Consider the following 60,948-nt stretch of genomic DNA (forward strand, 5'->3'; position numbering starts at 1 on the left):
CGATGAAGTAACCAGTAAATCTGTGGCCAGTAAAATGTGGCACCCATTTACCCAAAGTTGCTCTCCAGATTTGTTTTCATCCATGAAAAGGCTGTTTAGCATCTGTTAGCATCCATTAAAAATGGAGGCTGTCTGTCAAAAAACACAAAAACAAGACGACAACATGCAAAACAGCAAAATGAAGAGTTTAGTAGTGGTGAACACACCACTTCTGTCTCCTGTGGCAACATCTGCAGGCATTGCTCATGGGCCAGTCATCGCTGGCGTGATTGGAGCCACAAAACCTCAGTACGACATCTGGGGGACGACGGTGAACGTAGCGAGCCGGATGGAGAGCACGGGCGTCAGCGGTATGATCCAGGTGAGGAGGTCTGATTTGTTGGGTCTTTGCCATGTGCACGGTTACACCCCAACACTTCCCCCCTCAGGTTCCAGAGTCCACCAGCTGTATCCTGGTGGAACGAGGATTCCTTCGGCAGCTCAGAGGGAGTATTTTCGTCAAAGGCATCAGCGAACGTCATGGAAAGGTGAGGCTAACCTCGCCTTCATCCGTTAGCTTTAGCTCATGACAAATAAATGTTTTTAATTACTACAATGATGACGAGCCAGTGATGTTTCTCGAAATTTGCAGATTCGTACATTTTTTGTGAGCAGTCGGGAAGAGAGGTCTAGTTTCATGGAGCGTGGCTGTGGGCGGGGCTTCAGTCTGAAAAGGAAGACACTGGGAGCTGTGGTTTACAGCCTGATTCAGGCCCGGAAGAGGGAGAAACTGGTGGAGGAAAACGGAGGATTTCACCTGGTGGAGGCATCGTAGGCTGAGGTTCAGAGGCCAAGACGCACACGGCGCCCGAACAACACGTCCGTTTCACTAGAAAAATGACCGGCTGGAAGGTGGCGATGTTTCAGACGAATAGATTTTTATGTTTTCTTTGTAAATGTTTTCTCAATTCAGTTGGCTGACGCCTGCATAATAACAAAACAAATTGCAGTCTTAGTTTTGGTAAATTTTTATATTTTAATTTCAAATGGAATAACTTTTGCATATAAATATTAAACAATATGTTTTCAGGATGTTTTCATTTTTCATAGACATGAGGATTATTTGAGTTTAATTTACTGTTCTTGCTGATACAAAATGATCCAACATACTGCTGAAAGTGTAATAAGATCAGTTTAGACACAATTAAATACTACAGCATGTTGTACATTTTAAACTGTACTCAACAAAGTTAAGATAGATTCAAAAAGATGAGTGTAAAGAGAGCAATGGAACAAACTGATTTAAACCAGGGGTGTTTTCAGCAAAAAGTCCAGTCAAATTATCTCTGGAGAGAAAATCACATGAATGAGTGACGGGACTCTGAGCTGATTGAACAATGCCGGTGTGTGTGTGTGTGTGTGTGTGCGGGTGTGCGTGTCGCTGACCGACATTTGAATTTGTTCTGCTTTTATTCTGAAGCTCCTCATTCAGCTGAACCTGTGACTGTACAGGGCCCAATGGAGTCACATGTTGACAGTTCTAGAATCGAACAGAAACTATACAGTATTTAGAGACGTGTGTGTCTGCATCAGCGTCTGACTGGTTTGACATCCGTTACTGTAAATCATGGCTGTGTTATATTATGGCTGAACAGAGTGTACTGATAAGAATCCAGAATAATCAAAGGTCAGCGCTGCAAACTGCAGGTTCACAAGTTCAACAGTGATCTGTGAGCAGCCTCACAGATCACTGTTAGTGTTTTTCAACCCACAGGAAATTGTTAGTGTAGCATAATCGTGATGATTGTTATATATTTTTGTACATTTCTTTTCTAAGTTGCCGTACATCAGCTTGTTTTGTGATTATTGGTTTTCAAGTGAACCCACAATCAGCGCTAGCTGTGAATAATTGGCCTGCACAAGGTCGTAATCGCAGGTTTTACTCTGTGGCCAAAGGTCTGGTGGGCTGCTACCAGTCTGGTCATTCATCTTTTCCAAGAGCAAATCGATCCATAATAAAAAACAAAAACATCACTCTCCCTCCAAAAGTTGGTGAATGTTTATTTTGTCTCCACTCAAAAACACTGTGAAATGAGTGAAATTAGAACTTTGAGCTATTAAACAACCAAACCAGATTAATTTTCATATTTATCTCTATCAAATGTAATGATAACACTGTAATCGCCAACCTATTAAATCACATTACAAATATTTGCTGTTACATTTATCGGTTTGCATCTCACAACAAAGTTGTTGGTTTACAGATGAGAGGAAGGTTGTTTTGAGTCTTTCGGGGTCATTAACCCTGACTTTGTTGTTGCTCTTATCTTAATGGCCTCTTCATGTGTGATGAACAGTATATCCATGTCCTTTATGCACCGCTGACGTTTACTTCTTAGTGAGGAAGAAATCGAGCTGGCTGATGATAAGCTAGTGTTTTTAACTTCAAGCCGCCTGTGAGAGCACTTGTGAATATGAATCAAAGTATATCTATTAACAGTAATCTGATTACTGCCTTTGGTGAAACAAAGGTGGTCTGAGGGTGCAGATTTGGTGGGTGGGGGGCTCAGTTCATGTTCTTGTTTTTATATAGTTTATATTTCATGTACAAATGACCTTCAATTTATGTTGTCATTTATGTCATTAATTGTGGATCAAAGTATTTAAGAATACTTTAATCCGCTGATTTTGTGATGCTTTGCCGCTCTGATGGGAACATTCCTTAAGATCCAGCGGCTGGTCCCGCCCCTGCGCGGAGGCTCCAGCCTGTCAGCTACAGGACTCAGCATTAATGTGTGAGGACGCACGGAGGACGCACCACACGCAGCAGGATGGCCGACAGTCCACCGACCCGCGGCAGCTCTGGGTCAGGGTCCGACCCGCTCATCTTCTTCGTTAACGGGAAGAAGGTAAAAATGATTCTACAGTAAAATAAAGGCAGTGTTTCTAATTGTTTTTTTGATTATATGATCTTAATCTCATGATTCAAGTGTGGATTAAATTTTACACACAGTTTTGTTTGTGATTAAATTCAGTTTGAGAATTAAAAAAAGAAAAATGTGTACAGTTGGCCAGCAGCAGATCTTTGCCCACTCATTTAAAAATCAATAATCCAAACGTCATATATGGAAGATAACTGAATTATAACTATTCCACGCTTTCAACTCATGTGAGAGTTGTGAAGACAACACTTGTGTTCTAAAACCTTCTGCTACTGTGTCAATATTTGTCCATAGTTGTTACTCGGTACTCATCTTCAGTGTGTAGTCATCAATAAACTGTCAGTAATGATTATCTACAGTACAAATATGTAACATATGAAAAAAAAAACCCAAGCTTGACTTTTCTCAGATTTAAAATGAGCCAACCTACAGTTAATGGTTTACTTCTGCAGTTTATTCCCCACCTGAAGCAGAACAGCCACAAAAACCTTCACGTTTTCTTTATTTTAACCTTTTTGTTGCAGATTATTGAGAAAAATGTGGATCCTGAGATGACCCTGCTGACATACCTGAGGAGAAAATGTGAGCTCACCTGCATTTTTTAAATGCCAATATATAAAGCAATTCAGATTTTTTTCTAAAATGAATTCAAAGCAAAGATGAAGAGAAAAGTAGCCAACTGTAGGCCCTTATCTGAATATTTTACCTCCTCTTTATCTCCGAAGTTCTTGGGAAAGTGACTGGACCACCTATAGAACAACAGTCTGACATGTTTTAGAGCTCATCACAGCACAGGAGCAGCACTTGCTAAATTCCCAGTCATCTCAGAGCTTCAGAGAAAGGACGGGTTCCTGTACTGGTTCTCATGCTCTGACACATCAGACTGGAGGATGTCACGTGGGAATAAACTGATTGAGGTCAGATTTATCAGATGGGTCCCAGTTTGGTCATGTTGTTGGTCGCGCCTCCTCCTGCAGTCGGTTATTTAGGGAGTTCCACAACTTCGGACTTGCCTTAATTATCTTAATTTTTTCTGTTTTAGACCAAATGGAGGTGATTATGTTTCGGTCCTCAACTCCTCAGGAGCAGATTAGCTGACCACATGATGTCAGGTGTATTGTCTGTTAATAGTTATTCACAGGAAGCATCTGGTGACGAAAGAAAACAAAGTTTATTCTCTTGAAACAAGGAGACGAGTCGAAGGTTGCGCGGAGCTTTCTCCTCTATGCTATGTTGGAACTATCAGAGGACCTTGGTGGACTGATGAATAGAATATTTTCCATTGTTATTCAAGCAGTTCATAGCATACGTGTATCTTTTCAGCTGTCTTTCACAGCCCGTTATCGTCCACCAATCAAGAGATGAGTGTGTATGTGTGTGTGTGTGTGTGTGTGTGTGTGTGTTCAGTGGGATTAACAGGAACCAAGTTAGGCTGTGCTGAAGGTGGATGTGGAGCCTGCACTGTCATGCTGTCCAGATACCTTCCACCAACCCAACAGCTACTGTATCCTTCAACAAAGCATGGCCCAATACCTGTGTGTGTGTGTTTGAGAGAGAGAAAATATGTGTGTGTGCCCTGATGAGCCGTCACACGTCATGTGTTGTCATCTGACCTCTCGTTCCTGTCAAGACTGGAAACTGATTTCACGTCTGACACATGAACGTGCTGTGATCAGCTTCATGGTCTTTAACTCCGGTTCCAGTCACTATGCCGTTAACGCCTGCCTCGCACCAGTCTGTTCGCTGCACATGGTTGCCGTGACAACCGTGGAGGGAATCGGCAGTGTGGCCAAAAAACTCCACCCAGTACAGGTAACCATAGTTTAGTAAAGGCAATGGGGGGCGGTTGGGACAGGTTTCTAGTTCTTGTCAAAACTAGCTGGTGCTGAATCTTGCACTCTGCACTGTTAATGGATATGGAAACAGGGCTGCCCCTCACTGTACAGTAGGTTAAACACTCACTGTGTGTACTGCAGCCCGTTTACATGTTGAGTGATTAGTGCACTATTGTGTGATTGATGTTTACTGCTGGACACGATGGGCATCATTAAGTGCAAGGCAAAGTTATCGACATGTGTAATCTAGCACCAAGCATGACATCACCATAAATACCAAAACTTATTTTCACTTTGGTGATTTCTATGAATTGATATAGCTATCTTGATCATTTTGGTTTGGGACATCCCTATATCAGATCTATTATATATCTAATATGGATGATAACATCAGCAGGAATGTGTCTCGACGTTCTGGTCAGCTGCTTCTTGGTGTATTATTCTGTGGTGCATACATGGTGCCACTGATGACAGTGACAAATGTGTTTCAGGAGCGAATTGCGAAGGCTCACGGCTCCCAATGTGGTTTCTGTACTCCGGGGATCGTCATGTCCATGTATGCGCTGCTGAGGAACAACCCCACCCCCCAAATGTCCGAGGTGGAGGAGGCCTTCCACGGTACTCCCAGACAGTGGCATCTGCTAATCAGTGTCGGCAACGACACATTACAACAAAAGCAATGTTGTGTTTTTATTTTCCGTTTCAGGAAATCTGTGTCGTTGCACCGGCTACAGACCCATCCTGGAGGGGTTCAAGACTTTCACTGTGGTCAGTCATTAGCCACAAAAACTGACCAGTTTGATGCTGAACTGGCAGTTTTGTGTCTGAAATGTTTAAAAGTGAAGACAAACCTCACATGCAAATAACACCATTTTTATCCTCCAGGAGGGCGGATGCTGTGGAGGCCGGGGCCTGGGCAACGGCTGCTGTCTGGCTAATGGGAACGGAGACGAGAAGAGCCCGGACAGTCTCACTGATGTACATCAACTTTTTTACCACCTGTTTTCATACACGTTTCATCGGTTTCACCATGATTTGTTGATTATGATTTTCAGGAAGTCACATCTTTATTCAGCGCAGATGACTTTGCACCAATTGACCCCACGCAGGAAGTCATTTTCCCTCCAGAACTAATGGTAAACAACAAATTCCACTGAGCATCGAGACATCACCAAGGTCCAGTCCTAAAATGTTAAAGTCTTTTGATTTAAAACTGTCGTGTAAACGAAGAAATCATCGGCATATAATATCATCAAAGCAGCACATCCGGACGACTGATCTGATCTTCCATGGATGATTTCGTTTCATGCCACACGAGTCACACTAAAGTAGATTCCACATGACTGCAAAAGCCAATTCCACAGAAGCATTTGACCTTTGTGGGGGTCTTAAATCTCCTTTCTCCCTTTAGTCTCTGACAAAGAACAAAAAGCCAGGTTCTCTGTGTTTTCGTGGTGAGCGGACCATGTGGCTGCAGCCCAACACTTTAGACGAATTTCTTCAGCTGAAATGGGAGCATCCAAACGCCCGAGTGGTGGTGGGAAACACCGAAGTGGGTCAGTCTTTCTTTCACATGTATGCAGATCAAGATTCTACCAATCACTTTGGTGTTGTCTTACTGATTTGTCTACTTTCAGGTATTGAAATAAAGTTTAAAAACATGGTGTACCCAGTTATTTTAGCACCAAACAACATTCCTGAACTCAACATGGTGACACAAACTGAGGACGGTAAGTGTCGCTAACACTGCAACAACTCAAATAGCTTTTGTGCTGTCATGGTAACACCGAGGATCGGAAACCGGTAGCAAATCGGTAGACTTGATCCTTGCTTTTATTTTTATTTTTATTGAAAAGAAACACTGACGAGCTGGTGTTGCGTGCGTCCTAAGATCAAAGAACCGTTTTGTACCTTAGTGCTCCCTTTGTTGCTCAAGCAGCTGTCGCTACGTCGCTGTGTGCAAACTCTCACAAATACACAGCTGAGAATCAACATCAGGAGCTATTATTTCTCTGGGTTTAGGTGTTGTGTTTGGCGCGGCGTGCACTCTGAGCCACATGGGAGCAGTGCTTAAAGACAAGGTGGAGACGCTTCCTCCTCATCAAACTGAAGTCTTCCTCGCTGTCCTGGAACAATTGCGCTGGTTTGCCGGGCTGCAGATACGCAATGTAGCAGTGAGTTCATTTACATACTGAAACAGAGGTGTGTGTGAGTGTGTGTGGTGCAACCAGAATGTTCTGGATTTTTATTTTTGTGTGTCATCAGGCTGTTGGTGGAAACATCATGACAGCCAGCCCCATCTCAGATCTCAACCCTGTTTTCATGGCAGCAGGCTGCAAACTTACACTGATGGATAAGGGTAATACTGTACACACTCACACATTGACACGCGCACACACCCTCTCTAAATTTTGTGTTTCTACGTGTCAGACGGTGCTCGGATGGTTAAGATGGATGAAGGATTCTTCACCGGTTACAGGAAGACAATTGTAAAACCGCAGGAAGTCCTGCTGTCCATTGAGATCCCCTACAGCAAAAAGGTAAATGACCACGATTATTACAGAATTTAGCGTAATTTAGTGACCTTGTGCCAGGATACAGTCACTGTTTTATCATTTATTGGCCTGATTACAGAAGGCAGAAATCTGAGACAGACCCAGGATCCAGCTGGGTGCATTTCTGCCTTGACTGGGTGTAAACATTTCTCTTTTCTCAGACTCAGTTCTTCTCAGCCTTCAAACAATCACCTCGCAGGGAAGATGACATCAGCACCGTCACAGCTGCCATGACTGTTACCTTTACTCCTGGTACCAACATCGTTGAGGACCTGAAGCTTAGCTACGGCGGGATGGCGGCAACCACTGTGATGGCTGTGCAGACAGTAAACAAGCTGGTGGGAAGGTAAAGGAGCTCATTCCACAGTGGTTGCAAAGAAAGATGAAGCAATTGAACAATGTCCCAATATTGTCCAGGTGTTGGGGAGAAGAGCTTTTACAGGAGGCATGTTCCTCGTTGGCTGAGGAGATGGTCCTGGACCCATCCGCGCCGGGAGGCATGGTGACCTACCGGCGAACCCTGACCCTGAGCCTGTTCTACAAGTTCTACCTGACAGTGCTGCAGAAGCTCAGAGAACAGGTTTGCAAATGATGACCAACACAATCAACACTTTTTACACGTTTTATGAGAGAGGGAATGTTATTGGCTTTTTTTATGGGTCAGGGCGTGAATGTGGAGGAAGTCCCATCAGACTGTCTGAGCGCCACAGAGGTTTACCACCCAGAGACACCCTCCAGTGTGCAGTTGTACCAGGTTCTAAACACACACGAACACACACACACACATGCACGCACACACAGAAGTGTATTAGTATCATTACTGCTCCTTACAAATATTACACTCCTGTAAATAATATGATACTTAAAGCCAGATTATCAAACAGGCTCGATAAGTGTGCTAATGTCTCTTGTTCTCTAGGCAGTGCCCGAGGGGCAGAACGTGGATGACATGGTGGGCCGTCCCATGATGCACCTCTCTGCTCTGAAGCAGGCGACAGGCGAGGCGGTTTACTGCGATGATGTGCCCTTGTATGAGAACGAGCTCTACGCGGCTCTCATCACGAGCAGCAAAGCACACGCAAACATTCTGTAAGAGATACACCTGAGACACACCCCCAACAATCGCACAATAACACATGGCTATTGCAGCCAACATATGTTTGTGACAGCTCAGTAGATACGGCTGCAGCAGAGAAGATGCCCGGCGTGGTCTGCTGCTTGTTTGTCGATGACATCCCCGGCAGTAACGCCACAGGACCCATTTGGCATGATGCGACTGTCTTCGCGGATCGCCAGGTGCATGTTTACTTCCCTTCCTCTGTGAAATCAGATGAGTTTGTTCACTCCTCATTAGGGATGGTGACATCTCCTTCCGTCTGCAGGTAACGTGTGTGGGTCATATCATCGGTGTGGTGGTGGCGGACACGCAGCTACACGCTCAAAGAGCTGCCAAAGCCGTTAGCATCCAGTATGAGGAGCTCCCACCCATCATCACTATCCAGGTGAGTCACCTGTGTATTGGCCTGGCACAAAAATGTGTGAATGTGGAAGGAAAAAAGTTTCTCGGAAGTCACATGACCAAGTTCGGAAATGTTTACTGTCGTATTCACAGGAGGCCATCGCTGCCGAGAGCTTTTACCAGCCAATAAGAAGCATCCAAAATGGAGACCTGGAAGTGGGATTTAAGCAAGCAGACCACATAATAGAAGGTTTGTCAATTTCTGTGTGAAGTTTCCTCCAGATTTTAGCATATTGTTTATCTTGGTTTGTTATTGACAGGTGAAATCCACATTGGGGGTCAGGAACATTTCTACTTGGAGTCCAATGTCACGCTGGCTGTGCCCCGAGGAGAGGACGGCGAGATGGAGCTCTTTGTTTCCACCCAGAATGCTTATGAAACGCAGGTAAAATCACTTCCAAAACGCAGCCATCAGCATATTGAAACTTGGGTAACTGACGGTAACGTGTCTCTGTTTCAGTGCCTGGTGGCGAAGGTCTTGGGTGTCCCAAGCAACAGGGTGGTTGTCCGGGTCAAGAGGATGGGTGGCGGCTTTGGAGGGAAGGAGAGCCGGACCACTGTACTGTCCACTGTTGTCGCCGTGGCAGCAGACAAGTATATCCGACACTCAATTGTCTCCTTTTAGAGTCTCCTCAGAGTTCTAGAGTTTCCCTGCTTGTGCCAGGTTGAAGAGGCCTGTGAGGTGCATGCTGGACAGAGACGAGGACATGCTGATCACTGGAGGGAGACACCCCTTCTATGGAAAATACAAGGTAGGAGCTTTCCCCCTGCTGGATGAGCACAAGTAGTGCTGACACAAGCTGAAGTGGAGACGACAGAAGTTCAGCATAATCTCCCACTATTGACTCAAAATGTTCTATTTTCTGATTTATTTCCACCCCAGGTGGGTTTTCTCAGCAGCGGGAAGGTCGTGGCTCTGGATGTGACGTACTACTCTAACGCTGGAAACTCCCTGGACCTCTCCCTGTCGGTCAGCATCATTCTTACATCTCTGGATCGTGCGCTCACATTGTTTACAGAAGGCGTCCTGATGCTATTTCCTGCCTACCTGTGGTCAGATCATGGAACGCGCTCTGTTCCACATGGAAAACGCTTACTATGTGCCGAATGTGCGTGGCCGCGGTTTCCTGTGCTACACCCACCTGCCATCCAACACGGCCTTTAGGGGATTCGGGGGACCACAAGCCATGATGGTGGCCGAGAACTGGATAACGGATATAGCTCACACGCTGGGAAAACCAGCCGAGGAGGTAGGAAGTCTGACCAGGAAGTGACCAAACTCCCCAGTGTTTGTGGGCTATGGCTGACCATGCTGAGGTTCTGTAGATACGTCGACTGAACCTGTACAGGAAAGGAGATACGACACCGTACAACCAGATCCTGGATCAAGTGACTTTGGACCGGTGCTGGGATGAGTGCCTCTTTCGCTCTAAATACGAGGAACGCCGAGCTGCCATCGACATCTACAACAGGTAAAAAGGAACAGAAGAAAACAGTGAAGGGTGAAGTTTACATTTACAATTTGAGAAAGGAGAGAAGGTGCATGAGAATGAATTTCTGCTGTCAGGCAGAACCGCTGGACCAAACGAGGCCTCGCCATCATCCCAACAAAGTTTGGCATCGCCTTCTCCGCCCTCTTCCTCAACCAGGTCTGAACAAAGCGTTCTGCCAAGCATAAATGCGTCCAGTCTTGTGGTTCTTACTTCAGGTCTCTCTTTGTTCTACAGGCTGGAGCTCTGGTTCACATCTACACGGATGGTTCGGTTCTTCTGACCCACGGTGGGGCAGAAATGGGACAAGGCCTCCACACTAAAATGGTTCAGGTGCCACCAACTCACCACCAAAAGCCCAGACACTGACCCCAGGGGGCCTCCCATGTGGAACTGAACTTAATGTGTTTGTTTCTCCAGGTTGCCAGTCGGGTTCTTGACATTCCCTGTTCAAAGATTCACATTTCTGAGACAAGTACCAACACAGTCGCCAACACCAGTGCCACCTCCGCCTCTGCCTCCTCTGACCTGAACGGCGCCGCGGTCCAAAACGCATGTGAGATCCTCATGAAGCGTTTAGGACCATACAAGAGTAAGAACCCAGAAGGATCCTGGGAAAACTGGGTGAGCGTCACATGGATGACATAAAAGTTATCTTTGTGGGAGAAGAAGTGAGCCCCAAAAACATGTAATTCTGATGTATTTATTGACTGGTTCGTTCCTCAGGTGAAAGCAGCCTACTTCGACAGAGTAAACCTGAGCGCAAACGGGTTTTACAAGTGAGTGATATTCTGATGCTGATAATAAAGTCCACATCAGAGTTTAACGGCTCGGCCTGTTATTTTATTTCAGGACTCCTGATCTCGGTTACTATTTTGATTCAAACTCAGGCCGAGCATTTAACTACTTCTGCTACGGAGTGGCCTGTTCAGAGGTGGAGATCGACTGTCTGACTGGAGCTCACAAGGTGTGTAGAGGTTATTTTATTTACCAATGTTAGTTTAGATGTTAGTATTAATGTTGTTTAGTGGGTTCTTAATGCCATTTAGCACTGTTAGTTACTAAATATTAACATCAATTTGACATCTTTGTTATATTTTTCTATTCTGATGACACCATCCTATAAAGATAACTGCAGGATGTCTAGAGTGTTTTATAATAAAAATTATATTCGTGTTCTAGAATCTGAGTACCACCATAGTGATGGATGTGGGTCATAGCATCAACCCAGCCATTGACATCGGACAGGTAAGTGAGTCAGTCAGTGAGGAAATCAGTCGCCGTATGAGCCTGTGAATCTGGCGCCTCCATCAGGTCTTGTCCTTGTCTGCAGGTGGAGGGAGGATTCATGCAGGGTCTGGGTCTCTTCACCCTGGAAGAGCTTCATTACTCTCCTCAGGGTGTCCTACTCACTCGTGGTCCTGGTTCATACAAGATTCCAGCCTTTGGCGACATTCCCACCAATCTGACGGTCTCGCTGCTGCGGGATGCTCCAAATGACAAGGCCATTTTCTCTTCAAAGGTATCATTGCTGTTAATATTTCAGATGTTCTTCATAGCCGCGACATGCTAGCATAGGATAGGATAGGACAGGAATTTGTTTATCAGGGACAATGCACAAAAACATTAATCTTCTGGGACAAGAAAATAAGTCTTGTGCCAGGTTATACCCATGTGTAGCTATATGTATATAACATATATCTCCTCAGGCGGTGGGCGAGCCGCCTCTCTTCCTAGCAGCGTCCATCTTCTACGCCATTAAAGATGCCATCACTGCTGTCAGGAAGGAATCTGGTCTGAAAGGTCCCTTCCGCCTGGACAGTCCTGCTTCTGCTGAGAGGATCCGCAATGCCTGCGTTGACAATTTCACCAAACTGGTAGGAAACGAAGCCCTGGATCTGGATCTGCTTGCTCGATAAACTTTGACCTCATTAGACATCACAACATTCTGTTTAAAAAAAAAAAAAGCAAAAAAAACACCAGTTTTTCTTCTGTTTCAGTGTCCTCCAGCAGAACCGGGCAGCTTCACCCCCTGGTCTGTCAGAGTCTAGAACATCATCGTGGGGAGGAACAAAAACTCTTTTAATGTTCTGTGAAAATGTTGAAACTACAAAACCAGTTGAAGCCACCATCTGGCCCCCTGAATGTGGACCATGGTTCCATCAGCTGTAACTCAGATTGTAACAATTGGCGGTTCAAGCTTAATATGTAGTAAATGTGAGAAAACCTACATGAAGGTACTAGAAATTCTGCAATTTTCAAATGAGCTTCACATGAATATCACTGACAAATGGAATATTGACCATTACAAAGTGCTCTAATATTCTGTTGTAATATTGAAATAAACTTTTAGCCACACAATGCTGGACTTTCTATTAAAATTACTAAATATTACCTGAGCAATGCATTTTAACCCTAACATGAACACATTTACAACAACAACAAAGCAAGCTGGCTATTAATGTTAGCACACCAGTTACACAGATATTTGCTAATTAGCATGATCAAACTAAATTAAAATTAATGGCAATATAATTCAGATATTGAGCATATGTTGAGAGTTACTGCTATACTTTTCCCTTTTTTTCTCGTTAATTTAGCCACTGCAGTATAATGAAATAAATATAATACTACTACTACGGCCCTAAATATTGCAGCGATGTAGCATGAGTCAGCTTCAGGGGCAATGGCTGATGGGTAAGTGGGTGGTTAGCAGTGAGGTGTGATAGCGGGCCGGGCTGTCCGCTGACCACCTGTGTGTTAATTGTGTGGTCATGGTGTGAAGTATGTGTCACATGTTTCCTCCATCTGGCCTCAGATTGAAACTGCATTTGCCCACGCTGGAAAGCTGAATTTTAGCTTTGCTCTTTTCTTTCTGTCCGGAGATCAAAGCTGAATTTGATCTGCTGGCAAGTCTTTTGTTTTTTCATCTTTCATCATTTCTTCAAACCAGTTTTTAATCTTCTGTTTGGACTACTGTTCATTATTGGTGGGATTTTTATCTGTTTTGCAGTTCAGACGTTGCTTCATTTAATGCTAACGGAGTTTTAGACTGGGGGGCAGAAAGATCGGGATATAAAAGAGGGCGAGAGACTTCGGAAATCCACAGAGAGGGGGAGAGAGAGAGAAAGAGATAGGTTCAGTTGGATTATGGCTCCCAGGAGGATGGAATCCAAACCAGTGATCCTTTGCCTGAAGACAGTGCTGCTGCTCTACTCTTTTGTCTTTTGGGTGAGAAACGCACATTATTATCTAGATTTATGTACTTTGAAAAAACTATCTTCATTTAAACTGAATTTGTGACTGTTTCAGTTGATCAACACATTTAAAGATCTTCCAATTTGGATTTTCTGCATCTTCTGCTTACATTTCTGTCATATTTGATGATAAAAGAATGTTTCATTAACTCAATAATCTGACAAAGATCTCAAATGGCCTCTAAAGACAAAAGAGAACAAACCCGACAATTATTCGAATGGATAATTATCGGGACCTATTTCTTATGTTGTACATGCTGAGGTCAGAGGTGAAGTGGAAGTTTTGATAATTGTCTGATCTCTGAGGAATGAGAAGGAGGAGGCTGAAACTGTGACATACAGGTGATAATGACGATCTATAAATATGACCGTAAGCCTGAAATATGACGGGAACTTGATCAACGGGGGCGTACGGCGCCACTGACTGCAGCCTGACCTGAAGCCCCTCCCCCTCTCAGGTGACAGGTGTGGTCTTGTTGTCGGTGGGTTTATGGTGGAAGTTTATGTTGGGCCCCTACATGCTGTTGATTTCCAACAGTCCCTCCAACGGCCCATATGTCCTCATCGGTACCGGCGTGGCCATCGTTCTGTTTGGACTCTTTGGGTGTTTCGCCACCTGCAAAGGTCGACCCTGGATGTTGAAACTGGTGCGTTTCCGTGATTTCAGCAACAGGTGCGCTCGAGGAGGTGACTGATATCCGACTCTTTATTCTCTGCAGTACGCCGTGTTTCTGGCTCTGGTCTTCATGATGGAACTCATCGCCGGAATCTCTGGGTTCATTTTTCGTCACGAGGTGACAGCAAAAACAGCAAAAAGAAATACACAGCACTGTCGCCTTGACAACACGCTGCATTCATGCCCGTCGGTGTGTGTTCAGATTAAAGGGACCTTCCTCATGACGTACAATGAGGCAGTGATGAGCTACGACGGACTTGATGACAGGAGTCTGGCTGTGGACGGCATCCAGCGCAGAGTTCGTGTCGGCCCCTTCCTTAGTTTAAAACAGATGATTTGATTGATTTTGATTAAAACCCCTGGATTACGTTGGAGTTTGTGATTTAACTACTTAATCTAACCTCCTAACTACTTTACTGAACTTTCATTTATTGAATTTCTGTCTCGCAGTTAATATGTGGCATTCCTCAGGGTTCTATTCTTGGCCCATTATATTTTAATCAGGACATTTACATCATAAGCAACCTCGAGGATTTTAGATTTCTTTTAGGATTATTTAGGGTTAAATTGGCCTTTGCAGCCTGCTCAGTGTTGGTGTTTGTGTCGTAGTTACGCTGCTGTGGGGTTCAGAACTACACCAGCTGGTTCAACAGTGTGCATTTTCCAGCCAGTGGGATTCCTGCTAGCTGCTGCATTAGCCTCTCCGACTGCAGCTTCGCTGACCTGAAGAACTCAACTCTGGCAGCTCGTAAAGTCCACAAACAGGTCACACATTATGACTCACTGTAACTGTTATGTTCGAATTTTAAACTCAGCATAGCTTCTGTGATTGGATGTTCACTTTGGTCATTATTACAACTGTGATGATTTCAACATATGAGTGGGTTCTTAATGCCTGCAGGGCTGCTATGAGCTGGTGACGTCCTTCATCGAGAGGAACATGGGAATTGTTGCCGGAATTACTTTTGGTATCGCTTTCTCTCAGGTACAAAACATTCGAAATGCTTTTTTTCAGTCAGAAAAATTCCTCCTCCGTGATTCAGTTCAGGAACTGTTTTATTTGTGAGGGATAAACCAGGAGGACAGAAACAAGTATGCTTGGTAAAAACAGATTTTATTGCAGGAAAAGTGATCTAAAAACATCAGATTTTGCTGAATTCAGTTTAGTTCCTCTTCTCTTTAAACATGAGTGTCACATTTCAGCTGATAGGACTGTCACTGGCCTGCTGTTTGTCTCGCTTGATCCACGCCAACCAGTATGAGATGGTTTGACAGGTAAAACACACACACACACACACACACACACACACACACACACACACACACACACACACACACTTATTTGTTTTCATCGTTCATTTTTCTTTTTCAGGAAAACAAGAAAGCTTCATCTCACTGCGACAACCTGGAACGATTCAGCATGTTACTCCTGAACATTTTTTAAAGTCCTTCAGCGCCCTCTGACCTCTCTTTGTTTTTTTGTTTGTTTTTTTGTGAAAACATTTTAAAAAACAAAAGTTTTCATACATCGTAACTAAAATGTAATGAGTACAAACAACCGAGAGAGGGCGGCATTTCATAAGGCAGAGAAAAGATTGCTGTCATCGCCTGTCGGAAATTTGTCGACACACAACTTTTGCTCTGTGTAAACTGTCGTATTTTGATTTATAATTAGAACAAATACAATAAATGACATTTAAACAGTATTGAAAAGTCAAGACTCTCAGAAATCAAATGATAATAAACATTACATGAAAGTTTCTTAGTAGTTGCTCAGGAAATACATCAAAGTGTACCAGAAGTGAAACTAAAACTCACATATTTTTTTCAGATTTGATTAATTTGCTGTTTTCTCCTCCCACTGAGGGAGGAAATGCGTACCGGGCGATGTGGGCGGGGTTAAGAATGTCATGAGGTTTTTCCGGCCAGTGATTGGCTGGCTCGGACTGTTTGACAGTCTCCGCCCCGCCCCTAAGCCAACATCCTTCTGCTTCGTGTTCCTGGTACCATCAAATCTGCAGCCGAGCCGAGGTTCTCCGAACACTTTAACGGGCTGAAGCAGCTCCTCCACCCCGGCGGACAGACGGTGAGGTCCCTGACCGTCTCGGTTGGGATGAGCGGGTAGCGCAGCTCATGGTACCCGCAGCTGGCTCAGCGAAAGCTGGAACAATAACCGTTTGGTCTCGGCCGCGCTTTCTTTGCGTTTTAGTTTAATTCCTTCAGATTGTAAGTTAACGATCGCCGTTTAAACTTCACAGATGTCCCCATTTCTCAAGCTACTTTCGGTCTCAACGTCGTATAGAAGCAGCGTTGTAATTTCCCTCTGTTTTAGCTTTTGTTGGGTCAACGATAAACGGGAGAACGGGGTTTTATCCCGGCTACAATCCACGGTTTGTTAAGTTCTGCTCTCAAACGTGTTGTTTTATGACTGTTAATTGTTTCCTTTTGGGGAAAATCGGAGCGCAAGAGTCCAAACGTGCGTCGCATCCTCCTCGTGAAACAGCCCGGCTGTTAGCTTAAAAGCTAATAGTAAGTCCGAGCTTCCACAAATTCAGACATTTTATTGCAACCAATGTGAAACTGTTGTTGCAATAAAGGACCTGAGATCGCATGGATGCAGTCTCCGTACTCCCAGCAGCCTCAGTTCTTGCGCTCGTTGTTTTAAGGTGGATTTTAGCCTGCTGGTGCTAGCTGGAAACGCCTCAAAACACTTCCTGATTGTTGTTTTTCTGGCTTTGCTGTGTGAGGATGCAGCCCATCAGTCAAAGTCAGTGTTTTTTGGTCCTGTTGGAGCTCTGAGCATGACGGCAAGATGTCTCTTTTCCTGCACGTTGTGATTTTAGGTGCTATCCGAGCTCAGGAGGTGGAGAACCAGGCTGATGACCTGCAGCAGGAGCCGCCCTCCCTCCTCAAACCCAGAGAGAAGCCTTCAGGTTAAAACTACAGACTCTTTCATCAGAGATCTCTCGCCCTGATTGCATTAGTTTAACCTGGACCGCCACCTGGAGCTCAGAACCCTGTTAATGCCTGAGCGAGGACATGGCTGTGGTCACATAATAATCCTCTCAAGACTATTACGGAGCTAAGTTTGGCTTCAGCTGTGACAGACGTAACGAAATACTTTGCAGCTCATCGCACGCCATGATGCAAATATCTGAATCCTACAATCAGAAGAAGTCCCTCTTCAACGCCATGAACCGCTTCATTTTTGCTGTCAACAACATGGACCAGACCGTGATGGTGCCCAGCATGCTCCGGGATGTCCCATTGGAAGACACGCAGGATGTCAAGAGCGCTAATGGCAACAACACGGCGTATTTTCACCCGGATGGGGACATGTACAGCTCGTATGTTTTGCTCAAGTCCATCCGCAACGACATCGAGTGGGGCGTCCTGCAGGCTGAGGAGCGACGGAAGGAGAACGGGGGGGACACCAAGGCGTCCAGGCCAGAGGCAGAGGAAGATGATCTGGAGAAGCAGCTTCACTTCCACCTGAACGGACTCCACGCGGTTCTGTCCAAACTCACGAGAAAGGCCAACACACTGACGACCCGCTACAAAGAAGAGATCGGCTGCAGGAACTGACGAATACTTTCGCTCATATCAGAAAAAGCTCTGTCTCAGTTTGTCCGTTCAGTTTTAAGCCACGTCCAAGGTTTGGTTGATTGATTTATAGATGGTTTTTCACCCTGAACAGCTGAAATTTATTCAGACAGTTTGTGGAATTATTCAATTTCATGCAAAACATTTATTTCACCAAATGTAAAAAGTTGGAATAAATCAGCTGTGCATTGATCATTTAGGATTTGATGATACATTGATTGTCGATAGATGAACTGGAGGTGGACCCTGAGGGACGCCGGATCATCAGTCCTTTATAGGCACAATAAACTGAACGCATCTCATCCCGTGGCAGGTTTTCCAAATGCAAGAAGTTGTTTGTCCGATACAAGAAGTATCAAAAGTTTGTCAGACCTGATAGAAAATAATCAAAACCAAAAAAAATACAATTTATATAATAAGCTAAAGAGGTAAAAGGAAAATTGTGATGCTGAGGATGTTTGATTTTCTATGTCCTGTTTTCTGCTGTTCATTTCTGAACGTGTTCAAATGAGACTTTTGGGGGGGGAAAAAGGTTTTTTTGTTTTTTTAAAGGGTGAACCCAACCTGCGTGCAAATATAAATATATCGATGAAACGTTGAGGTAAAAATCCAGCAGCATGATAAGAATTTCCCACGCGGGTCCAAACGTACAGAACCAACACGTTTGCTCCTGGCAGTTTGGGTGCTGATGCTTTTAACCCTCAGGGGGAAACAATCTTTCAAATAAAACTTTTCTCTCGGTTCAAATGTCAAAACCAGTGTGGTGGGTTTGGAAAATGTAAACTGCCTCGTTTTGTAAAGTTCACTGTTATGAGTAAAAAAAAAAACGAACCTAAACATCTTTGTGCACGTCATCATTGAATATTTCCTGTGTAGAATGAGGGATGAAGCTTCTCTTTGTTGGTCTGTGACAGTTTCTCACATCACAACTAGAAGAATGACCTCAAGCAGGTTTCCAGAATGTTGAACTCTGCTGGAGTCGTCGAGTTCACAACTTGTTTTGGTGCGTTTATCTTTGACACAAAGATGGAGAAACGGCCCCGGGCAAGTTTCTCCACGCGGCGTTTTCTTGTGTGAACAAACGTGTTTGGAGAAGAACAGATAGCAGCCAAATGGCTTTCATTTAAACCTGTCGAACGTATTGATTCGTCGGGGCCGTCCATCCCATAATACTGACACCGAACACCTGAGCGGATCAAATACTCCCACAATCATTTACAGAAGTATAAAAGTCTGTTGTCTGGTTAAAAATAGAAGGATTTTATTGAGTACAAACAAACCCGCTGTTGCTCAACCTTGGGCAAATAGGTTTACACCAACGTGATGATAAGAACTCCATGGGGACGCTGGCGGTTTCCCCCGGCAACCCCGTTTTCTGTTCAGCAGTTGCTGTGAGGCTGCAGGACCAAACGGGCCACCAGTCCGGGCTGTGGCAAAGCTAATTTAAGACAAGACACTAATCTTAAAACAGCAATGCCTCCTCTTTCTTTTCACTTTCAGCTTTAAAAGTAAAATCCAAATTTGGGTTTTCACGCCAGTCGGCGCCGCAACCCTGGGTTTTTATCTCCGTGTGTAGGATCCCGGATAAAGTCACTAAAAGTTGAACCCAACTTTGTAAAAACTTTGTAAAAATGAACCCAAAGATGTAAAAATAAACCTTTTATTGACTTTTCTGATGGCCGGGACATGCAGATGGGATCGATTTCATGTTATCTGGGTGGGTTCCATCTAGGAAAGTACTTTTGCTCCATGGAATTCTGACTGGATATTTTGAGTTTCCAGAGATTAAAGATTTTTTGATTGGTTAAACATACAAAATGTACCAGCGGCTGTTTGTTTTTCTACTTACAGCTGTCTGTTGAAGAACTTAAAGGTCGTTTTTGTGTGTGTGTGTGTGTGTGTGTGTGTGGCCTGAGCAAGGGGTTCATCAGATACCTGATACTGCATGCACACAGTTGGGCTAAAGCTAACACCATGAGCTGTGTGCATGCTGCAAGCGTGCGCTAACTGCTTCAGGATACATGATCATCGTGTTTACGGACAGGCTGCACATCTGATTACTGGTGAAGTCCCAAAGCATCACACGTGTCCCAGCCAGTCAGCCTTGATGGGAATAATATAACCATCAGCTGTAAACAGGAAGTGCCTGTAGCATCAAAAGCATCAGCAGAACTCCGAGCTTGTTGAAAAAGTTCTGATTGGCTCACATTTGCTGTCCTTACTTAAGTTGCTTATGTTCTCAGGAACCTGTTTTCCATCAACAGGCATATATTCTCCAATAAAGCTGATTTAGTTTCACTTCCTTTCAGGTCATGCAATGTTTGTTTCCTCATCTTGCACGTGAGAAGCTGCAGTAGCTGTTCCCTCCTGCAGTCAGATGAGATTGTGGGAACACTTGGCTGCCCTGCTCCAGGGTGCACGATGTGAACTTACATGATGTGACTTCCTTTAAATGTTCCAAGTAAATGCTAACAAAACAGAGCAAGCTTTTTTTTTTTGTTTCCTTCTTTTGACATTTACGAACCCTTGTTGTCTCCAGAGACCAGACTTTTTACAGTGTTCAAAAGGCAGGAAGCTAGCGGGTCAAAGGGGGATGCCATCGATTTGAGACGAAAATCAAATTGTGCTAAAACCATGCAAAATCACACAGAGCACCTACAAATAATTATTTTGTTCAGTTTTTATGTGTAAATCTGAATTCTGAGTTTTGCTCATCCAAAAATTTCCATGGAAACACAAAAAAGCTCAGCTCAGAACTCATGTGAGCTCTGCTGTCGACGAGAGACAGCTGCAAGATCTGCGTTTTTCTGTTTTGTTTTTTTTTGTTTTCTCGACTTGACACAAAGTTTTGGACCTAAATATTGTCTGACAATGATGCATTTATTCAATTTAACATTTAACAGGTGTTTTTCTTTTAATTTTTAACTTTAAATGATGGTTAATTTCAGACCTTTACCGTTATTTCATTCGCGTTTATATAAACAAACTGCAAAGCATCGATGTGGCCAGCAGGAGGCGCTGTGGTACCGCCACTGACACGCACACGTGGTTTACGTCCCCGTGCGTCTGTGTCTGCCAATTAGAGGTTGACAAGGTTAGACCCAGAATAATTAAAACACACACACTCGCGCGCACACACACACACACTTTTCATATTTGCTTGTGGAAGAATCACGTGTTGTTAAAGGTCAAGGGTCAGCAACAGTGTGGCAACCGAAAACAATATTCCTAATAATATATACCGGTACAATTAATTTTTCTCAAAGGAATAATCTTCATTAACTTAAACAATATGATGCCATTTAAGAGATGTTTGCTTTCTAGAAAAGGCAAATGCTTGTGTTAAGATAAAATTCTCAGATCTGGTGTAATTGATGTTTCAGCTTTTTTCCCCAGATATTATTACAATAATGGATGGGTTTAATATGTTGGTGCTCAGGACGCTGTCACGCCTGCCTCAGCCACAGTTTGAATGCACGGCCCACCAACGTGACCCAAATCTAACAAACTTTTGGCTCAAGGTTAATGGTAAAAATGTGGAATTGGTAGCTTCTGATTCTTAAATAACTTATTGTTGTCAAGCAGACATCACAGTTGAGACTGGACTGGGCCCACTGGAATATCCATAGACTGGTTCCAGTAGGACATAAAGAAACTGGCTCTGCTGGGTGTCCACGATGACGTCAGGAGGGAAAACCGTGGGGAAAAAGAGGTACGTACCTCGACTGGCATGAATGTCTGTCTGTGAACAAAAGGACTTAAACCGGGACAGATTTAAATGGTTTACAATCGTTCCGAGAAAGAGCCGATTGTGTTTTAGAGCTGTTCTGGAATCCAGAGGGATGTTGACCTTGGTCCATCAAACATCAAAGCCAAGGAGCTTTGATCAGTGTGTGTGTGTGTGAGAGAGAGAACAACAACAACAACAACAACAACAATAATAATAATCTGTCTGTTTCTATATTGTGCTTGAAGTCAATGAGACCTTGTGTTCTGGTCCACAGCCTTTAGGTCTTTTGGTCACTTAATCGCTATGGTTACCGGGCCACACAGATTATGGAGTCCAGTTCAGTTTTGATGAACAGAATTATTGGTTGTTGCTCTACAACGCTTGTGTCACTGACGTGCACTTGGGCAACTTGTGCTGTTCTGTGATTTGGAGCCTGTTTGTGCTGTATGATAATGAGCTCAGGCGGTCGTGTGATTGGTTCTGTGTGACACATACTGTGGTGCGTTCAGGGTCTCATTCATGTGGTCGAGGTTTACTGTGTTAAGTTCAGGGTTATTGTGGTAAGTTCAGAGTCTGTGTGTGTGTGTGTGTGTGTGTGTGTGTGTGTGTGTGTGTGTGTGTGCGTGTGTGTGTGTGTGTGAGGGGTAGACAGACAACGACGGTTGTTTGAGATGTTCATCGCTGCTCCTCAGGTGTGTAGCTGCGACAGCTCTGATTATTCACCTGTCACATCGCTACTGCCTTCATCTTCAATCCTTAGTTGTACACACATGCACACACTGGTACACACACACACACACACACCAGTCACTGAGGGTACAGATGATTGGAAAGGCAGATGGTGCTTTCTCCTGTCAGCAAATAGTCCAATAAATGATTTTGTCACCGAATGTGAGAAGTAGCTGAGTACATTTAAGTGTGAACAATAAATAAAATCATCATTTTTATTTAGCCAATAGGAATTGCTTATATAGTTGCATTGGTGCTAATGAGAGGGAGGCAACCATGTAGGCCAAAACCAAAGGTGTCGCGTCATCTGATGTGATTAAAGAACTCACAACGCAATAAAAATAAAGGCTAATTGTTAGCATGAAACTCCCCTTTTTCATTTTGTATATTATTTTATTGCCATAGCAGTAACACTGTTGTGCTATAGAGGTGTTTCAGATTAATATTCACGAATTGAAGCCAAATTTACTTTGTCCTAAGTGTCCTTTTTCTTGAGCTTTCTGTCTTTTCTTGTTCTGTCTCAACCCATGTGTGTGCATGCACGCATACGTACACACCCACTCACACACATTTACGCCCAGTCTGGAGGTGTACTGGGGGAGATTTGCAAGGAGCGATCAATTTGTCAGGCAGGAAATGTGTGATTTATGTGACCCTGTAGACATCTGTTAGCCTCCATTGCTTCTTTCCCTTGCATCCTTTTATTTTCTTTCGTTTTATCGGTCATCCCCCGATCCCGTCTCCCTCCGCTTTCCTCCTCCTCTGATGTCTTCCGTCTCTCCACTGTGGTTTCTCGCTCTTTCGTTGAATGCGCAATTGAATGAGATGTGATGTTAAATCATTGTCAGCAGAGATGTTAAACAGAAGAGAGGTAAAGGATCACGCAGAGCATGACAAAGAAACAAGAGAGAGCCCGTTGAGACTCACCGGCGTTTTAAACCTCCGACTTCTCGATGTTGAAAGAACAATTGGCCAGTTTTTGTTGTGGACGCCTTGAGGTGCCTCAGTCTTGCTTAGTGGCGACTAAAAACATCTCCAGCCTCAATGCATTATCCTTTTGACATCTATCGGAGAATCAAGAAAGTTGCTAAAAAATGATGGCGATGGGAAAACGCGTAAGGCTAAATTTGGAGATCAAGAAAGAGACCACTGTTGGCGCGAGGCTAAGATGCCCCACTTAGCTTAGAGCGTTAATCGGTTGACGAATGTCTTCTTTGTTTGATGTCACTCAAAAAGTATGAAAATTTATATTGTCAGGTGATTTCTCAGTGTCCCTCATTCAAGTATTGACTGCCCCCTGGTGGACATTTGGGGTTCTGACGATTGTTGGACTGTCGGCGAAAATAGCATGGAAATCCGTTTGGAGCACGTTCTTCTATGAAATAAAGATTGATGTTCCAAAAGCTAATCAATTCTTGTGCCACACCTCCCAAGAGGGCAATATGTTGCCACATTGATTTTTTTTATCCTGCCAATACAGGCAATTCCTTCATAATGAGGGGACAAATATCGAGGATAATCAAGTAAACATCATCAGGTTAACAAAGCATCCGCAGCTATGGGGGCGCCGCCCGTGTTGATGATTATACGTTAGATTTACTTTCATCATGCATGTTTTATCGCATTTACCGATGGTGGTAAGAAGTTGATGAACTGGCAATATCTGCTAATTTAGGCTCCAAAAATTTACCGCCTCAATTTAACAAATATGTATTTATCGCTTTAACGGGTCCTTGTTCGTTCATCAACAAGTCAACTGGAGACTCCAACAGCGTGAAGAAAGCTGAAATTTACTGTGTGAGTGTGCGACAGGAGTGATGCATGGTGGGAAATCGTTTAGCACCCTCGCCGGTCCTGGGCGACAGCCCCCGGCGACGGGATGAGAAACGAGGCAGCAACAAGGATGTAATTTGAGAACGAGAGAACGAGGGGGAGGAGGGCCTGACAGATTGAAGCGCGAGGAAGAAGGGAAGGGCTACGTGATGAGGGAGGAGTGGAGGAAGAAAAAAAGAGAGGGAGGATGGAGTGACAGGAGGAAGAGAGGAAGCAGGCGAGAGCAGGAGAGGACAAAAGGATGGTGAATGACAGAACGAGGAGATGGAGGAGGGGAGAGCGGGAGAGGCTGGAAGAGTGTGACAGATCCCTCCTTCCCTCGCTCTGTGTCGAGGCGTAAACGAGGCGAGCGCTGCGTTTCTCCTCCGAGCCAATTTGAATAATGAGGCAGTCTAATTTCCTTCTTTTAGACGCACCCGCACGCATGCACGCACACACACACACACACACACACACACACACACAGGCAGTGAGGGCAATTAGAGTGCACATGGAGAATGAAAGTGTGTGTGTGTGTGTGTGTGTGTGTGTGTGTGTGTGTGTGTGTGTGTGTGTCTGAGCGGGAAGGCGCGCACACGGATGTTTTTTTCGGTGGAGTCAGAGCGGGCGGTCGTCTCCACAGTGACATAAACCAGAACCGGAGCGGCTAAAAGATGCTTCCCATGTGCCGCGGCCCACCAGCGTTCAGGTGTGACCTTTCCCTGAGAACTTTCTACGCCAGGATTTTGGCTAACTTGATTCTAATCCCTGTGGGCATAGGCAGTTCATATGTTCTCTACGGTCAAATATTGCCGAGCGTGGTTGTTCATCGTATGCATTAGAACATATCTAGGTGGGTCATTGAATTGACAAGGCAATAGATTGAGGAATGAAAATGGCTACTTGTCATTGCTAAAATTAGCAATGCATTTTCAGAGCCTGCACATTGGTGCAACATTAGTACAGGCAATATGAAACATAATTGGGATAATATGTTGCTGGATCCGGCAACATCTACTCTGGGGGAAGTACAGTGGGACGTCTACTTACGAACGTCTCTACATGTGAAATTTTCAGGTTACGAAGCGTCTCAATGGGAAAATATTTCCTCTTGTTACAAAAGAAATTTCAGGATATGAAGTCAAAAATACTGTACTGCTGCTACTCGCAGCTCGCGGAGTTTAGCGAATGCAAACATGCTAGTAGCTGCTCTGCCATTGGCTATCGCCTAGCATCTTCCTGTCATCCCATTGGCTAGGAGGGACGTCAATATGTACAAGTTTGTGTGTTTCCCAGCGTCGCCTTCGTTTAACTTTTATTTATTGTGGGTGTTTGTATGTTTGTCCATTAGATGGCGGTGTTACCACAAGTGTTGCTAGTAATGACGGCTAATGTAAGATTAGCCTATAATAGAGTTTATTTTGTTCCTGGAGAAGCCTTGCACTGAATTCCTACATTTATTGTGCGGTAATCTAATTGTAACATGTATTTGTTACATGTTTTGATGCATTTTTATGATTAATGAAAAAAATTATGTCCGAATTTTTGGGGGCTTGGAACGGATTAGGGCATTTACATGGAAAACGCGTCTCTACTTACGTAATTTTCAGGTTACGAAACAACTTCTGGAGCGAATTAATTTTGTAAGTAGAGGTCCCACTGTATTTTGATTGTGGTTGAGGAACCAGCTTGGTCACAGACTTACAGACTGCTCTTAAAGGTAGCCACAGGTAAACCAAGGCAGTAAAAATTAGCTGGGAGGGACATATGCTTTTGTACTCAGAAGTTGGGTTTTATGGGTTCCAGGTTGGGAATTTCACCTGGGCTGCCCGCCGAGGTCGAGATTTCCACTACCCACGAGTTGGCTTACAAAGATGGGTGCCCCGAGTGTAAACAGTAAACAGAGTGCGCGCCCTTCGATACTCTCTGTAAACAAAGAAATATACACATTCTGTGTTTTGCATTTCCCCTTAATTCAACGTGTTTCAAAGTTTCAGAAGGACCGCTTGTTTGTCCAGGAGTTTTAAATATTTGGACAAGACAAGCGCAAGAATGGCTTTCGTGGAGGCCGTCATCTTGTTTTCCGACTTTGTAACTGCAATGCTGAAAAGTCGGTTGTGATGTCAGTCCCAGGCCAGACTTCTGAATTCTGAGGTTAATGGAACGCAGCATTTGACGCGATTGACAGAATCACAATGCTCTGGAAGCCTGACTGCCACCTAGTGGCTCGGTGGCGTAACTGCATAGTTCTGATAAACATAAAAGGAAGCAATACAATTGTCCGATCTGTATGCTAACAACATGCGCGGACAGCGAAGAAATCAATCAGTATGGAATGACTGGCAGCTCAATTAAATTTGGCGTGAAAAATATAGATTTATGGATTTCTTTTAAATATCACGGACATTTCTTCCACCACCAAATCCCAGCCGACGGAACCGACCAGGGTGGGAGTTGGCAGGGCAGTTTAATTGATTTCCTCCTTTTCATACGCTCCGAGGAGATTTAGCAGATCAGACGAGTGCAGCAGCGGGCGAGCCAGCGAGGGGCCGCAACACGGTGAAAGCGTGAGCGAGGAAAGAGCGTTGAGGGGTTTGGCAGCGAAGCATGAAGACGGGCGTGTGCGCGCGCGCGTAGTCGTGAGTGTGTGTGTGCGTGCGTGTGTGTGTGTGTGTGTGTGCGTGTGTGTGTGCGTGTGTGTGTGTGACCTTGTCTGACTGTGTGTGTGAGAGCGAGGCAGAGGGGAACGAGCGAGCCGGCGAATAGAAGGGGAACCTTGAAACCGTCCTCCCGCCCTCGCGCCTGTTCCCCTCTCTCCCATGCGCGCGCTGGCTTGTCCTCGTGCGTACCTGCCTGAACGCCTGCTCACTCGGAAGCGACCAAAGGGCTTTTTTTCTTTGACGCGCCGAAACGGCCTTTTCCTCTACGCGTCCAAACCCTTTTGTCGTTACTTTCAAATGCGAGAAATAGAACAAAACAGGTTGGCGTGATATTTCATATCATTATCAAAAACTAGCTTGCCGATAGTGTGAAACGCGATTTGCCCAAGTTACGTGAAAGGCTAGGCAGAGTTTAGTCACAGCACCGTGTTCCAGACCCAGGAAACCAGAAAACTTCGTTGTGGCCGAGCATTTAGAAAGAAAATGACAGAGATACAAGACTGGGCCAGCACCGCTGCTGGGATGTAAGTCGTAAGGGCTGAGCATTCGCGATCAGACTTATTAAACGAGCTTTCAGCAAGCGTAACAATAATTTACACCTGTCGCTCAATTGCCGTGCATAATTTATGCATCGGAGTTTCTGTTGATGAAGGAGTTTGCAGTAGCCAGATTATGGATGGAGTCAAGACCCCTCAAGCTAGGTGTTGTAAATCTCAGGTTTTTGTGCCCGTCCATAAACGTAAGAATCGCAGCAGCCTCCATGTCGTTCCGGTGAAACCTGGCAATTCTGGATCACGTCTGGTTGCTGTTTGTAAAGCTTTTGTCAGGTCAGATCACGTCGGCCAGCCTGCCGCCCACATTCTCTCGTAAGTCGACACACAACCGAGCCAACCGAGAGGGTAGAGTCCTCTCGGCTGATGCTAACATGCATTTTACGTAATCAAGCTACCGAAGAAATCCGGTTTCCTTATGTGCCTGAAAACGCCATGGCTGCTATTACGTGGTGTCGCAACATGAATTTTCTGCCATCTTTCCATAGATTCAAAACATTTCATAAGGATAGCCACAGATGATTTGTAGCGGGTTTGAGCAAGACAACGTCCACGACGATATTGACAGGTAATTCGCGCCCCTGAATTTAAGTGCACATTTGTTGACAACTTGTCGGAGACTGTGTGAGTTTGTCAGGACATCTTCAGACCCTGCCAGGCCATCCCGCCACCACTTTGTCAGAAGCAGAATGGCGTCCGAAAATTGCATTTTGAAAAAAGAGGCAAAATGCCGGGAAAATCTCTGCGACCTGACTCGTAATCAGGCCGTTTCTCATACAGACTAAGTGCCGACGAGCATTCGGATGCTGGCTGTTTCCAACACACACACGCTGGTACACACGCGCGCGTGCGCACACACACACACACACACGCGCACACACACACACACGCTTTCCAGCACTGTTTACACAGACGGGCTATTCATCTTTCCCTCTACCAACATCAATAAATGATGGCTGCTCGCTCTCTCTCCCCTCTCTCTCTTTAAATATTCATCGACGGCGCGGCTCGTCTCGCTCGCTAAACAGCCAGACAACTTGTGTGCACACCCACAACCGCACACACAGACACACACCCTTTCTTGCCCTGCAGTGCATTAGCAATTCAATCCTTCGTCTTGAACAGTGGCATTAGGCAGTCGCGTGCACACACATGCACACCCCCCATCACACACCAACACACACAATTTTATACAAGCGCACAATCAGTTACACACTTATTATTCACACACAATTATGGGGGAAAAAACGCTTGTCCACACCAGAGAATCCAGTGGCAGCTTTGACGTCAGGGGATGAGTCTGTGTGTGTGTGTATGAGTGTGTGTGTGTGTGTATGTGCGAGTGTGTGTGTGAGTATGATGAATTCCTACACTACGGGATGGCCTTCATCACATCTTAAGGGACGGCCCGTGGTGTTTTCTGTCGGCTGTGTTAAGATACGTAGCCGTTTGGTCTTCTGCAAGCCATTCGTCAGGAATAAATGAAATTTGACTTTTACTTCGGGGTTTAACCTTGTTGTTAATTTAGGAAGAAACAAAACTAGAGAGATGCAAACAACAACACTCTTTTTAAGTTTCTTTGAGGAAATTGACATCAGCAATGTTGAACTGAAAGAACGATCTGCTGTTCAGGATCATGATGTTTATCACAAATGAACCTCCAGCAAATGTAGCCGTTTTAACCTCCTGTCGATTTATTCCTCTGTCATTAGCGTGCGCTTGCTTCCCAATGTGTACCGGATGTTGCGCCCCTCTCTAACCTTCCGTGGAAGGCTTTCTTCCCTATTTTCCTAATAATTATGCTCTTTTGGATTCTGAAGGTCAACTAGAATGTGTTCAAAAATGAAAATGAGAGGAGCGGTGACTTCCACCAAGTTTAAATTTCCCATAATCTGGAAGTGGAACGTCGGTGAGGACTCATACCGTATATTCTGCCATTCTGCAATTCGATGGGGAGGGGCTCCCTGCATCATGAAAAGTGAAGCTCCAATGTCCTTCACCCTTGACTTTTGGCCCTTTTAAACATTTCAATAACAAGACAAGCATCATTTAGTGTCGCTGCCTTCATGACAAATACGGGCAAACGGGATACGGGATACTTGCCTGGATGACCTCACACTGTTTTCAGTCTGACTTCCCTTGACGTCGTCAACATCTCCACTGCTCTTCTTGCCATCTGTTGTCATTATCAACATTTATTTTGGCAGTAGACGGAGGCGCTTTAGACCATAATCAAATTATGCTAACAGGATATAGTTGCTGCCGTCAGGAACAACTAGCAACGTAGACGTTGAGACCGATGCAGCAGGAAATGGACTCAGAGGACAACCGCAAGCTCAGCCAATGACCTTCAGGAATTTCATGACACGCAACCCCGAACAAATCGTAAATAACTTAATAACAACGTCTTCCATGAATTGGGAAACAGTTTAAAAACAGAATTTTGTATTTTAAAGAGAAAAATCTGTAATGCGACGAAACGAGAAGAGGTGCCGAGTCTTTTCCCGTTCACTTCCTTGCATCCTTTTATCCCTGTGTGTGTGTGTGTGTGTGCGCGCCCGCGCATATATGCACACGTGTGTGAATGACTCATCTTGAACACACACGTCAGGATGAAAGGGTGTGGGCGACCGAAAAGACCAAGTGCGTGTGTGTGTGTGTGTGAGAGAGGGAGAGAGAGAGAATGAGGGAGAGAGAGAGAGCTCCGTCCATGCATGAATGGATTCTTGCTCCGCTCACGTTTTCAGACAACAGGAAAACAGTTTGTCCCACTTTTCCAGGACCAAAGTGAGTCACTTGTGTCCCAGGAGCTATTGCTTACATCCCAGATTTTTGATTGCAAATGTGCGCTGCAGGTTCTTCTTTGTTGCGTTGCGTTTCTCACCTTTTGGTGTGGGACCCGATGAAAGTGAGAAGCTGTTGTGAAGGTCTGGGATATCTGTGCAAAGGTTAAAATTAGCATGTTTGCAGAGTTTGATATTTACTTCACATTCGTTACGCAGCGTCTGACCAGCCAGCAGCTCGCCTACGCGTCGGCTCTGTGGAGCGAAAGGTTAAGCTCGGCTTGTTTGTGCCGGTACAGGTTTGAAATATGGCATCACGCCATCTGTTGAATGAACCGTGGTCATTTTGCGTTGGTTGTGCTACGATCTCTCAAATCACTTGTGTTTACGTTGCTCATTCTTGGTGTTTCCTCTGAGTCTGGAATCAGAGATTTCGGGTGAAACCTCCTCTGGGGACACTTTCGTCTGTTTGTTTCCCTCAGAGCCAGAGTAAGGGGTCATCGGTCCAATCAGCAGAATTCCCATCCACTAGAAATGAAATGTTACCATTTTTCTGTACCGCCTTAATTACAGGCTGTTTAACATGCACAGGCACATGGCCCACTGTAAATAAAATGCAAATTGGTGCCCAATTACACACTTTAACTACTGGACTCGCACAGCTCTGTGCATAAAAACCGTCGCTTCCTGACCAGAATTACATGGATTTTTTGTTACGTAGAAGCTTTAATCGGTGCACCAAATCAAACAAAATAAGGTTCAGCAGTTATTTGATGGGAAAACGAACATTTCTGGCATGCTGATCTTTGTTAGTGTGTTAGCTTTGATAATTTGATGTTGAAAACAACTACTGGAATACTTTCTTGCTTCAACTACTTAAATATGTTGATTCATTGTGCTGACATGTAGCAACAGCTAGCAGACTGAATACAACACTTAATGTCTTTTTTTAGAACCCTAAATTGTCCTTAATTAGCATGTCACGCAAATGATTGTGATCTCTACAAATTAGAATTTTTTATTTTATTTCTAGCCCTTTAAAAGGGTAATATCTTTACATAATGAATTAGCATTAATTAGCAACACATTTTTTTTGGTTTTCATTTATTGGACATCATTTTTGTGATGAAGAAGTTGCATTTTAATACAAAATTACACACCAATGTTTCCTCTCTTGTCAACCACATCACCAAAACTTATGTACATACAATTTAAAATCATACCTGTACCCATAAATAAAAACATATGTACAGTTGATGTATCGCACAGACGTACTTTTACATCACTCTACAGAGGACTCTCTGTCCGAATATTTTCACATATGTACAAAACCGAATCACGTTTTTTCTTCATGGACTTCTGAGAGAAAAGCTCGTTCCATTGTCACGATCTTGCTTTAGCCCTGACGGCCTTTCCGCTAACCTTCCCTTGCTCTTTCTTCAAGTCTCTCTGGATGGTGGTACCTCCCAACACGTTCATTCCCAGATCTCTGATGTGGACTCTGACATTACCCAGGCTCCTTTGCCAGGCAGGATCCACCTTTATGGTTTTAGCACCTTGGCCGAGGTCACAGAAACTAGCTTCTCTTTTGGTTGCTGGGCTATTGCCACCTATTTGTTTTATTCCCTGCTGTTCCCATTTTCGAACATCAACTGTCGCACTTGACTTTGCGGGGTCGGTGATAACCGTATTCTTATTCCGCTGTCTTTGCAATTCCCAAAGTCTCCCATTGACCAAAGATTTTGTAGAATCCAACGTTTTGGGTGGATTTTGTCGTTTCAGTGTGGCACTGCCTGTTGTACTGTTTAAATTGGCTGAATCGCAGTCTTTTAGCATTTGCTGTTGTTCCAATGGAACATTGTTGTCTGAATTCCCTGCAGTTCTACTCCGTAACCGCGGTATAACTTTGACATCAGGCACAGCTGGAGAATTCCTTGCAGAATAATTTCCGAGCTGTTGTTGCTGCCATGTTCTTGCATCAATTTTAGATTCTGGGTTGGCAGAGTTCGCAATTCCAGCATTACTACTGCTTTGCTCCAAAGTGCTGGAGTCCGAATGAGTTTTTCTTTGGGGTTCCAAGACAGTGACACTTCTAGGATCCAGAAGAACTGAGTTGACCTCTTCCAAAGTTACCCTGTTTTGTCTCTGTAGCTGCCACATGTTGGAGTCAACTTTGGAAGCAGAATTAGCAATTCTGGTATGTTTACTTTGTTCCCATAAGTTGACATTTATCGTCACGTTTGATTTCGCACTTGTGGCACCAACGTCATTTTTACATGCTTGTTGTTGCACTTCACAAACGCCAGATGTCATTTTGGTTTCTGTTTTCACTGTTGCAGCAGAAATTTCTCCAGTTTTTAGTCCTTGTCTTTGGCCTGATTTGACGGTCCTGCTTTGTGATTCACTGTCTGTCTTTGAAATTGCCTTGGTTGGATCCTGCTGCTCGGGCGGCAGGTGCAGTGACGGTGGTGGAGGTGGGGTCAGAGGTGGAGAAGATTCCAGGTGACGAGTGTCCACAAATTCCAGGGAAGATCCAAGCATGCCCGCCAGCTCAGGCGTAGCCTCTATCAGCTCCAGTGGGTCCTTGATATCCGGCCTGAATGAAGCCAGATCCTGCTCATCTGGACCTGTCAGGAGCTGCGACAGAGAAGCTTGGCGGTAAAACTCATCCTCGGGGATGGACTGCACATTTAGCTGTGGAAAGAGGCGTCGGAAAGAACGAGACGTCATCCGGAGCCTGCCCAGGACATCAGAGAGGAGGAGCCAGTTCCTGGGGCTGCAGGAAGGAGACAGAGAAGGTGTTAGAAATGTGTCTTAAGAAGACAAAACCTGCATAAATATCACAGGAGGGAGGAGGAGGCTATGTGAGCAGTGCAGTTATTGATTTTAATGTGGTCAACACACGGTGCACTGGACAAGGCCACATGTTGCTTTACATCCAGTTTCTGCTGGAATGTTCCGTGGAATGTTGAAGCAGCCTTCGTGAATGTGTGTGGAATGAATGCATGTAGCCGGTGGCCTTGTACCCTGGAGGAGCCATTAATACTACATCAGACACGAGAGGGGAAAAAAAGAAGCGAGAGAGAAGCAGAAAGGCGACAGGGGAGGAAGACGAAGTGGAAGCCAATTAGCCGTGTCGCCACAGCGATGCAATCCTCGTTAACGACCTCTCCCCCTCTTCCGGCTTTATCGCTCCCTCGTTCTTTACATCCTCTCCTCTGAGGATTGCGTTTCTTTTTTTTTGCCGCTTTTCGTTCCCTCACTCACTTGCCCCGTTCTTTTCCTTCCACCGCCTTAATTGGAACGCATGACTGAGACGTTACGGTAAAGGTGTGAACGGCAGCGTGTGCGCGGGTGCGTTCTCTCTCTCTCTCTGGTCGACTTCATTTACCACCGATGGATGAAGTTGTGTTTCATAACTCCGAGTTCATTGTTTTTACAGCATCTTTAAATCTGGTTTGATCTTACTTGGTCGATTTCTCCCCTAAATACAGCGTCACCGCGCAGTCCGCTTTATGGACCCGTACTTCCGGGTTTTGTACAAGCCAGCTCGGGTATTTCTTTTCAAATGTGACATTCTATACAGGTTGTGATTTGTCGAAAAGAAAAGTATGAAAAATGATGGCCGAATTAAATTAGGCAATGCTGAAATGGAATTTTTTTACTTAAAAAAAGATATTTGATTGTGCATCAGCGGCATAGTACGTGGACACATTGTGCAGGATCACAATGCTCATACGCATCCGTACATATGTTATACCTATATATCCAACATAGAACCTCCAACACTAAAACTTTTCATGAAACAAGACATGGTTCAATTGAATTCAACCACAGTCTCAAATATAATAGCAAAATGACTGCTAAGTGGTAATTAGTTGGGCTCCGTTTCAAGTTTACCTTAAATGCATCAACAGTGGGTCCCAGACATAAATTTTGTCTTTGGACACCTTTAGAGGATATTTTGTTTTCTTTGATTGTATGAATTATGGCAGGTTGCCAAACTATGCAGACACTGAGTGGATGTTTTGATTTCCAATGTAATAATGTTCTTCTATTATTATTTTATTTAAGCCATATTTTTATGGCTTTTACCTAATGTCTGTCTGCTATCTGTTACCAAATATGTCCATAACTACATGATATTGAAGATCAATTTTAAATGCTTCTGCAAGTGTTTTAAGGATGGTGGACCAATATTTTTTGGCCAATCTTGCCTTTGAAAAGTAGATGTGATGGCGGATCTTATGTTGTATAATGATTAATTAGGGACAGGAGGCACTGTCATTTACTACAAGTCCTGTTCATTGGTGATAATGTTCTGAGTGTAATAGACAAGTGCTCTATGGCCAAGGAAAATACCAATGGACTGAGTGGGCAGCTGGGACAGTGTGTCCTGAAACCTCTATTGGGAATGTACCATTTGTGGTTGCATGCACTTTGGGTTAGGTATACAAGAGTTTAATCTCTCTCTCTCTCTCTTAACTGCTTTATCCTTTTCAGGGGTCACAGGGAGGGTGCTGGAGCTTTTTCCAGCTGCATATCGGGGCAAAGGCAGGGTACACCTCTCAATCAATCGCCAGCCCTTGCGGACAAGGTTTTGAGTAGCTATCTCACCAAATTGAAGAAATTGTCACAACCAATTATATTTAACCATCAGTTTAGAAGTCTGATTATAATTTCGTGATGATGTAGTTGATGTCTATGAATGTTCTTAGTCATCCACATCAAAGAGAAGTGTTCCCAAATCCTGGAGTTACATTTACTGCGTTTTACTGAATGCTGTCATTAGTGGTCGTTGGTGGTGGTTGGCAGTGATTTGCATTGTTACAGGGGTGTGAATCGTTCTGGTCATCATGTGATGTCAAGTATAACCATTGTGAAACTTTCTGGGGAGAGATCCCACTAAAGCACTGCAAGGCCTCATTTATACAAGAACGTTTTCCGTTTTGGGTGTCTGTTTTCACGGGAACGCCTGAATACAGAGCAAACCGAAAGACAGAAAACTCCAGGGTGGAGGGTTTCGAAAACGCCACCACATTTGTTGTTGTGTAAACGCAAAATGAAGCGATTTTGGCCATGCACATTTTAGCTGCAGGCAACTTAAGTTGTGCGAGTACTCGTAGACCATACTTAGGAGTAGAAGAAGAGCAGTGAGAGTAGAAGTAGAACCATAGAATCAACAACTGCAATTTTTTAGTTCTGTACTTCTGGCTTGCTCATAGAGGCAACTGCATCTTGTCATCGCAAAACTTTATTCGAAACCATTAGAATCCACCGTTGTTCTTATGTTAACTTTTGTGACCACATGTATCCATAAAAAGACTCATTACTGCCACTGGCCTGGCTAACAGACTACATCATTTTAGTGGTCTGTGTGCACGGAGATCATTTTCTGTAAGTTGTCGCTTGCTACAGATTCAAACTATCTTTTGTGTCTGGCCAAAGCTCTCTTGAAATTAGTGTTCCTCTTTCAGAAGTAGACGGATGGCTGAGTCCTTTTCTGAGGAGTTGTCTCTCATGTCTTCCATCTGTGCAGTGTTCTTTTCATCTCACGATGTACAGATCTGTGAATTCTTTACTGCACTAGTTAGCATAGACCACATTACTTTTTATGTGCCTGGGTGTCTTGTCCTGAGGGTTTTTCCCGATTTACCTATGTATGGTATGACAATGCTGTTCCATCTCTCTCTGGTTGGTTCTTGATCCTCTTCATGGATTTAAGAAAGGCCCAACCAGGATAACTGCACCGTCTCAGAGATTTCCTGATGTGGCTGTTGTCCTTCCCCTCATTCCTTGAGGGTACCATTTGTGCCTGGTGGTTCGGGGTTTGTATAACACCTGGCTTGTGTCATAGAGGATGATTGGAGTTAAAAGAAGATACTGATCCGTGCGTGTGCTCTTTCTGTACATTTTAGTGTTGAGGCTTCTTGTCCACTGCGGCCCAGAAAGGCCAAATCGTCCATGACAGCTTCACGAGTGAGCTTGCTGTTATGATCCACTGCGTTGATGTGGACAGTAAACGAATCCACTTCTTGACTTTATCTTGACTTTAACCCAAGTATCATCCACATACTTGAACCAATGGCCGGGGGTAGTTCCAAAGAAAGAGTTCAGTGCCACTGGTTTCCTCTTGTTCCAGACATCCCAGTGAGCCCACCACAAAACTGTGTTTATGTCGGTAGAAGCTTTTTCTCAATTCATAGAAGGTGGTAGTGAGACAGAGGCTGAGCAGAGTGCAAATGTGGTCTGAGAATAGTTGAGTTCTATCAGAGAATGTGTTGTCCTGGATAAGTCGTCTCCTCACTTTGGCAACTGCCTCTGAAGTCGGGATGCAGGTGAACAGTGAGGTGACATCATAGGAAACCATGATGAAACCACCGTTTCGTCTGAGTCTAATTTTAGGGTCCTTATCTTGCCAGCAAGAGACTGGGAGTTATTAACATGGTTTTCAGCTCACCCCACCAGGGAAGTGAAGATGCATTTTTGGTCTTTGGCAATGTTGTATGTAGTTCAGTATTTATTTTCATATCTACATTTTGATTTAACACATATTCAGTTTAATCAGTATAAAATCAATCAATGTTAGCATTGATCGCCCAAGCACTTGAGTGGGTTTTGAATATAGTGGCAGGTAGTACTGGGATTTTTGTGGAACGTAATAATTAGAGAAGGCCATTACATTGTAGAGCAACTAGAGAGGACATTTATGTCAACAGATCTCATTGATGTTATTGTTAGCTATACATGATACCTTTATATGCAGATGACATGCAGCTTTATATGTCAGGACAGATCATCCTGTTTTGTGGTTATCCTTGTTTTATTATCATGTTTTCTGTGATATCTATATAAATCTGTAATGTAGGGACATTTGAACTGACCCCTGGGACAGAGACACCTGGACGTTGTAGCAGGGGAGCAGCGGTCTGTCGGACAACTCAAATTCAAACACCTCTCTCCTGGCATGTTGTTCCTTGTTGTTGTTGTCATCCTCTTTGTCGTCCTCCTCCTCTTCTGGCCCTGGCGGGTCGGCAAGGATGTTATGTACTTCTCCGCCCTTGGACGACTCTGGAAAAACACATTTTTACTGTGACATGCAGACTTCAACCTCAGCACAAATACCTGATAAATGAAAACAATACCAAACCATTTCAACGTCTTCCTTTCATGCTCACATGTGCGTGAGGTGTTTGTGTGTTAACTAACCAAAAACTGAGCTGCTGTAAAACTCCCAGAAGATTCCCTGATCACCTTCTGACCTTCCCTGGAGGTCAGACAGATAGTCTGTGAAGAGAAATGCAGAGTTAGCACTCGATCAAAGAGTTGACAAATCCCAGAAGACGGAGGAAGAAAGATGAAACAACGGTGCCACACGCGCAGCAAAAGACTGGAGGAATCGGTTAAGTGTTTACGCTCAGACGGGGCCGGCTTGGCACCGGGTAGATGGATGCTGGCAGAAATGCTTGTGTGTCTGTGTGTGTGTAGGGGGGCAGTAAGCTGTTCTGGGATTCAACATCCAAGCCTCATTAAACCTCTTTGGAGAGAGAGAGAGAGAAAGAGAGAGAGAGAGAGAAAGAGAGAGGGAGGGAAAGCAGGAGGGAGAAAAGGGGATGGGGAGACAGAAAATATGAGCCTGGACAGATATTCAGGGCCCCCTCAAATGTACATGCACACATACACACAAACACACACACAATTTCATGTTGTCAATTTCCTTTTTGGTCATGTGAAGTTATTATTTTATGATTATGCTAAAGCTGCTGTGGGTCTTGTAACATCTGGTTGCCCGAAGATTTTATTTGAGGGTTTGTAATTGTTAGTATCAACCCCAGCGTCACTCATGATAATGCCTCATTACCCTCCTACCTTCCAGGAAGGTCTCCATGGTAGCGCTGTGGGTCATGTTAATTGCTCCTCGACCAGAGTACAAGGTGAGCGTGGGGTCAGCGCCACAGGCCAGAAGAAAACGTACCACCTCCACATGGTCGTTCTCTACAGCATCGTGAAGCGGCCTGGAACAGAATCGATCCTTTATCAGTAAAATCTTCAGCTTTTGTCTGTTTAAAATTTTTTAAATGTAATTTCTATCTCACAAACCTCGTTTGAGGTTTTTTTTCGCTCCAAAATTCAGATAAACAAAACAAAAGGCCTGGGCTTTTTCAAAGAATAGAACACTGAACAATGTTGAACTCATGCACGTGGCTGCTGGAATAACCTGCGTTAACTCGTACCGCGTTCCGTCCTGAGCGCTGCAGTTGACATCAGCTCCATGCTCAACCAAGTGGCGTACGATTCCCAGCCAACCACGGGCGCAGGCCTCATGCAAGGCGCAGTAGCCAGCATTATCTCTGTGGTTCACATCACAGATCTGTTGCTCCAGGCAGTACAGCACCACATCCTGGACATGAGGTGAAACATGGAGAGCCAATGAGATCACATCCTTTGAAGACTGAATAATTTTCCGTTTGATATCGTCCTTCAAAGCAGCTACCCTGGAAGCCGCAGACGTCATGACTGGAAATTCACCGCTGGATAATTTGCATTTTATTTTAGATTAAGTTTAAGGCGAAGATATGGCCGGAAATATTAAACCCCACCTTGTGGCCGGTTGCAATATGAGATAATGCTGCAAAACTCATCCATTTGAAATGCCACTGCTGTGTCCTGGTGTACTGAAAATAAAGATCCTCCCACTCTGCCGATCGTGTTCCGATCTCTTGAAATGATTGCGGCTTGATTTTAAAAAATGCACATGTGTATGTATGTCTGCCTGATGGATGACGGCTTCATTTGCAAACTGAGCTCGTTAGCTTCGCGGCTGCACGTTAACGAGAGAGACGAAGAGGCAGGGTGACACTTGTGAGACCTGACAAGGCTTGTCGCGCGGCACATGAAATATTCAGACTCTGTGCTTGTGGTTTAACGTGCACACGCGCGCGCACACACGCTGAGTCTTCTGCCTCCTAATAATTTCTGAACGTCTCCTGAATTTAAATGAAGGACATCTGAAGAGAGCGGCTGCTTTTAGGTAAATGCCACAGGTTTAAGTTCAGCTGATGACGCCTGCCATAAGGTTTCTGTCCTGATGGTGGCGCTTCACAAAGGTCAGACTGTCATTAAAATCCGGAGAATTCACTCTATATATTTCATACTTTCTCAGTAGGAAATTGAGTTCGTGATTGGGGTAAAATCAGAGTTTAGCACATCAGGATAAAATGGGGCCTCAGAAATAAATGAGGTTCCTCCTCAAGGTGAGAGGAGGTTCTGCAGAGGATGAAATAACATGTCTGAGGATGAAGTGACATCCTGATTCACTGTAAATGATGTAAACGGAGAGTATGGCAACTTGAACAATCAGATTTCCTTTCGTTGTTGTGTTTTTGTTCCAACTCACTTTTTGTTCCGCGGTATTATTGTTGATATTATTAAACTTAAGAAACCCTTGTGTTTTCATAGGCCAAACACAAATACAAAGGTTTTTGTTTTGAGGTCTTGATTCACGTGTGTGTTGGTAACAGGTTACCTCGTATCCTAGACGGGCGGCGCGCTGCAGCAGCGTCTCTCCTGCATTCTTATTCACAATGAGGCGGCGAGCTTCAGGAGGGATTTGCCGGGTGGGATGTGTGTGCAGCGGAGTGGGAGGTCGACAGCTGGACGAGTCAGCTGGAGGGATCTGTGTGTGTGAAAGAGAGAGAGAGAGAGAGAGAGAGAGATTTGAAGTGATTAGCATGTACTTGAGATTGGTTTTATTACCCACAAAGCAATTAAGTACGCACACATAAACAGGGAAGCTCTTTTTCTACATCCATCACTGTCAGATGTTGCTAAACATCCACTCACACACACACACACTCACACACACATATCGGTCCAAAATAGCACTGTCACCACCTCTGCTCCATTGACTTTTGTGTGTGTGTTTGAGAGTGTTTGTGTGCACATTTGTGTGTGTTTGTTCATGTGTCATCACCTCAGGGTGAGGACAGAAAGCTCAGGAGGAGGAGATGGAGGGGAGGACGTGGGGAATCTTCAAGGAGGAGAGGAAGCCAGGCAGGAGATAAATAAGCATTTTCTCCGGAGTTCCTCATTGTTTGTGTGTTTGTTTAACCCTTCCTTGCCTGTTTCCTCTCCAGAATCCTTTTGTTGCACATTTTTGTGAGCATTTCACTTCTGTGGAGTTACATAGAGCTGTATCTTTGTTGTCTTGTCTATATCTGTTGTTCTGACTGTTGTTTTTCATGCATTTGAAATTTCATATGCACCTAATGGAAGACGTAGCTGCATTTTCACTGAACGCCACAGTTATTCAGTAAAATGCACATTTATTGATGTTTCAGACATTTCTGTTAATTTTTGTGCCCTTAACATTAGTTTAAACCAGGGGTGGGGAACCTTTTTCATATCGAGGGCCATTTCAATTTTTATAAAGTCCTCCGAGGGCCATACTATTATGAACACATACCTAGGGATGCAAAAAAAAGACAAAAAAAGTCTATAACCACTGTGTTACTAAGTCTCATGATTGCTGTATTTGAGTTTGAATTATTTATTTAGCACACATGCATATAAAATCACCAAAAAAAATAGAATAAAATGACAAACAAGTAAAATATGTTTTCATGATCATACAAAACAATTTAAAAAAAAAGAGGTGCAGAGTTGAGGCAAGAGACCCGTAAGGGCCTGTTCGAGGCCTCTACTCACAAAAACTGCAATACAACAAGATAATCAAGAAAATAAATGAAAAGAAAGAAAGATAAAGACAATAATAATAACAACTAGAAAGCACTCGGAGAGCGCAGACCTCCGCCAAGCGCAACAATTCCTGGCATATTGTGATTTCCACCATAAATATTAGTCCCACATATACTTTGACTACATATTTAGATTCCTTGACCATAAAAACATACCGTTAGCCACTGGAATCATAACAATATTTGTTTTAGTTCAATAGTTATTCACGAAAAGAAATTCACGCTTTGAAACAATTTTACTTTCTCCGCGCGAGCGCCTCAGCGGCGGCTACGAGGCACGTTCACGTGAGGTTTCAGCTTCGTGGCTATTAATTCACTCACCACAAAACTTGCACGCGTAATATTCTCTCTGTCGGTACATGGTCGTGTGAACGCTGCCTGTTGAGCCTCCAAACGCCGATGAAGAGCGTTAATTTTATCCAAACTCATCTGTCCTTTCAACTTGTCGAGTTTAGCGTGTTTCGCTATACATTTTTCGTCCGTGTCAATCAGTCCAGCCCACTACGTACATCACATGCTGTGTTCACTGACCCTGACCTTGACTCGGACATAACCGTCTGTTTTATCTCAGAAAACGGGAAAATATTTCCTCTTGTTACGAAAGAAATTTCAGGATACGAAGGGCAAAAATACGCTACCGCTGCTACTCGCAGCTCGCGGAGTTTAGCGAACGGTCCCACTGTATAAGTGCACATATAAAATATAAAAATCTTATTGCGTTGCGGGCCGGTAGAAATGGTCTCGGAGGCCGTATACGGCCCGGAGGCCGGGGGTTCCCCACCCCTGGTTTAAACACAAATCCAACCAATTCTTTATTATATTCTTCAAGTCTGTTTAGTTTTGGACATTTAATTTAAACCATTGCTTAATACTTATAAGTACCCCATTATAAAAATGTCATCTTCTAAATAAAATATTAAATAATATTTATTGTTTGTTTTAAAAAAAATGTAAATTTCTTCTAAAATTTATGGTTATATAAGCTAGTTAACATCATGTTTTAATCTCTTATTTAAAGTTCAAATTAATGAATGTATTCTCTAAATGAGGATAATCGGAGGCACGTAGAGGCGGATAAAGAGCTGCATCGCTGAGCCGCTGAAGCCACGGCAACAGTCTCCGCTGCTTAGCCAGACAGCGTGTGTGTTTTAGTGTTTGTGTGTAATGTGTGTGTGCAGGCGTCTGTCAAACGAAGCTGCTCGCCGCCACGCATCGACAGATAGGATGCGAGCTTTGCCCTGGAGGTGTGTGTGTGTGTGTGGATGTGTGTGTTTGACTCAAATAAGGAGGAGGGTAGAGAGAGCAAGCAAAAGGAAGCATGAGAGAGCCAGACTGTGTGCGTATGCATGTGTGTGTGTGTGTGTTTGTGTCTCCTCGCTGCCCTGAGGAAAACTCCGGTGCAGCAGCTGTCAAAACGGCACAAGCTGCCACGCACGCACACAAACACGCACGCACGCAAACACAGCAGAAGCGGCGAATATTATTCTTCCGCTATAACCTTCAATCACTCCATCCCTTCCTCTTTTCCTCGTTTGCTCTCTCCTTCACTTTAATCTGCAGTGAATTGAATTACTCACGTGTACACCCACCCACCCACCCACCCACACACACACACACACACACACACACACACGCACACACACACACACACATACACACTTTCCCTGCCGAGTTTTCCCACCGAGCTCCAATCACGATGATAATTGCAACGATTAACAGAGGAGAGAAAGCAAAAAAGATGTTTCAGTCTTTAAGAGTTTGAAATTGTTCGACAGTTTTGAACAAAACAAGAAAACCTTCACAGCATTGTCGCTCTACCAAAGCGCTTGATTGTTTTCATAACCATGACAGATTAGTGCCAATATCAAGGATTTTACTCAGGAATTATGGTGATTTATATCCACTGATTTCATAAATGAATACCCAGGAATCATGACTGTATTGCACCCTGAGCTCTGCTCAGGACAACGGCCCTACCTCATCGAGAAAAGCCTGTCTCACCAATTTCTTTAATTGGCTTTGCAATTTTCTCCCTTTTAAGATACAACCTTGCTACCCCATCATCTGCTGCACAAAACATGGGTCTGCCCACAGCGTGAACTTGCCGTTCACACTTCTAAATGCATTTTCTAAACTGGGTGTACCAGTGTAAAAACCCACGTTCAACCGCTATATTAGTGCAAGGGTAAAAAGTGTCGCATTACGACACGTGGACCTGAAGCGAAACCCCGACACGCTGCTCTACACATGTGTTGCAGCAATTTGCGAGTTTCACGACCACAAAATGCTGACAGATGTTGGCAGACCGACGGCTGATTCGTGTGCTGTTCTTTTGCATGGGCTAAAAACAATGACTACATTTATTTACCATCTCAGCTATACAACGTTTTTCAATGTTTTTCCATCGCCGGTTGTTGTAGCAACATCTGAGGAAACTGTTGCAGGTGCCACGCAGACACTGTCATAACACGTAAAACTTGGTTGTGGCAGTTGACTGATGGCTGATTGCCACAAAGAGGAGGCTGTTTTTATTTGATGTGTTTGCAGGCAGCAAAACAATGACCAGCAGCACAGGAATGGATTTCCCCGTTCAGAGGTTGACAAAATAACAGTTTGCCAGTTGCCATTCATGATGCAGTAGCTGAAACGTTTAGCTTTTACATTATGTCCTGGCTCACAGTTCCCCGTATTGCATGGCCGTCGATCCTGTCGGACCTGACCGAATACTGACGAGCATCTTGCAAATGATTGTCAACTTGAATCAACCTGAATTTTCAAAAACTGGCATTCACCAGTTTTATATAATCAAATCTATCTGTTTATGAAGATAAATCTTGCTTACCATTTCAGTTTCCTCATCTTGGGCCCCTCCTCCTTCCGCCTCTTCCTGCCCAGTCTCCCCTTCGGTGTGCTTGGTCTTACAGGGACGCTTCCCCTTTGGTTTGGTGAGGTCATCTTCATGACAGTGGGGAGGATGGGAGTCAGGTGACAAGGACGACGTCAGTGGAAGTGAAGGGACAGAGGAGAGGAAACCACAGACTCCCTGGTGGTCTCTTGATTTCCGATGCTTGTCTTGGAGACTGTTGGATGGAAGGGAGGCAAAGGGTGCAGGGGAGACCTGCAGGGGGGCGGAGCTGTACTGAAAATCTGCTGGGGTGGAGGGTGGTGCCATGTGGAAAACTGGGGGGAAAGTGGATAAGAAGTGAGATTCTTTATATTGTTCTAGAGATACTCTTAGCTACAGACTGCATCTACTGTCGCAACGAAAAAGCAGAGAAATGAGCGCGCCACTTTGGTTTAGCATCAAAAGCGTTGCTGAGTAATAACATGTCATGTCAGCCATGACATCAATGTTATTCTTTTAAAGTTATTCTTTTTAAGAACCAAGTAGTGTCCCAGTGATGTCACCCAGTGCTTTCTATTTTTTCAGCGGGACCATCAGAACAGGTCTTGACACTGTCAATGCTTTAGCCAAATCCTTCTTTTCTATCACGGTTACTGTTTATTCAAAGTCGAACATTTTAAAATGTACCTGACAGCGTTTCCACTGTAATTGCCATTGATAGCCCCAAAAAAGTGACCTATCCATTAATTCATGAATCAATATTCAGTTCCGTTTATGAATCTCTGTGTCCACTGTGCTTGGGGACACAGTATTGGCTCAAAATGTTTAGACACTACAGTTTCTTTGGTTCCATGGTACCTAAAGGCGGGGTCTTCAGAACAAGATGGTCAGAAAGTCTCCTGATGCCGTTTGCACGTATAGACAACTCCTTATTAATTTCTGATAAATCAATTTTTTTGGACTGGTCAGTCTTTTCTCATCAGTCTTTTCTCATCAGTTAATACAGAAGACAGAAACCCTGATACAGTCAGAAGCAAAATCCAGACACTTTATAGTGTGCGAAATCCAAAATGTAGCAAGACTTCACCAAAAATTCACACAAACACACATCTTAAACACAACACCAAATTCCACCATCCGCGTCATTGCAAAGAGAACTGAAAGCGCATCTGATATATTATTGGGGTCACTGAAAGCTTGGGCATATCATGGGATGTTTGTAGCTAGCCAACTAAGGTGGTGTCTAAAAAAAGGAAACAATATTGGAGGCAATGGACTACGTTATATTGACTTTTTTTTCTGCGGGACTCCAGAGTAATGAAAAATAGATGAATAAATGCACTTTATTCAGTCCTCCTCTCCTTGTGATCTTGAATATACAGTCTGGGTGATCAAAAAATTTGAATGCAATATAAATTGCAGACATGATTTCTACCCTCCATCAACCCTAAAATAATCCCCTGTCAATCTACTGTGATCTTCCAAACAGATGTTAAAAAGATTCCATAAATCATGGTTCCCAGACCAAGTGTGGAGTTTGAGATCCTTAAAGCCTTTCAGATGGAAGGTAAACCATCTCAATGGCAACCGTAAAGTTGCCATTGAAGGTCTTAGCAGACTTTCCTTGAAGTTTCCAGGGGTGCACAAATATTGGTCAGCCATCAAGTACGAGGAACATCGGCTACTTCAGCGTAATCCATGTATCCCTCGGCGTGGTTGGGTCAGCATACCTCAGGAGTGCTTCAGCAACAGTTTTTGTCTTTGCTTTGTCTCTACTTCAATAATTAAGGAGTTGGTCGCAAAAGACAGGAAGAAATAGATAGAAAAAGTAAGAAAGATGGAGAGGTGGTGAGACGGAGGGGAACAAAGAAATGTAGAGCTTCCTCACTTGAGTGGAGGGGCAACCAAGCGGCGCGAGCGAGCCAGTGGATTGTGGGGGATGGGAGGAGGGAGTTTTGCTTTCTATTGCAGCTGGCTTCAAGACACGCAACACACCGGGGCTGCACACGCACGCACAAACACACACACACAAGAAATGTGTAATATTAGTAAATACAATCACGTGTGTGCGCACACAGCCAAAGGTTCAGGGAGTCACGCCACATTCGTCTGCTGTATTATTCATTAGTCTGGACACAGACAGTTGCACACAGTTGTTTGTGCACCTACGCACACCTGACTGGAATGTTCTGATTAGCGTGCATGTGTGCAACAGAAATTCTGTTTAAACAGGGTCACATTTCACAAACTATTGTCTTTTTACCTCTGAAATAAGTCAACAGTGCAATTAGCTGAAGCAACAAAAGTTGCAAATGCACTTTTGTTGCTCCTGGACGTCCATTTTTTCCCAGTTTTGCTGGGTTCTCTGTTTGCCACATTTCCTCATTGCACATTCTCTTTTCCTGTTTTGCTTCCACAATGGCTTTGAGATGTAAATCAAAGCAAAAAAACCATCCAGGTGGCTGCATGTATACCCGCACAAAAGAGACTGGTTTTTGACTTTTTTGAACCGTGGACAAAGACATTTATTATTTGGGAGAAAGGTTGCAGCAGGAAAGTTGCACGTTTGCCCCTTAATTTGTAGGAAGTGACAGTCTGTCAGAGCACACAGAACTTCAGCATTCATGAAAACAAAGAGGCTGCCAAAACATTCCGTATGATTATTTGGCACGTGTGTATGTGTGTGTGTGTGCGTGTTGTGTTTGGGCTCCATCTGGAAATTGTTTACATGCGACAAGTTTTCACACGCGCGTGTGCACACACACACACACGCACACACACACACACACGGTTGGTGTTGTTCTACTTGGGAGCTCCATCAATCAGGCAGAAAAAAGTGAGGAGGGGAGTTACGTGTGGAAACACCTTTGATTCAAACACTGTACATTTTCAACATTTGATGTAATTTTCTCATCTTAGACAATGAAATGTGAATATTTTACCTTTCGGATCATTCCTCTTCACAGCTGTTGGGTTTCGCCACACTCCGCTGACCTCTGCACTTCCACCAATGGCTGGGTCATCTGTTCTCAACTTCCTGTCCACTTCCGCTGACCTTGGGCCACACGGCAGCCATTGTCGGAGCTCTCCGGCAAGGTGGGACTTGTTTAACCGTAGGCCATTCAGCTCAATGCAAACTTTGAGCTTCTTCACATCCTCGAGGGTCGAGTCTGATGTCGGTCAGAAAACAAATGGAAATCAATCAAAAGAGACTAAAACTGATCACAGGCAGTAAAATCATGCAGTTGTGTGACATTAGCAGGATTCACTGGTATGAAACAAATGATGGGACTAATAACAGAATGTAACAAGTGTAAAAGGTTTTAGCTATGAAGGTGGAAGACCATCTTCACTAACTTACGGTTAGTAAACATGGCCTTCTTGGCGGGGGTTCCCGAATTCTCCTCCTCCTCCTCCTTTTCTTGTTCTCTCTCTTTTTCTCTCTCTCTCTTCTGTCGCCCACTAACGATGCTGCTTTGGTGAAATGGCTCAAGGCTAAAAATACGCTTTCTGTTTATGGCCACGCTGAGATTTGAACCTGCGAGTCCCAGTGAGGATGTGTTTCCTTGAAATGGGCTTCTGGCTGAAGACAGAAATATTTCTTGCTGCTGTGGCTGTGAGACAAAACTGTGATCTTTCCTCTTCTCAGCTGGAACATCTCCCTCTTCCTCTATATTATTCCTCTGCTCCTCTGCTGTGCTGTCAATCTTCTCGTGGAGGACATAGACGTTATCAGCGTGATGGCGCAGTGGTGTCACGGATACATGGGTGTGGGGACAGGTTGGATGGAAGTCTACAAAATAAAGCAAAATAACAAATTGGACATTTATCCTGATCACAGGGGCCTCAATGTTCCCTCATCAATGACCAGGAACAAACTGATCTGTCATCACGTGCAGTTGATGCTCTGTTGCAGATCCACGTGAACGCTGCTGATAACAGGATGCTGCAACAGCGGAAGAGTATCATGCACCTCGAGGTGAGTCTAAATAATTACAATATGCAGATGATGCTGTTGTGTGAGGCTTCTCTAATTTTAACCCCTCGTTGAACAGTTGGATTTTGAGCAATGATGCATTCGTATCACTCAGCTTTACCGTCTCTGGAGTTTGCTTTCCATTAATTTATGACAGAAATTTGATGCTTTTAATAATTAATGGATTTGATGTAATTCTTTCCTGCCTCAATGCTGCCCTGTAGTTACAGCATGGTTTAATGGAGAAGGATTACCTTGGCCTTTAGGGCTCATTTAAGGGCACATTTTCTTGGATGTCATAGATATTCTCGGGAGTCTTGCCGCAATGTTAAATTCTTCATTAAAGACTTGCGCTGCTGCTTCTAGAGGCAGATCAAATTTGTTAGCCTTTTATCTGCTGCTTGATTTTTCTGGAATTTCAGATTTATTTCTCCTTCATTGTCACTTATCTTTCTCCTTCTTGTATCCTCATCACCTAAGTTGTATTGTGTCCTGTGGCTCTAATACACTTTAAGCGTCCTGGCAGCAGGCCATTTGGGCCAGTCGTCATGACAACACTGTCTGGGTGCTCAACACCTTGAACTGACCAACTGCCAGCTATGTTTGATTGTGAAGTGATTGGCTGTTTTTAGTATTCCTTTAACAAATGCCATTTTATTTTGACAATTTTCTCAATGTTTGCAGATGAAACACTTTTATTTAGGGACTAACACCAGGTTCTGTCATGGCTCCTGTCCTCTTTAACAGATTAAAATTTGTGCTATTAAAGATTCATTTTTGGAAAGAACCCAATATCATCATCAAGTTGTCCAACTTTAAAAAAAACAACAACTTTTGTTAACTCTTACACTTACACCAAATCGGGATTTACCCTAAAAACTTTTAAAGCTTATGTGACCAGTGTGTGTGTGTGTGTGTGTTTGTTTTGCTTGTTTGATTGGGCACTCGGCTTTCGAGAGAAAATGAGAGCAGTCGTATGCTCAGCATGCAGCCGGTGAGGTGCATCAAGAGTTCAATTGTTTGTGCGGTATGCACATGCATATACACACATCCCACATACACAGTTTGCTTTGTCTGTTTTGTGCTCTGTGTGTATGTGCGTGTGTGTGTCTGTGCGTGAACACACACGTGCACGAACGTGCCTGCATCCTCCAGACCCTTCCGTAAATCCGCTTACCTCGTGGAGCCTCAGCAGTGTCTTCAGGGGGGGTTCCTTCTCCTCCCTGCCTCCCTTCACTCTGCTGACAGCACTCCCTCCCTCCTCCTCCCACTTTCTTCCTACCCTCACCCCCCCCCTCCTCATCTTTCCTCCCTTCGCCTTGGGGCTGGCTGTCTGCCAGCTCCGTCTCCCCTGCCGCCGCTGCAGCCGCTGCTGCCGTCATCCCTTTTTCCTGCTCTTCTTCCTTTTTCTCCTTCAGCTCCAGTTCAGGGAAACTCAGCAGGGTACACTGGGAGAACCACAAAAAGAAGCCATTTGACACCATTAAGAACAAAGCAGTTTTTGTTTTAATATTCTGTCATGATTTGGTTCAATTAGAACTTCATTCAATGCTTTCTTTGGTCGAGGTTATTTTAACCTTTTCTGTGTTAGTTAACCACTGTTCAAAGAGTTTCACCTCATCGGTGCAAAATGACACGTAGCCTACACTTACTGTATGCTAATCACACCTGCTAATATGGTCACCTGTGTGCTCATGTTAATCTTAACAGCAGTAGAAGGAGCACCTGCACAGGGAGAAAGAGGGAACATGTGCTTTTAGTCTGGAGATGCTGATCTGGTCTGTTCCTGCTTTGTTGATACGATTGTTGTCAATTTGGATCATTCACAGGAAAATTTTGTTGAAGTCTAACAGGAAGTTTTCCAAGTGTTTCTGTGCTTCTCTAGGCTACATATGCATTGAAGCGTGACAGATTCATATGGGTGATATGAGGGATTATTCTGTTCAAAAGAATCAGCATCTGCTTTGCATCAACTCCAACAACAGACCTTTAAGTGATGCTCAGATATATGCTCTGTGTATACACCCTGTTTCCTGTCTGGATAAGTGTTGGATAGGCGCTGCGCTGGGGAGAACAGGTTGTAGAGGAGCAAACAGGACATGTGTGAGGACAACGCCAGCTCCAGGATGTTACCCTGTCACTTGTTTGTGTAATGCTGCATTTCCATTTAGCAGCAGAGCTTAGTCTGGCGACAGTAACGTACCATCATCACAACAGGAAGGGCTTCCTGCTCATCTGTGCTACGTTGCACATTGATGTCATGTGTGATTTTATGCCAGAATGTTGTCTAATGTTCACTCTATTCACTATATTGAGGAAGTGGTCATACTTTGGTTTTGGAGCTGAAAAGCACCACAACTTCAGTTGGGTCTGAGAGTTTTTCGAGATGGAGTCTCGACATCTCCAACGTGACTAACAACTGTAACCTTCAAACTGTTTTCCCATCAGAAACCACAAATACACCAGGATAAATCTCTAACTCTGGCTCCAGCTTCTCAAAAACTGTGAAGAACTAGGGCTCTAGGAGAAATGCACAAAGTCATCCTTACCTAAGGACCTTTTTTCAGATTCAGATTCAGATTCAGATTCAGATTCAGATTCAGATTCAGATTCAGGTCCTTTATTTGTCCCACATGGGGAAATGGAGCACGCAGAGAAAAATAAAATAAAAATAAAATAGAATAAATAAATAAATATTTCAGTTCCTTTCAGAGCTTCCTTTAATTGCACCATTGACTCATTCAAAATCTTGACTCTTTCTAAAATCATGCAATTTTTGTTCCACTTCAAGTAGGTTTTCAACGATCATCCAAACTTCCCTTTGATTTGAAAGATTTTAAATTTCTTGCTTTCTTCAGCCAGAGTTTACACTTTAAGTGGCATTTTTCATGCCTTTTTTCTTGCAGTTTATGAATATATCATGCTCCTTTCAAGCACTTTAATATCTTCTGGCATTCTCATTTTAGCGGGAGCACTACAACTACCCTTGAGACACTTTAGCATGGTCTCTGTGGCTTCCTCTGTAATTTCTCCATCAACTCTATCATTTGAAATAGTTCATCCTTTATTCAACATTTGTTAGTTTTTCAAATCATCGAATTCCTATGCCGGCACTCTGTTTTAGAATTATAGTTTATCTCATTTCAAGTTGGTTTTATTTAGAGCGTAAACTTAATTAACTTAATTATGTCATTTTTAATTTATAAAATACTTATTTGGTCAGATTTTGTGATCTATCCTCCGCCTAAAAGTCTATCTGAAGCTAGATATGATGTCCATTCTACAATGACGTGACCCAAACCAGCCCTCTTAAACGTTGTTAACCGCTCTCCGTGTGCCTTTAGAAAGGCCAGTATTCTCAGTCACCTCCCTTTGCCCTGACCACAAACCCATTTTAAAATTAATGGTCCATGAAACGATCTACAAATCCATCTAATGCTGCTGCCCAGAGCCGGCAGCACCCAAGGGCGCAGGAGCAAAAAGTGACTTAATTTGAGCGCTAACCTCCCTTGAGCACCTCCTGCACTACCTCCGTCCGCCTCCTTTGGGAACCTCGTCTATATGCCCAAACAGCCTCTCATAGGAATTAAAACAGCCTGATAGCAGAACATTTTGTTCCAAAAATCAACAATCAGTCTGTCATCTACCTGTTTACAGCCAAAAATATAAAATATGATAAATCAAAACAATGAACACACATTTCATGAAACATTTTTGTTCTCTTCCATTTGTTGATTGATGAAATAGGACAAAGAGAACACGGAGGATCGAGATTTATTCATTTTGAGGGAGAAGGAATAAAGCAGCCAAAAGAAAATGGCAAACAAAGCAGAGAATCAATAATATTAAATGTAGTGTCAAAAATGATGAACGAAAGATCTTACATGATCTTTGTTTCATTAAGAGGGTTCCCAGATAGTGAAAAAGCTCGACAGAGTATCCAGGTAATCTGACACCGTCCTCCCATCTACTCTTCAGCAACCAACCAACCAACATCGAATTCTTCTGATGGAACTGGACTTGTTGCCCGCGTATTTGTACCATAAGAATACGATGCCAGCTATATTGTCACAACATCCTACTTGGGCTATTTCAGACAAAAATGCACTTTTGGACTATTTTCACTCGACAGTGCTTGTTTTTGTCAGATTCGACACAAATAAAAGAACAATTAACACAACCACTGCAAACACAATTTCTGTGGCATCTACTGATTTCTTGAATATAGGACTTCTACAGCAGTAATATCAAAATCTGCAATTGTTTTTCATTACGTGAAATCAAGTTGAAGTAAAACTGAAAGTGAAGAGAAAGCTTGTGTTCACTTTTAGCAAAGGTAGGCTAAATCCCCTTAATGAACATATGCAGAAAAAGGCGACATCAGAAAACAATCCTTGAATGAGCAGAGTAGTGCAAACATTCCAATTCTAGACCAACAGGGGAAAGTAGATTTGACCCCTCCATTTCACTGGACTATCAAAGTTTCATTGATTCATGATGTGATGAGGAAGACAATGGGAATGCCAACACTGATCTTACCTGCAGTCCTTGCTGTTCTCTGCTCAGCTTGCTGGAGTCAGCCAAACCATGGGTGGTCACACTTTTAAACCTGTCCCCCCCGTCACCAGAGGAGCTGGTGGCGAGTGTGGAGATGATGGAGCGTTGATTCTCGTTGCAGTCGAGGACTTTGTCTTCTGGTGAATCCATGGATTCTTGAATATATTTGTATTCTTCTCCACAACTGCTGAAGTCAGAGTTTGTTTCTTGTCTCTTGGAGTCCATCATATTTGAGGACAGACCGTCAAGACTCGCAGGTATGTCTCCATTGTTGAGACGCCCCTTATAGTTTGAACCAGGGAAAAAACAGTTTGTATCGGCCTTGGAATGGTTACTGATAGAAATCTGATCTTTAGAGACATTTCCAGAACAATTTTTCTCATTACGGTTGAGGTTGCCACATTCTGGGGGCACAGTATTTTGTTTTTCAGAATGTTGAAGTCTGGGATTGATGCTGTCACAGTCAGAAGCTGCAGGTTTACCATTTTCATCAATTTGACGTCGATAAATTGTGGTCTCAGAAGTTGGTGTCCTGGGAGTAAAATGTTCATAACAGGGCCCGACAGAATCGGTGTTGACAAAACTTTGACCACATGGATTGTCAAATTCTTGACTTTTTGGATTTATGTTAAAATACAGTGGAGACCTTAGGTTGATTGCTCCTAATGGATCCTTGGGATTAAAACTAATGCATTGTAGGACCTGTGAACCGGAACTGTTGCATTCCAAACCTTTTCTAGTGGAAACTAAATCATCTGAATTACAAACGATGTTGGAATAATTACTTTCAAAAAACTTTTTGCTACATTGATCAAGTGAGTGGTCACTTGTGGGAAGGCTTTGTTCTGGAATAACATTTTTATTGTCTGTTATCTCTAATTTGGATTCATTTTTGGCATCCATCCCATTGACACCATGAATACTACTATTACTACATCTTCTCATTAAATCCCTAGCACTAATAAAGGTTCCGCTTTTTCTTCTACAAAACTGTATAGATGTTCGTGCACAACGCATTGTCTCCTGCTCCGGGATGTCCAGAAGAGGACTCAGTGGCTCAAGTTCCCCTGAAATATCCTCACAATGAGTTTGATGTTGAGAAGTGTTTGGATCGGGAAGTCGGGGTTGAGTACTATCGAGAAGCTGTTCTTGTTTTGGCTTTGTAGCCTGTAAATCAAGGGCTTTGGTCATCCGTTCTTGAATGTGGTTAGAGCTACTTCCTCCTTTTGTGGAGAAATCTGAATTTTTGTTGGAAAACAAGAGGTTCCTGCTTGTGGATGAATCAGCTTCTGTCTCATCGTGCACCAGGTCAATAAAAACATCATCCTTAGCAGATGCCATGGATTTACTTGAACCCTTTTTCATTTCATTTGAGGGACTGTGTTTTTCATTGTCACTCTTCTTGAATTTTTCTGTTTCTAGCCTTCCTTTGTACTTGTATAGTTCAGAATTCCTGGTTTCATCATTGAATTCTTGTGGGTCAGAACATGGAAGGGAAGAAATGGAAGAAAGGGCCATACTTTGGGAATTTGGGTATATCAAGTCCTCCCCGTGGTTTGGATGTATTCCATATGGCATGCCGTGATTTGCTGCCATACGAGGTGGGTAAAAGCTAGTTCCAAGTAATCCCAGTTGTGTATAGATTGGCACTTTTCCTGTTGCAAGATTTTGGAGGGATATATTCTCAGCAACTGAGTATGGGATATAGCGGCTAGTGTAAGATAAGCCAGGCGGTAAGTAAGACTCACCATAGATGGGACTAGAAGATGTTCCATTTTCCAAACGCAAGGACTGCTTTTGTTTGTGATGACACTGGATCTCTGGCACCTCTACTTTAACAGAGGTTGTGTTGTGTTTTCCTGGAGATTTATAAATATCACCTTTATTGTTCAAACTGACTTTCTTCAATTCACTGGAGGGGATGCGTTGCTGTTCAAGTTTGGACTTTGGGGGAGGACATAACTCAGATGGCCTTCCCACGGTGGCATAGTTAAGAATATCCTTGCCCATACCTGCTGTAGATCCATGTGGATTTTGAGGCATTGGATGGTGATCTGTATTTCTATTCTTTAAAAATTGTGATCTTCTGTTGTCAGAGGTTGTAATCAAAGAAGGACAAGAAATGAGCCAAGGCGAAGATACAATGTTGATCTTATCAGAATGATCTGTTTTCTTTGTTGAGATGCTGTCTGTTGCCATTACACCCTCCTTTATGGGCATGTCTTGATTGCCAGATCGCCCATAAGACAATGGTGGTAAATACCCCAATTTGGCAAGGGCTTCTAATTTCGAAGGTATTCTGTTTTGGGCTCCTTCCAACTCTTTTGATGACAAATCCAAAAAGTTTTCCAGAGCATTTCTGGCAGGTTTTGGTAGTACATCTCTGCACAGAGATGAACCTGAAGGAGAAAAACTCTTTTCCACATTGGATCCACCCGAGCAGATATCTTTGTTTTTGTGATTTTCTAATTTCTTGGAAGAGCAGAGCTCAGAGTTCACGGTACCCGCAGTTGATGAACGAGACAAAGAGATTGAGGTTGAAGATGAGGTTGTGCTTCTGTTTAGTGTCTTACTAACAGGTTGGCTTATTGAAACTGAGCATGGAGAATGGACAGTCGAGGAGGATTCCAAGTCAGCAGTGCCAACTGAACTATTTTCTAAGGTGACGCCATTTTCAGCAGTTTTACTGGTTAGAGTAGTTGTTGTGGAAGTTGGCGTTTTGGATATAGTTCCACTGCTCCCATGTTGTCTCTCAGTGAGGGGCACAGGTTGGGGTGGAGGGTCCTGATGTATCTGTGGACTGCTTATAAAGGCAGCATGTTCCCGAGTGACCTGAGGTCCAAGGCTTTGTAAGATCTTGTCCTGAGAGTGGGGCAAGTTTGAAAGAATAGCAGGAGTAGGAGTCGCTGTGTGGATCCTAAGTGGAGGGCCCAGAGTGGATGAAATATGGGTGGGAGTATAATGAGACAGATAGAAAGGTCTTTCTTCCCCCGATGGGCTACAACTCAGAGACTGGTATGCTAGTTGCTGATGGATAAAGGGTAATGGTTGGGATAAAAATGAGGCCTTGTATGCCATGTCCAGGAATGGGTACATTGTTGCGTCAGTGTATGGGCTGATCCAATGTAATCTGGGAAAGCTGCCAGCGCCATTCAGACACAGTTCTGACTGTTTGACACTGGATAGATTTTGCTGGTTCAGCCCTAGGCTATCACCCCCTGCAGAAGGAACAAGTATAGGCTTCTGCAAACCTGGTGGTGAGCCTTTGTAAAGCCCAACATATCCATTTGCAGATTTCTGCCCATCCAGCAGTGTGAAATCGGGTTTATAAAGGAGATCATAGCGAAGGGGAACAGAAGTGCCTTCCTCCCGTGGCTTTTCACCGGAGAGAATGCTGGGGTAGAAATTTCCTCCTTGGGGGCGGTAGTTTTCTCCTACCAGAGTGCGGTCAACACTGAGAGCAGCTAATGGATTCATGCTATAAGCAGAGCTGGAATCAACCTGAAACATGTAGAAGAAATTGACACAGATCAAACCTGGTAGTATCGTCACTTTGACATACTGTATATGACAGTTGACCTGAATGGATCTTACTGGGATATTTCTTACTGGTATTGATCAACAACCAAACATCCATCAATAGTTTTCAGCTGGATATCTCATTCGTATATTTCTTCCTTGACTGTTACAAATAAAGGACAAACATAAATGAAGCAGAGAAAGCTGCTGCAGGAAAAGCAGCAGTAGCTTCATTTCTTTTTGCATTTATTGAGAAAAGGTGGAATTTACACAGGTCTACATTTTCAAGCTCATCAAGGAAGAGATAAGTTTAGGAGAGAGGATAAAGAGTGATACCATCTTGGGGTGAACAAGACAAAGAAAGACCAAAGCAGTGATCGAGAGAGAGTGAGCGAGCAAGAAAGAGTAATTGAATTTCCTGTCACACGGCATTGTCAACCATCTCTGATTGGCTATCAGCCGCAGGGCCATTATGAAATTATCCAGACAGCTGTGCGTGTGTCTGATTGGTGTAGGAAGTGCACACTGTGATTTCAGTTTTCTTTGCTTAAAGAGTCAGAAGCAGACCTTCCAAAATGTTTCCTGATTTGAGTCAAACCAGAGAGCATCACATTGCGGAGGGACTAAAGCATAAGGTGACATCAGCACACAGAAAGAACTTTGACCTTTAACCTTACCATGCTGTGAACATGCAGCCCTCTGGTTTCTGCCTCAGACACGACAGTCTGCCTCGTGGACAACACTTAGCTTGTCCTGTCTAAAAATGACAAGAGAAGATGGTTTCAAAGGTTTCCACTCATGTGCAGAAGCTCTTCTCGAAAGGTTCTACAATCTTTCCAGAACCAGCTGTTGAATTCTGATTTTAACCAAAAAAGGTTCTTCTTTTAACCCGTTTCAGACTATGCTGTGAGAATGTTTATATTTAGATGGAGGAAATCCCTTAGAGTTCAAAGAACTTCTGGATCCAGTTATGCTGATCTGGATAACTGCCCAATTTGGTGATTTCTTATTTGGGAAACTGCACCTTTTGTTGAAGGTCGCTTTCTGTACTGTGTTTTCATTGTCAAACATGTTTTGGTTGTATCCTTCCTGACTGGCCAACAGAGGCTCATCACCTGTACAACAAAGCATTCCTGCTTCAAAAGCATGACAGATAACACATCATACCAGCAAATCAGAGCTGTTCACATTTCTTTTTTATCCACCAGTGGAGCACGGACGACCGACAGCGGTGTCCGGTTCTTGTTGCACCGTTTGTTTAGGTAACCAAGCTTCCTTTTGAAAACACAGCTCAGATCAAAGTTTCAAAATGCACGGTAACTGTAACCCGACATTTATGTTTGTCTGCCCTTCAAGGGTGCTTCACTGCCGCCTCGCTAGCTAACCTGTTAAAACATAATAGCTACTAGCTCGATTGTGTGGTAATACCAGGGTCTTTGTGTAAAAGAATATTTAATATCACATTATACTGGTAAATCTTAAAAAGACAAAACATTTACAAATAAATCCTCTATTCACAAAGAACGTCCCAGAATGAAACTGCATGCAGACAGACAGTGAGGCAGACACGCTGAACACACAAGGTTTCTGTCTGCAGTGATGTTTCGAGGCTCCACATTAGTGCGTGTGCACGCGTGTGTTTTATCGCCCAGCCGGAGGACTGATAAGGCACGTCGCCTCATTTCCCGGGGAAGTCATAATCCAACGGAGAGAGAAAACGTGTCAGCGCTGCTCAGCGGACACATGCATGCACGCGCACACACACATACATACACAGATTGATGGCTGTTAGGGAGCCGGAATTTCAATAACGGCCCTTATCTCCAGACTATTGAAGGACAGCTGTGTGCGTGCACGTCTGCGTGTGGCATCCATGCTCATCAATCAACAACCCCACTGGCACCCACACGCACACAGGCACAGATCCGCCTGTGGTCAGTGGAGAGATTTATCAACAATTTTAAAGGCAAATGTCAGTCAGATTGGCCTTCCATCAGGAGCGGGATGTCCTTTTACTTAACAATTGTACTTGAGTGCATGCGCAGCAAACATTTATAATACACTGTTTTGCAGAACTCAACATTTTTTCAAAATTTACAATTCTAAATAGTTTTGTTTCACTTATGTTGACTTTACAAGGACAAGATAAGTTTGGGAGGGATGAAGTAGCTAGCTGTAATGTCATAAACTTTACCAGCAGCTTGCTGTTGAGCTGCAGTTCCCATTGGATGAACAAATGTGAAAAACCTTAAAACATCCTTCAACAGTCATGACTGACCACATGAAAGAACAATTGCTAAGGGAGCTAGCAGCAAGAGCAACTTGAAAAGTTCCACTGTCTTCCGATCAACAAACTCCATAAACCAGCAGAGTACTGGATTGTTAAGGTCATCCCAGAATGTTTTATCCATTTGTCTGCACCTACTGGCTATAGAATATACTACAGTACGAATTAGCTAACCATTACATTAGCGACAGCATTTGTTATTTATGGTGGTAAATGACCATGAATCAGAAAGGCTTCACGTCCCTGCCTTTATGCTGCCGCATCAAATTTCTCCATTGGAAGGACACTCCAGAGGGCATATGTCTCCCCTTAAAGCCCAGCAACGAATGAGGATACCAAAACCTGCACTGAACAGGAAGTGAGGAATGATGTGGATGGACTTAGCTAAATACCAGAACAGCTCGTGTCTAATGAAACAGTCAACATAAACATCAACATAAACATCCCCGCAGTGACACTGGGCAGTGATCACGGGCGTAAAGCTTTCTGTTACCCAACTTCCTTCTCCCAATGCCAAAATCATCAAAAAGAGGCTCACACAGACTAACCTGAAAATCTATGAAGCTGTCGTTGAATGTCTTGTGATAATTACGTATTCACGTATATGTTGCATGGAAGAATTTATCCTGTTGCCACCATAGGCTGACAGCATAGAGGTCACATGACTTTTTATTGCATTAAGATGAAGATGAAGATGGTGTGAGGTTAAACCTCTAACACGTCAAAGAAAAAAAATGTAGAGCTTCTTAAAACAACAATTGGGATTTCACAAATCGAGTTAAACAAAATTTAGAAGGCCTCATTGCCATTACAAGGCAGATTTCCTAGAGTTCAATGGTGCAGTTACGGTTTAATCCTGGTTGGATTTTATCCAGTGATCCCCTGCAGGGATCATTAAACTTTCATTCCTGAAAATTTCAACAAAACGGAAGGACGAGCAGCAGCTCAGTTGGAGGAATATGATTATGGTGAGCGTGCACAAAATCTTCTTTCGAATACGTTTCAACAACAAAAATGTGCAAATTGAAACAAAATGCTTAAAGCTTATACGACACAAAGCTAAATTTAGCTTTGAACTGATTCATTTCTGTAAATTATGTGTATTAGCTAGCTGTCGGATAACTCGGCACTTTTTGAAATAGTTGGCTTCCTTATCGCGATAACTTGAAATATCCTGAAAAGTGAATGTAAAACATGTGGATCGCCCCCTAGTGGTTTTTCGTGACCGAGTTCGAGGCTTTGAATGGAAAGTTTAGCTATTTTTATTTTTGTCAATAACTGCACTGTCTGGGTTATATAAAGCTGTATTTAACCTTCGTGAAACACCAGTTGACCCCACAGATGGGAGGGGAGGATGTTGCTGATGTTGTTTAATCTTTTAAAATAGCATAAAAGTGTAAAAGCCATCAAATGTGGCACATGCAGATGCCAAAAATAAGTGTAAAATAAGTCAGAATATCTTCAATGCAATATTTAAACTCCTGAAAATCAACTTTATTAGTTATGTTAAACGCCCGCAGCTCCTTTAGAAACACCTCAGATGTAGTAATAAGGTTTAATAAAAAAGTGATAAGATCCACCTTCAAACTCACCGTTTCATCATCCTCCGAGCGGCTCGGTTCCGTTATTTTTCGTATTTATTGTTTTGACTCTTCATTAATCCGCTAAAATCAAAAAGTGTCCGAAATATTTAACCCTCTCGTGCGAAAGTAAACAAATCCATCCCCATTGATTTGCCGCGTGCTGATGCAGGACCGCGTGGAGGCGGCACGCGTTCACACTCGCGCACACGCGCACGCGGGCAAAGAGCACGAAAAATAAACAATCATCCAAAAAGTGCCCGAAGATTTCAGGTAAACCTCCCCGAGCGCGCGCACAGATGACAAAGGTCACATTCACAAACAAAAGTGCGCAAAAAAACGTGAAGATTATAAAAGCACAGCATAAAGACTTCCGTTCACGCGCAGAGGTAGAGGGACCAGGCTGGACATTGTGTGTGTGTGTGTGTGTGTGTATGTGTGTGTGTGTGTGTATGTGTGTGCGCGCGCGCACGCCGCTGTGCGCGTGAAGTCCCAGCAGGAAGCGGCGGCGGGATCAATTCCAGGAAAGGAAAACCGTCCCAAAAATGAAAAACAATTAAAAATAATTCCTTAAACGGAAATAATCCTCAAATTGAAACGAGCGATACCCGCAAATTATTCCACATTTGGGCTGTTTAATTCCGAGCCCGTCGCCCGTCTGTCTGCTGGGTTTTATCCGACTCTTCCTCCTCCTCTCTTTTCCTTCTCTTCCTTCTCACGGACGCTGCCTCCCCTTCTTCTCTTTCCCTCCGTCCTTCTGCTGTTCTCTTTCTCCAAAGCGTCAAGTTTTACATAATTAGGCCTCACGTTTCCGCCAGTTGCTTTCAAAAAATAAAGTGTGTGTGTGTGTGTGTGTGTGTGTGTGTGTGTGTGTGTGTGTGTGTGTGTGTGTGTGTGTGTGTGTGTGTGTGTTTGCAAAATCTAAGTGTGCAGAAAACATTCATTCCAGTAAAAGGAATGAAGGAAACACACACATCCCAGAGAGATAAATATACTAATTTTTGTTCATTATTACACACTGTATTTTGTTATTATTGTTTCTTATTATATTATTGTATTGAAAATGTGAGGTTTTTAAACTAGAGCTGTCTGTTGATTGACTGTTACGAAGGTGGGGTGACAGAATGCTTGAGACCCCACAGTAGACAGGCGAGAGGTAGTTTGGGGTTCAGGGAGTTAGCAGAGGTCGAGGGAAACTTGCCAAAATGAGTGTGAATGTACAGGAGTGAAGAAAGATGGGTGGGGGTACAGGGGTACAGAATCATCCTTAAGAGTCTAGAGGAATGATAAGAGTACAGGATGATCT

At 43.7% G+C, this 60,948-nt stretch overlaps 5 protein-coding genes across 8 annotated transcripts in view; 4 read left to right on the forward strand and 1 right to left on the reverse strand.

The window, feature by feature from the left end:
* LOC101073369 (adenylate cyclase type 8-like) overlaps window positions 1-2,485 on the forward strand; it is a 9,662-nt gene extending 7,177 nt beyond the window's left edge. For both annotated transcript variants that reach the window (XM_011606387.2, XM_029840210.1), the window contains 3 exons: window positions 237-361; window positions 429-527; window positions 632-2,485. In XM_011606387.2, coding sequence (XP_011604689.1) covers window positions 237-361; window positions 429-527; window positions 632-814 — 407 coding nt within the window. In that variant the 3' untranslated portion in view covers window positions 815-2,485. The remainder of the gene's footprint in view (window positions 1-236; window positions 362-428; window positions 528-631) is intronic.
* A 263-nt stretch (window positions 2,486-2,748) lies between these two features.
* Window positions 2,749-12,681, forward strand: xdh (xanthine dehydrogenase). The gene is made up of 35 exons (XM_003966618.3): window positions 2,749-2,888; window positions 3,446-3,503; window positions 4,329-4,425; window positions 4,625-4,733; window positions 5,248-5,374; window positions 5,463-5,524; window positions 5,642-5,734; window positions 5,812-5,892; window positions 6,168-6,312; window positions 6,394-6,486; window positions 6,779-6,930; window positions 7,022-7,115; window positions 7,187-7,296; window positions 7,473-7,657; window positions 7,729-7,891; window positions 7,976-8,065; window positions 8,231-8,400; window positions 8,481-8,607; window positions 8,694-8,813; window positions 8,924-9,020; window positions 9,091-9,215; window positions 9,291-9,424; window positions 9,495-9,582; window positions 9,714-9,800; window positions 9,889-10,080; window positions 10,157-10,302; window positions 10,398-10,479; window positions 10,558-10,653; window positions 10,741-10,944; window positions 11,047-11,099; window positions 11,173-11,287; window positions 11,503-11,568; window positions 11,654-11,842; window positions 12,030-12,197; window positions 12,321-12,681. Exons 1-35 carry the CDS (start codon window positions 2,811-2,813, stop codon window positions 12,369-12,371), a joined length of 4,047 nt encoding a protein of 1,348 aa, XP_003966667.2. The 5' UTR covers window positions 2,749-2,810; the 3' UTR covers window positions 12,372-12,681.
* Window positions 12,682-13,116: 435 nt separating this feature from the next.
* On the forward strand, window positions 13,117-15,959 carry LOC101063953 (tetraspanin-7-like). 2 transcript variants are annotated; one of them, XM_029840492.1, is made up of 8 exons: window positions 13,117-13,551; window positions 14,036-14,224; window positions 14,297-14,371; window positions 14,456-14,551; window positions 14,863-15,018; window positions 15,155-15,238; window positions 15,464-15,528; window positions 15,626-15,959. In XM_029840492.1, exons 1-7 carry the CDS (start codon window positions 13,471-13,473, stop codon window positions 15,494-15,496), a joined length of 714 nt encoding a protein of 237 aa, XP_029696352.1. In that variant the 5' UTR covers window positions 13,117-13,470; the 3' UTR covers window positions 15,497-15,528; window positions 15,626-15,959. The 2 variants fall into 2 exon arrangements, with proteins under 2 accessions (XP_029696352.1, XP_003966626.1); XM_003966577.3 differs by having other exon boundaries at window positions 13,119-13,551; window positions 15,457-15,528.
* A 231-nt stretch (window positions 15,960-16,190) lies between these two features.
* On the forward strand, window positions 16,191-18,693 carry LOC101063727 (mid1-interacting protein 1-B-like). The gene is made up of 2 exons (XM_003966576.3): window positions 16,191-16,339; window positions 17,097-18,693. Exon 2 carries the CDS (start codon window positions 17,395-17,397, stop codon window positions 17,836-17,838), a length of 444 nt encoding a protein of 147 aa, XP_003966625.1. The 5' UTR covers window positions 16,191-16,339; window positions 17,097-17,394; the 3' UTR covers window positions 17,839-18,693.
* Window positions 18,694-31,478: 12,785 nt separating this feature from the next.
* Window positions 31,479-60,398, reverse strand: LOC101072921 (BCL-6 corepressor-like). 2 transcript variants are annotated; one of them, XM_011606309.2, is made up of 13 exons: window positions 59,655-60,397; window positions 56,453-56,532; window positions 52,239-55,757; window positions 48,877-49,147; window positions 47,085-47,516; window positions 46,666-46,893; window positions 43,721-44,058; window positions 39,648-39,797; window positions 38,356-38,522; window positions 37,991-38,136; window positions 37,331-37,408; window positions 37,006-37,192; window positions 31,479-32,897 (listed from the first exon to the last, which is right to left on the reverse strand). In XM_011606309.2, exons 2-13 carry the CDS (start codon window positions 56,453-56,455, stop codon window positions 31,505-31,507), a joined length of 6,912 nt encoding a protein of 2,303 aa, XP_011604611.2. In that variant the 5' UTR covers window positions 56,456-56,532; window positions 59,655-60,397; the 3' UTR covers window positions 31,479-31,504. The 2 variants fall into 2 exon arrangements, with proteins under 2 accessions (XP_011604611.2, XP_029696241.1); XM_029840381.1 differs by having other exon boundaries at window positions 32,726-32,897; window positions 37,077-37,192; window positions 59,655-60,398.
* Window positions 60,399-60,948: the final 550 nt, after the last annotated feature.

This window comes from Takifugu rubripes, chromosome 8 (assembly GCF_901000725.2).
Source record: "Takifugu rubripes chromosome 8, fTakRub1.2, whole genome shotgun sequence".
Classification (NCBI taxonomy): domain Eukaryota; kingdom Metazoa; phylum Chordata; class Actinopteri; order Tetraodontiformes; family Tetraodontidae; genus Takifugu; species Takifugu rubripes.

What these genes read in the sequence shown, in the direction of transcription:
- xdh (XM_003966618.3), top strand. Translation starts at nt 2,811, where the DNA reads ATGGCCGACAGTCCACCGACCCGCGGCAGCTCTGGGTCAGGGTCCGAC. An exon ending in GACATACCTGAGGAGAAAAT is followed by an intron (nt 3,504 to 4,328) that starts GTGAGCTCACCT and finishes GTGTGTGTTCAG; the next exon opens with TGGGATTAACAGGAACCAAG. An exon ending in TTGACAATTTCACCAAACTG is followed by an intron (nt 12,198 to 12,320) that starts GTAGGAAACGAA and finishes CTTCTGTTTCAG; the next exon opens with TGTCCTCCAGCAGAACCGGG.
- LOC101063953 (XM_003966577.3), top strand. Translation starts at nt 13,471, where the DNA reads ATGGCTCCCAGGAGGATGGAATCCAAACCAGTGATCCTTTGCCTGAAG. An exon ending in GACCCTGGATGTTGAAACTG is followed by an intron (nt 14,225 to 14,296) that starts GTGCGTTTCCGT and finishes TATTCTCTGCAG; the next exon opens with TACGCCGTGTTTCTGGCTCT. An exon ending in TTGGTATCGCTTTCTCTCAG is followed by an intron (nt 15,239 to 15,456) that starts GTACAAAACATT and finishes GTCACATTTCAG; the next exon opens with CTGATAGGACTGTCACTGGC.
- LOC101063727 (XM_003966576.3), top strand. Translation starts at nt 17,395, where the DNA reads ATGATGCAAATATCTGAATCCTACAATCAGAAGAAGTCCCTCTTCAAC.
- LOC101072921 (XM_011606309.2), bottom strand. An exon ending in CACTGCTGAGGCTCCACGAG is followed by an intron (nt 47,517 to 48,876) that starts GTAAGCGGATTT and finishes TTTATTTTGTAG; the next exon opens with ACTTCCATCCAACCTGTCCC. An exon ending in AGCGCTCAGGACGGAACGCG is followed by an intron (nt 38,137 to 38,355) that starts GTACGAGTTAAC and finishes ATTCTGTTCCAG; the next exon opens with GCCGCTTCACGATGCTGTAG.